This window comes from Quercus suber, unplaced genomic scaffold, assembly GCF_002906115.3.
Source record: "Quercus suber isolate HL8 unplaced genomic scaffold, Cork oak 2.0 scaffold_703, whole genome shotgun sequence".
Lineage (NCBI taxonomy): Eukaryota > Viridiplantae > Streptophyta > Magnoliopsida > Fagales > Fagaceae > Quercus > Quercus suber.
In genome coordinates this window covers 76,247-148,301 of record NW_027070144.1, presented here as the reverse complement: position 1 = coordinate 148,301, position 72,055 = coordinate 76,247, and the positions used below count along the sequence as shown (strand labels likewise).

At 32.9% G+C, this 72,055-nt stretch overlaps 3 protein-coding genes across 3 annotated transcripts; 2 read left to right on the top strand and 1 right to left on the bottom strand.

The window, feature by feature from the left end:
• The first annotated feature begins 21,964 nt into the window (after nucleotides 1-21,964).
• Nucleotides 21,965-25,080, top strand: LOC136064533 (DNA mismatch repair protein MSH2-like). The gene is made up of 3 exons (XM_065766402.1): nucleotides 21,965-22,202; nucleotides 23,529-23,681; nucleotides 24,803-25,080. Exons 1-3 carry the CDS (start codon nucleotides 22,191-22,193, stop codon nucleotides 25,001-25,003), a joined length of 366 nt encoding a protein of 121 aa, XP_065622474.1. The 5' UTR covers nucleotides 21,965-22,190; the 3' UTR covers nucleotides 25,004-25,080.
• Nucleotides 25,081-26,903: 1,823 nt separating this feature from the next.
• LOC112024698 (DNA mismatch repair protein MSH2) lies at nucleotides 26,904-35,075 on the bottom strand. The gene is made up of 10 exons (XM_024057322.2): nucleotides 34,800-35,075; nucleotides 34,622-34,671; nucleotides 34,234-34,266; nucleotides 31,635-32,708; nucleotides 30,528-31,082; nucleotides 30,342-30,452; nucleotides 30,135-30,224; nucleotides 29,933-30,004; nucleotides 29,499-29,609; nucleotides 26,904-27,071 (listed from the first exon to the last, which is right to left on the bottom strand). The coding sequence occupies exons 1-10, from the start codon at nucleotides 34,846-34,848 to the stop codon at nucleotides 26,919-26,921; spliced, it is 2,298 nt and encodes a 765-aa protein (XP_023913090.2). The 5' UTR covers nucleotides 34,849-35,075; the 3' UTR covers nucleotides 26,904-26,918.
• Nucleotides 35,076-54,876: 19,801 nt separating this feature from the next.
• Nucleotides 54,877-57,209, top strand: LOC112024719 (transcription factor TCP18). Its single transcript, XM_065766401.1, has 3 exons — nucleotides 54,877-55,358; nucleotides 55,525-56,755; nucleotides 56,957-57,209. Exons 2-3 carry the CDS (start codon nucleotides 55,652-55,654, stop codon nucleotides 57,023-57,025), a joined length of 1,173 nt encoding a protein of 390 aa, XP_065622473.1. The 5' UTR covers nucleotides 54,877-55,358; nucleotides 55,525-55,651; the 3' UTR covers nucleotides 57,026-57,209.
• Nucleotides 57,210-72,055: the final 14,846 nt, after the last annotated feature.

The window sequence follows — 72,055 nt, the reverse complement described above, 5'->3', positions numbered from 1 at the left end:
TATCAAGATTCTCACATCATTTTTACACACTGGACAGGTCTTGGAATGGGAAATTCCTCTATGGTTTATGGCCTCCATTGTAGGAAGGCCATTGATACAAGCTCTCCAAGCAAAGATCTTGATTTTTGGTGGGAGATTTAGGTGCCAAAGCTTCCTCCAAATCAGTTTGCACGGGTCTCCAGTTGAGCATTCATCACTCTCAGTTGAAACCAGTAAGTTATATGCTAAATGGTAGGCACTTTTTACAGTGAATTCCCACGTCTATTCCCAATCCAAATTATTTTATCTTCGGGAAGGTCATGACTTAGGAATCTTTAAAATTGTCTCCGCTTCAAAAGGAAGGAAGGCAGCCCTTATTGTGTTCAATCTCCACCACTTTGTCATTGGATCAATTAGGGAGGAGACCATTGGAAATTGGGGGATATTGTTCGGGGGGAGATGGCCTTGTAAGTAGATGGTGTTGGCAACCATTTGTCATCCCAAATTACACTTTACACTATAAACTTTTTGAATGAACATCCTACACCATATATGACCATTGTAACACTTTCCACCGACTAAGTTTGCCACTACTTTGCACCCCTGTATTCTATGACCTTTGTTACAATGCTTATCATCTGACAGGCTGTTATTCTAATTCCACAAGGGGCCACCCATTGCGAGACTCTGAATTATAGCAACAGGAAGAATGTGAAAAGACAAGTTATACGTGGGGCAACATCATTGGACATTGCTGAACAACTTCGTTTTAAAGGACTGTTACTGAACTTTCCTTATCCAAAAAGTGGTTGTCTTGTGAGTGGAATTATCCTCGTTCCTTACTAGTTACTAGTTATTGCAAAAAAAAAAAAAAAAAAAAAAAAAAAAAAAAAAAAAACTTCACCGTGCTATCTTCGGGACGAAATGGGTAACTATTTTTTTTTCTATAATTATTTAGTTAGTTAGCTCGGTTCAGAAACAATATTGATTAGTAGCACCTCGAGTCTCAGAAAGTTGAGTTTGGAACTCGAGTTTCTGAGACTCGAGGTCTATGTGGCGTCTACGTGGCGTCTACGTGGACCTCGAGTCTCAAAAACTCGATTTTCAAATAAAAAATTTTAAAAATATTTCAAGTCTCTCATCTACCAACCAAAATACTCAAAAAAAGAAAAATCAGATCAGAGAGACAAACCAAAATACCCAAAAAAAAAAAATCAGATCAGAGAGAGAGAGAAAGAATCTAGAAAAAGATGCTCATCAGAAAAAAAAAAAAAAAAAAAAAAAAAAAAAAAAGAGAAGGCCGGCAACCCCAGGCCGGCGCAACCGGCGCCGCAGCGAGGCCAGGGTCGCGCGCGACCGCTGCGACCCGGGCCGCGCGAGCCCTGGGTCGCGCCGACCCTGGCCGCACTGTAGCCCAGGTCGCGCCGGCCTTTCTGGGTTTTCCTTTTTTTTTTTTTTTTCTTCTGGCTTGCGGCTTCTGTCTTCTTCTTCGGGGTTTTTTTTCCTTCATGCTCTATTTTTTTTTTTCTTCATGCTCTAATTTTTTTCTGGTTTCTTTCTGGGTGTGTGGGCTTAGACCTCGAGCCTCAAAAACTCGAGTTCCATGTGGGATGCTACGTGGAACTAGGCCAGGTCAAACTATAAAAATCGAGCATCAAAAACTCGAGGTATGAGCGCATAACTCGACTTTCTGAGACTCGAGGTGCTAAAAAAAAATTAGTTTGAAAACGTTGACAACTAATTATATTGTTAGCATTTTATGGGTAGTTACCCATTTCGTCCCTATCTTCGGAAATAAATAGAATTAACATCCTAACTATAACAAAGGACACGTCAGTTCCAAAATGACCAAATTGGTAAATTAAAAAAAAAAAATCCTTATATTTGCCCAAAGGACAGAAACGTCTTGATTCTCTTTCTTGTCATCATGGCTTTCCTTTCCTAGGTTCGGATTTTTTTTTTTGATAATTTATGGTTAAACTAGTATTATGTTGTGGCACGGCTAAATTAAAAAGTTATATGTAAATAAATTATAATTAATGAACTATACGAATAAAACCACATTAATTTATAAATATAATTGAGTCAGTTTATAAAAAGACCATTTATGACTTCAAAACTTTTTTCTTTTAGAAACTTCATGACTCCACATGTTTGGCTTTATGCTCCGCATGTTTGGTTTCATAGAATTCTTTACGAGTACTTTTGCAAAATTAAATATTTATAAGTATTAATAAAATAAATGACGAGTAGTGGGTTTCAGTTAGGTCAACTGGTAAAATCTCTGATGGTTGTATAAGAGATCTGGGTTTAATTCCCGCTTACACCAAAAACTGATTAGTGTCTTGGTATGATGATAAAGAGCTATTATCAGGAGCGGACGTTATAAGTTAAAACTCCTTAAAAAAAAAGTCATGTTTGTACAAGTGTGGCACAAAAAAAAAAATGGCGAGCAAAATGAATTAAAAAAAGATTTGGAACTAAATCATATATACATATATATTTTTGTTATTACTCCCGTGCGGCTTAATTCACAAAGCATGAATTGCATGAAATAAACTAAAATTCCTAAAAAAGAAGAAGAATGAAGATCTCAAATAGCAATAACTTCTTATAAATAAATTTGAAAGGTAAGCCATAGACAGTATTTCAAACTACATGAAATTATTATATGTACAAAACCTAATCAACATGACACGTGGATAAAAAAGAGGGGGAATCATAAATAGTTCCGGTTGTTATTGATTAGAATTTTAATTCTATTAGGAGTTATTATGAAACACCATACCTTTATGTTTAGCATAAATCTACCTAAATTTTTTAATTTTCTAAAAAGAAATGACAATGCACTAAGACATGCAAATCTAAATATTAGAAACTAAAACAAAGTGATTTTTGTACAATGAAAATTAAAGATAGAGATCAAGGTTAATTTACCTAATTGGCACATTTAATACCAAAATGAAGAAGCAAACTACGAACAATAAGCATCCAAACCCTTTAGGCAAAACAATTGATAAATGCACCAAATATTCTAACCCAAAGCATCGTAGTGTCCCACTTCCATATCTATATAGAAAAAAACACCAATTATATAAGAAAAATATAGAAGGGTTGCAATACTTGAAGTATGTTACCTGAAATTTGTAGATCATAGCCAAAAATTGAATCACTCGTAACTGGAAGCATGTTATTAGGAGTTATGACTTTGGCAATAAGTTTGTATACAAATTTTATATAAAAATATGTCTCATTATAAAATAAAAACCACTTAAAAAAGAAAAGAGAGGCTAACTTCACAAGAAAATAAAATTCACACATCCATTAGCATCGTTGAAGCTTTCATTACTCACCTAGCATCGTGATTGAAGTTTTATTATTTCATTCTAGGTGACACCTATATTATATAGGTGTTAGATACATCATATAGATGTTTGATTGAAAGAAGGCCTCCAACTCTTCCTGCCTAATGATTTTAGAGAATTGTAAGTCTATCCATAATTCCTCTTATGCACAAATACTCTTGTACTGTTTTCGTGGTGTGAGTGGGCTGATGTTTATGATTATAATTTTGTGATATGGATTACATCTGGTAGGATTATAATTTTTGTTAAATCTAATCCCTTAATCAAGAGTTTTGTAGCTTGATATTCTAATAAAATATTATTTATTTAATAATAATAATAATTAATATATAAAATGTAGGTTGCAACTTGAGGAAAATAAAAGCAATGAAAACATGGGATGAGATTTATGTAGGTTGCAACTTGAGGAAAATAAAAACAATGAAAACGTGGGATGAGATTTAAATTTAGAAAAAATTTTAAAATAGACTTTTAGTTAGAGTAGAATTAAAATTCTAAAATTTAGATGATAAAATTTTATCTGAATTAAATTTTTGTATGTTAAATACTATCCCTGAATTTAAGAAATATATCCTAACAAATAAAAATAATAATGTCAATCTAATTTTATTTCAACATTACACGTAAAAAATAAGGATTAGATATATTAGATGAAGAATTTGGATTGTTATCAAATTAAGATCTTTATCAACTTAAAAATTATAGTAGAAGAAAAATTATATATATATATATATATTCTCAAAATCTAAAAATCTAATTTTTTTTTTTGCAATTTGGTGAAGCTGCTTGGCACAATCACGACTTCTAAACCCAATTTTTATCATATAGTCTATGATGTTTATATTCTATTATCTATTTAATATTTGATTTCTTTAAAATATTTTAATCTTTTTTTAATTGAAGATATTTGACTTTTTTAATTTACTTTATAATATTTTTTGTCCGGGAAAAATTACATTCATCCTTTTATGTTTGGAGTAGTTCATAGCTTCCTTCCTATCTTTGAAACCAATCAATCTCCTCTTCTATATTTTAAAAATGAGCAAATACCCCCAATTTTGTTATCCCTCAATTAAATTTAACATAATATTTTATTTTCGGGAATATTCTATTATCTATTCAATATTCTATTTCATTAAAATGTCTTCTTATTTTTTTAATTGAAGATATTTGACTTTTGATTAACCTTATAATATTTTGTTGGGGAAAAAGTACATTCCCCCTTCTATATTTGGAGTAGTCCACAACTTCCTCCCTATCTTTGAAACCAATCAATCTCCTCTTCTATATTTTAAAATTGAGCAAATACCCTCCAATTTTGTTATCCCTCACTTAAATTTAACATAATATTTTATTTTTGGGAATATTCCATGGGCCAAAGTCCAAAATACACTCAACTAAATACAAAAATGCAAAAAATAACTCGGTCTCAAATCCAAGTAAACTTAACCTAACCTAGGTTAACGCAACCTGGGCAAATTAAATCCAAGTAAACTAACACGATAATTTTTCAGCTAATTTAAAGTTTAAACAAGTGTTGTTTTATACTAGATTAATTTACTCGAATTGTGTTAACCATGGGTTAAGTTTACTCAAATTCTAGACTGGGTTATTTTCGGTTTTCAATATTTTTTTTTTATTTAGTTGAGGGTATATTGGACTTTGCACAATGGAATATTCTCATAAACAAAATACTCTGTTATCGAGTTGTCAACAAAAACAAAACAGAACACGCGTAAATACATGAAGTTTTACAATTTTCTTTATGAATTTTCTTATTTTGAAATCGTTACATAATAGTTCATTATCAATTGTCAACTTGTCATTAGTTATTGTCAATGTAAGTAGGTGTGACCATTTTATTTTTTAAAATTTGTATAACATTTTTATTTTTACATAGTTTTCATTATCTATTTGTCATTTTCTTAATTATTTACCCACACACCCACATTCATTTATACATAAACAATACATTAAATATTTACTTAACCAATCAAATGCTTAAACAATCACTAGCTTTACTTTTTTTTTTTTCCTTGATTACCAACTTTATAACAAAAAATTATAATAATATGATAACAATATACACATATGTAACAAGCCCTCTATATTTCTTAATTATTAAATTATATAAAGTTATATTATATTTATATTATACACGCACACATTCACACAAATAACATTATAACAAAAAAAATGCACATAATTAGTTTTAAACAGACATTTACACGCATATAATATAAATTTATAATAAAGATAGAGACACTCACAACTTACACTCACTCTCTACTTTTAGATTTAGATAAACTGAGAAAGTCAGATAAAGAATAAAGATGAGATGAGATTCATAAGAATGATATCGAAGATTATATCATACAGAACACAAAGTGAGTAATCTGTGATTTGTGTTGTTGTTTGGTTTTAGGATAAACAGATTTGTGTTGTAGTTTGGTTTTGGACTGGTTTGTGATTAGGGTGTGCAAAAATATTTTTAAGCACTAAATAAACTAGTGATATATATATGTTCATTTGAACCCCTAAACCATAAGTCGCGCAACCCCTTGTCAATATTCCAATACATGGGCGGCCCTACACTATTTTCAGGGGTTCAAATGAACCCCCTGACTTCCCAAAAAAAAAAAATATATATATATATATATATTGTTAGTTTAATACTATAATTTTTTTCTTAAAAATATATTTGCACACCCTTATTACAAGTTTTTCCAACTCTAAGAATAAAAAGTAAGTGTTTGTGAATTGTAAGTGTCATTACTTTTTTTATAAATTTATATTATGTACGTGAGTGTGTCTAATATTGATTGTGTGTATTATTTTTTGTTATAATATTATTTGTGTGAATTATGATGTGTGTGGATGTTTGTGTGTACATTATAATATAAATAAATATAATTTAATAATTAGGAAATAGATATGGTTTGTTACATGTGTGTATATTGTTATCGTGTTATAATAACTTTTTGTTATAAAGTTAGTAAAATTCAAGAAAAAAAAATGTAAAGTTAGTGATTGTCCAAGCATTTGATTGGTTAAGTAGACACTAGTGTATAATTTTATGTATGAATGAGTGTGGTTGTGTACGTCAATAATTAATACCAAGCCAATGAGTTTAGTTTAGTCATTTAGTTTAAAATATTTTTATAAAAATAATAACAAATAGATAATAAAAACTGCATAAAAATAAAAATGTTAGATAAACTTAGCAAAATAAAATGATTATAGACTCATAACTACCTAAATTGGTAATAGATACTTATAATGAACTATCATATAACAATTCAAAATTTGAATACTTGTAGAAGGAAATTGTAAAACTTCATGTATTAATTTTTTTTTTTTTTGGTTGGCAACTTGATATATTCAAGTTTTTTTTTTTTATTATTAAAATTTTTTAATGACCCCCTAAACAAAATTCCTGGAGCCGCCACTGTTCCAATATATATTTTTAATGAGTTTAATTATTTTCTTTAAATGACCTATAAAAAAAGTACCTATTAATAATTACCATAATTATATGTGGGAGGACTTTCATCTCGGCCCCCAATCAAGTATTGTTCACTTTGGATGTGCAAGGATTGGCTTACGTTCCACCCGCATGAATTTGCTCAATCCCACATCGGGGAGAGATGCCTCTCACCCTTGCCTTATAAGCTTTTGGCCTAAGGAAGGGTGTACCGTAGTGTGTGCGATCCCTTTCTTAGGACTTATAAGGCAAGGGTGGGAGGCGTCTCTCTCCGATGTGAGATTGAGCAAATTTGTGTGAGTAGGACGTAGGTCAATCCTTGCCCATCCCAGAGTGAACAATACATGATTGGGTGCCGAGACAAAAGTCCTCCTACATTATATATTTAATAGTTTCATATAAATACACTATCATAATAAATATATTTTAATGATTAGCATAATTATCAAATTTATTGTAGAAACACAATCAAAATAAGTCTCTAATAATTATCATAATGATCAAATTTCACAAAAGAGAGAGAGAGAGAAGAGAGAGAGAGAGAACTAACAATATATATATATATATATATTTTTTTTTTTTTGGGGAAGTCAGGGGGTTCATTTGAACCCCTGAAAATAGTGTAGGGCCGCCCATGTATTGGAATATTGACAAGGGGTTGCGCGACTTATGGTTTAGGGGTTCAAATGAACATATATATATCACTAGTTTATTTAGTGCTTAAAAATATTTTTGCACACCCTAATCACAAACCAGTCCAAAACCAAACTACAACACAAATCTATTTATCCTAAAACCAAACAACAACACAAATCACAGATTACTCACTTTGTGTTCTGTATGATATAATCTTCGATATCATTCTTATGAATCTCATCTCATCTTTATTCTTTATCTGACTTTCTCAGTTTATCTAAATCTAAAAGTAGAGAGTGAGTGTAAGTTGTGAGTGTCTCTATCTTTATTATAAATTTATATTATATGCGTGTAAATGTCTGTTTAAAACTAATTATGTGCATTTTTTTTGTTATAATGTTATTTGTGTGAATGTGTGCGTGTATAATATAAATATAATATAACTTTATATAATTTAATAATTAAGAAATATAGAGGGCTTGTTACATATGTGTATATTGTTATCATATTATTATAATTTTTTGTTATAAAGTTGGTAATCAAGGAAAAAAAAAAAAAGTAAAGCTAGTGATTGTTTAAGCATTTGATTGGTTAAGTAAATATTTAATGTATTGTTTATGTATAAATGAATGTGGGTGTGTGGGTAAATAATTAAGAAAATGACAAATAGATAATGAAAACTATGTAAAAATAAAAATGTTATACAAATTTTAAAAAATAAAATGGTCACACCTACTTACATTGACAATAACTAATGACAAGTTGACAATTGATAATGAACTATTATGTAACGATTTCAAAATAAGAAAATTCATAAAGAAAATTGTAAAACTTCATGTATTTACGCGTGTTCTGTTTTGTTTTTGTTGACAACTCGATAACAGAGTATTTTGTTTATGAGAATATTCCATTGTGCAAAGTCCAATATACCCTCAACTAAATAAAAAAAAAAATATTGAAAACCGAAAATAACCCAGTCTAGAATTTGAGTAAACTTAACCCATGGTTAACACAATTCGAGTAAATTAATCTAGTATAAAACAACACTTGTTTAAACTTTAAATTAGCTGAAAAATTATCGTGTTAGTTTACCTGGATTTAATTTGCCCAGGTTGCGTTAACCTAGGTTAGGTTAAGTTTACTTGGATTTGAGACCGAGTTATTTTTTGCATTTTTGTATTTAGTTGGGTGTATTTTGGACTTTGGCCCATGGAATATTCCCAAAAATAAAATATTATGTTAAATTTAAGTGAGGGATAACAAAATTGGAGGGTATTTGCTCAATTTTAAAATATAGAAGAGGAGATTGATTGGTTTCAAAGATAGGGAGGAAGTTGTGGACTACTCCAAATATAGAAGGGGGAATGTACTTTTTCCCCAACAAAATATTATAAGGTTAATCAAAAGTCAAATATCTTCAATTAAAAAAATAAGAAGACATTTTAATGAAATAGAATATTGAATAGATAATAGAATATTCCCGAAAATAAAATATTATGTTAAATTTAATTGAGGGATAACAAAATTGGGGGGTATTTGCTCATTTTTAAAATATAGAAGAGGAGATTGATTGGTTTCAAAGATAGGAAGGAAGCTATGAACTACTCCAAACATAAAAGGATGAATGTAATTTTTCCCGGACAAAAAATATTATAAAGTAAATTAAAAAAGTCAAATATCTTCAATTAAAAAAAGATTAAAATATTTTAAAGAAATCAAATATTAAATAGATAATAGAATATAAACATCATAGACTATATGATAAAAATTGGGTTTAGAAGTCGTGATTGTGCCAAGCAGCTTCACCAAATTGCAAAAAAAAAAATAATTAGATTTTTAGATTTTGAGAATATATATATATATATATAATTTTTCTTCTACTATAATTTTTAAGTTGATAAAGATTGCCAAGCAGCTTCACCAAATTGCAAAAAAAAAAAAATTAGATTTTTAGATTTTGAGAATATATATATATATATATAATTTTTCTTCTACTATAATTTTTAAGTTGATAAAGATCTTAATTTGATAACAATCCAAATTCTTCATCTAATATATCTAATCCTTATTTTTTACGTGTAGTGTTGAAATAAAATTAGATTGACATTATTATTTTTATTTGTTAGGATATATTTCTTAAATTCAGGGATAGTATTTAACATACAAAAATTTAATTCAGATAAAATTTTATCATCTAAATTTTAGAATTTTAATTCTACTCTAACTAAAAGTCTATTTTAAAATTTTTTCTAAATTTAAATCTCATCCCACGTTTTCATTGTTTTTATTTTCCTCAAGTTGCAACCTACATAAATCTCATCCCATGTTTTCATTGCTTTTATTTTCCTCAAGTTGCAACCTACATTTTATATATTAATTATTATTATTATTAAATAAATAATATTTTATTAGAATATCAAGCTACAAAACTCTTGATTAAGGGATTAGATTTAACAAAAATTATAATCCTACCAGATGTAATCCATATCACAAAATTATAATCATAAACATCAGCCCACTCACACCACGAAAACAGTACAAGAGTATTTGTGCATAAGAGGAATTATGGATAGACTTACAATTCTCTAAAATCATTAGGCAGGAAGAGTTGGAGGCCTTCTTTCAATCAAACATCTATATGATGTATCTAACACCTATATAATATAGGTGTCACCTAGAATGAAATAATAAAACTTCAATCACGATGCTAGGTGAGTAATGAAAGCTTCAACGATGCTAATGGATGTGTGAATTTTATTTTCTTGTGAAGTTAGCCTCTCTTTTCTTTTTTAAGTGGTTTTTATTTTATAATGAGACATATTTTTATATAAAATTTGTATACAAACTTATTGCCAAAGTCATAACTCCTAATAACATGCTTCCAGTTACGAGTGATTCAATTTTTGGCTATGATCTACAAATTTCAGGTAACATACTTCAAGTATTGCAACCCTTCTATATTTTTCTTATATAATTGGTGTTTTTTCTATATAGATATGGAAGTGGGACACTACGATGCTTTGGGTTAGAATATTTGGTGCATTTATCAATTGTTTTGCCTAAAGGGTTTGGATGCTTATTGTTCGTAGTTTGCTTCTTCATTTTGGTATTAAATGTGCCAATTAGGTAAATTAACCTTGATCTCTATCTTTAATTTTCATTGTACAAAAATCACTTTGTTTTAGTTTCTAATATTTAGATTTGCATGTCTTAGTGCATTGTCATTTCTTTTTAGAAAATTAAAAAATTTAGGTAGATTTATGCTAAACATAAAGGTATGGTGTTTCATAATAACTCCTAATAGAATTAAAATTCTAATCAATAACAACCGGAACTATTTATGATTCCCCCCTCTTTTTTATCCACGTGTCATGTTGATTAGGTTTTGTACATATAATAATTTCATGTAGTTTGAAATACTGTCTATGGCTTACCTTTCAAATTTATTTATAAGAAGTTATTGCTATTTTGAGATCTTCATTCTTCTTCTTTTTTAGGAATTTTAGTTTATTTCATGCAATTCATGCTTTGTGAATTAAGCCGCACGGGAGTAATAACAAAAATATATATGTATATATGATTTAGTTCCAAATCTTTTTTTAATTCATTTTGCTCGCCATTTTTTTTTTTGTGCCACACTTGTACAAACATGACTTTTTTTTTAAGGAGTTTTTAACTTATAACGTCCGCTCCTGATAATAGCTCTTTATCATCATACCAAGACACTAATCAGTTTTTGGTGTAAGCGGGAATTAAACCCAGATCTCTTATACAACCATCAGAGATTTTACCAGTTGACCTAACTGAAACCCACTACTCGTCATTTATTTTATTAATACTTATAAATATTTAATTTTGCAAAAGTACTCGTAAAGAATTCTATGAAACCAAACATGCGGAGCATAAAGCCAAACATGTGGAGTCATGAAGTTTCTAAAAGAAAAAAGTTTTGAAGTCATAAATGGTCTTTTTATAAACTGACTCAATTATATTTATAAATTAATGTGGTTTTATTCGTATAGTTCATTAATTATAATTTATTTACATATAACTTTTTAATTTAGCCGTGCCACAACATAATACTAGTTTAACCATAAATTATCAAAAAAAAAAAATCCGAACCTAGGAAAGGAAAGCCATGATGACAAGAAAGAGAATCAAGACGTTTCTGTCCTTTGGGCAAATATAAGGATTTTTTTTTTTTTAATTTACCAATTTGGTCATTTTGGAACTGACGTGTCCTTTGTTATAGTTAGGATGTTAATTCTATTTATTTCCGAAGATAGGGACGAAATGGGTAACTACCCATAAAATGCTAACAATATAATTAGTTGTCAACGTTTTCAAACTAATTTTTTTTTTAGCACCTCGAGTCTCAGAAAGTCGAGTTATAAATATATATGTATATATGATTTAGTTCCAAATCTTTTTTAATTCATTTTGCTCGCCATTTTTTTTTTTGTGCCACACTTGTACAAACATGACTTTTTTTTTAAGGAGTTTTTAACTATAACGTCCGCTCCTGATAATAGCTCTTTATCATCATACCAAGACACTAATCAGTTTTTGGTGTAAGCGGGAATTAAACCCAGATCTCTTATACAACCATCAGAGATTTTACCAGTTGACCTAACTGAAACCCACTACTCGTCATTTATTTTATTAATACTTATAAATATTTAATTTTGCAAAAGTACTCGTAAAGAATTCTATGAAACCAAACATGCGGAGCATAAAGCCAAACATGTGGAGTCATGAAGTTTCTAAAAGAAAAAAGTTTTGAAGTCATAAATGGTCTTTTTATAAACTGACTCAATTATATTTATAAATTAATGTGGTTTTATTCGTATAGTTCATTAATTATAATTTATTTACATATAACTTTTTAATTAGCCGTGCCACAACATAATACTAGTTTAACCATAAATTATCAAAAAAAAAAATCCGAACCTAGGAAAGGAAAGCCATGATGACAAGAAAGAGAATCAAGACGTTTCTGTCCTTTGGGCAAATATAAGGATTTTTTTTTTTTTAATTTACCAATTTGGTCATTTTGGAACTGACGTGTCCTTTGTTATAGTTAGGATGTTAATTCTATTTATTTCCGAAGATAGGGACGAAATGGGTAACTACCCATAAAATGCTAACAATATAATTAGTTGTCAACGTTTTCAAACTAATTTTTTTTTAGCACCTCGAGTCTCAGAAAGTCGAGTTATGCGCTCATACCTCGAGTTTTTGATGCTCGATTTTTATAGTTTGACCTGGCCTAGTTCCACGTAGCATCCCACATGGAACTCGAGTTTTTGAGGCTCGAGGTCTAAGCCCACACACCCAGAAAGAAACCGAAAAAAATTAGAGCATAAGAAAAAAAAAAATAGAGCATAGGAAAAAAAAAAACCCCGAAGAAGAAGACAGAAGCCGCAAGCCAGAAAAAAAAAAAAAAAAAAGAAAACCCAGAAAGGCCGGCGCGACCTGGGCTACAGTGCGGCCAGGGTCGGCGCGACCCAGGGCTCGCGCGGCCCGGGTCGCAGCGGTCGCGCGCGACCCCGCCCCCGCGGCGGCGCCGGTTGCGCCGGCCGGGGGTTGCCGCCTCTTTTTTTTTTTTTTTTTTTTTTTTTTTTTTTTTTTCTGATGAGCATCTTTTTCTAGATTCTTTCTCTCTCTCTCTGATCTGATTTTTTTTTTTGGGTATTTTGGTTTGTCTCTCTGATCTGATTTTTCTTTTTTTGAGTATTTTGGTTGGTAGATGAGAGACTTGAATATTTTTAAAATTTTTTATTTGAAAATCGAGTTTTTGAGACTCGAGGTCCACGTAGACGCCACGTAGACGCCACATAGACCTCGAGTCTCAGAAACTCGAGTTCCAAACTCAACTTTCTGAGACTCGAGGTGCTACTAATCAATATTGTTTCTGAACCGAGCTAACTAACTAAATAATTATGAAAAAAAAATAGTTACCCATTTCGTCCCGAAGATAGCACGGTGAAGTTTTTTTTTTTTTTTTTTTTTTTTTTTTTTTTTTTTTTGCAATAACTAGTAACTAGTAAGGAACGAGGATAATTCCATCACAAGACAACCACTTTTTGGATAAGGAAAGTTCGTAACAGTCCTTTAAAACGAAGTTGTTCAGCAATGTCCAATGATGTTGCCCCACGTAAAACTTGTCTTTTCACATTCTTCCTGTTGCTATAATTCAGAGTCTCGCAATGGGTGGCCCCCTTGTGGAATTAGAATAACAGCCTGTCAGATGATAAGCATTGTAACAAAGGTCATAGAATACAGGGGTGCAAAGTAGTGGCAAACTTAGTCGGTGGAAAGTGTTACAATGGTCATATATGGTGTAGGATGTTCATTCAAAAAGTTTATAGTGTAAAGTGTAATTTGGGATGACAAATGGTTGCCAACACCATCTACTTACAAGGCATCTCCCCCGAACAATATCCCCAATTTCCAATGGTCTCCTCCCTAATTGATCCAATGACAAAGTGGTGGAGATTGAACACAATAAGGGCTGCCTTCCTTCCTTTTGAAGCGGAGACAATTTTAAAGATTCCCTTAAGTCATGACCTTCCCGAAGATAAAATAATTTGGATTGGGAATAGACGTGGGGAATTCACTGTAAAAAGTGCCTACCATTTAGCATATAACTTACTGGTTTCAACTGAGAGTGATGAATGCTCAACTGGAGACCCGTGCAAACTGATTTGGAGGAAGCTTTGGCACCTAAATCTCCCACCAAAAATCAAGATCTTTGCTTGGAGAGCTTGTATCAATGGCCTTCCTACAATGGAGGCCATAAACCATAGAGGAATTTCCCATTCCAAGACCTGTCCAGTGTGTAAAAATGATGCTGAGAATCTTGATCATGCCCTCCTTAGTTGTGCCTTCTCATCCTCGGTCTGGAATCTTTGGCTTGAAAATCCGCTACGCATCCATGTACTAAAAACTCTTTCCTTGACTCTACTATCTGTATTCTCTCCAATGCAACGCACCAAGACTCAAAGCTTTACTTTACTATTGCTTGGGCCATTTGTATAATAAAAACAAGGTTGTTCATGAAGGTTGCGGGCTCCCTCCTAATCAGGTATGGCATTTAGCGAAGAGTAATGTTGAAGATTATGTGAACTCAGCTTTGTGGAATTTCAGTCACCAAAGAACTTCCCCAACCTGCTGGGTTCCTCCCCATGGTTTTCATAAAATAAATGTTGATGGGGCATCTTCTAAATTGGATAACTCTTTTAGCATCGGTGTTGTCATTAGAGACAGCCATGGCCAAATTGTGGCTGCTCTTAGCAAGCCTCTCCAAGCTTGCTTCACTGCTGAACTCTCGGAAGTGATGGCGCTGGAACATGGAGCTCTCTTGGCTCAGGAGCTTCAACTATCTAAGGTTATATTTGAATCAGATTCCCTTAATGTCATCCAAGCAGTCCATGATAAAGCTACTGGCAGCAGCTATGGGCACATTGTGCATGGTATTCTTCAAGTTAGTGAATCTTTTGAAACATGCCTTTTCAAGCACCTAAACAGGAACTTCAACTCCATTGCTCACGAGCTTGCTCAACTTGCTAGAAGATCCGGAACTCAACACCTTTGGTTTGGGGTCACGCCCCCTTGTGTAATTCCTTTTATTTCAAGCTGATATGATGTAATTTGTGTTTCTGTCCTGCTTGTAGGCAGATTTTGTATGACTCTTTGTTATGGTTTAATTCCATATCATCCCCATTAAAAAAAAAAAAAAATGTAATTTGGGATATAGTTTGTGATGGTAAAATATTATTTTTCCCTAACGTATTACATAAAGTTTATAAACCATAACCACACCGCACCTCATTTTTGCGATTACATGTATGGTGTAATGTATAAGATACGGTTTGAAACCAATATATATTTCAAATTTTGGACTTTTCCTGCCCAACCCAAAACTGATTTTTCCTTTTGTCTTGGGTCAAGTTTTAAACTATTGAGCTGGTTTTTTTTTTTTTTTTTTTTGATTATTTTGGGTTGGCTTTCCTAATCAACACTTATTAGGATTATTAAACTTTTTTTTTTGAAAACTAGGGTTATTAAACTATTAAAAAAATATTAAATATTAAAAAATAAATATATTAATATATAGAGAAAGTGCGGTGCGATTTGTGCAATTTGTGCGATTTTTTTATTATAAAACCACAAACTGCATTACATCACGCGGTGTAGTACATTGTTACATGTGATGCTGTGTTGTTATACCATTTTGTGGACAATCAGGGCCGGCCCTTCCACTAGGCGAATTAGGCAATTGCCTAAGGCTCCCAAGTGGAAGGAAGGTCTCAAAATTTTAGAAAAGAAGGGGTAGTAGGGGGAAAAAAAAAGTTTCAGATGAATCTAAAAAAATCTGGCACATTCTTTTGACCAAAAAACAAAATTTCTCTTATACCCGATTAAACATTGGTAGCACAATTTTTTTTTTTTTGTCTAAATAAAATCAATTGTCCCAAAAATAACATCATTATCCTCTAGACAAACCAAAATTCAACAAGATAAACTACAAATCCAATTTAAGAAATTAACCACAAACAATCAATAATCAAAACAAATAAAAAACCTCAAATCCCTAAAAATTTTACCGTCTAGGCCTTCAAGGTTTTTTTTTTTTTTTTTTTTTTTGGTTATTGGTGGTGTAACAGGATTTGTTTTATGTTTTTTGTGTATGGGTCTTGGCAGGTTTTTTTTTCATTAAGCATGCCTTTTTTTTTTTTTTTTTTGGTTATAGGTGTAAATGTAATAGGATTTGTTTTATGTTTTTGTGGGTGGGTCTTGGCAGGCATCTTCTTGGCTAGGCTGGCCTTGTTTTTGTTATGGCTATGCTTGATTTTTTTTTTTTTTTTTAANCACCTCGAGTCTCAGAAAGTCGAGTTATGCGCTCATACCTCGAGTTTTTGATGCTCGATTTTTATAGTTTGACCTGGCCTAGTTCCACGTAGCATCCCACATGGAACTCGAGTTTTTGAGGCTCGAGGTCTAAGCCCACACACCCAGAAAGAAACCAGAAAAAAATTAGAGCATGAAGAAAAAAAAAAATAGAGCATGAAGGAAAAAAAAAACCCCGAAGAAGAAGACAGAAGCCGCAAGCCAGAAGAAAAAAAAAAAAAAAAGGAAAACCCAGAAAGGCCGGCGCGACCTGGGCTACAGTGCGGCCAGGGTCGGCGCGACCCAGGGCTCGCGCGGCCCGGGTCGCAGCGGTCGCGCGCGACCCTGGCCTCGCTGCGGCGCCGGTTGCGCCGGCCTGGGGTTGCCGGCCTTCTCTTTTTTTTTTTTTTTTTTTTTTTTTTTTTTTTTCTGATGAGCATCTTTTTCTAGATTCTTTCTCTCTCTCTCTGATCTGATTTTTTTTTTTTGGGTATTTTGGTTTGTCTCTCTGATCTGATTTTCTTTTTTTTGAGTATTTTGGTTGGTAGATGAGAGACTTGAAATATTTTTTAAATTTTTTATTTGAAAATCGAGTTTTTGAGACTCGAGGTCCACGTAGACGCCACGTAGACGCCACATAGACCTCGAGTCTCAGAAACTCGAGTTCCAAACTCAACTTTCTGAGACTCGAGGTGCTACTAATCAATATTGTTTCTGAACCGAGCTAACTAACTAAATAATTATAGAAAAAAAAATAGTTACCCATTTCGTCCCGAAGATAGCACGGTGAAGTTTTTTTTTTTTTTTTTTTTTTTTTTTTTTTTTTTTTTGCAATAACTAGTAACTAGTAAGGAACGAGGATAATTCCACTCACAAGACAACCACTTTTTGGATAAGGAAAGTTCAGTAACAGTCCTTTAAAACGAAGTTGTTCAGCAATGTCCAATGATGTTGCCCCACGTATAACTTGTCTTTTCACATTCTTCCTGTTGCTATAATTCAGAGTCTCGCAATGGGTGGCCCCCTTGTGGAATTAGAATAACAGCCTGTCAGATGATAAGCATTGTAACAAAGGTCATAGAATACAGGGGTGCAAAGTAGTGGCAAACTTAGTCGGTGGAAAGTGTTACAATGGTCATATATGGTGTAGGATGTTCATTCAAAAAGTTTATAGTGTAAAGTGTAATTTGGGATGACAAATGGTTGCCAACACCATCTACTTACAAGGCCATCTCCCCCCGAACAATATCCCCCAATTTCCAATGGTCTCCTCCCTAATTGATCCAATGACAAAGTGGTGGAGATTGAACACAATAAGTTTTAATCTTGTGTTTATATATATATATATATATATATATTAGTTATTAGTAATATAATGAATAAATCTTTATTTATGCAGGTAGAGATTGCTAAAAACTTGTTATTATTCGGTGAAACTATAACAATACTTTTTATATAAATCATGTTCTATTTCTCATTTGCTCTACACTTGAAAGTTATTTTTTATTTTAATCTTTATAAATATATTGTTTGAATAGAAATGTCTACTAGAAAAATATGCATTTCGATATGAAAAACTTAAAAAAAATAAGAAAAAAAATAAGAAAAATTAATTGAATCTCAAAAAGGATCAATGGATAAATTTATTATTAGTAATAAACAAAATACAATACAAAATTTAGATGAAAATATCACAAATGAACAAGAAATCACAAAAAAGAGTTAAAAGATAAAGAAATGATACAATTGCAAGATAACAATGATGTTCAATTTTGCAATACAACAAATCTTGATAATGAAGTACAAAAGAATTTAGAAGAAAATGAAAATAATGATGAAAATGTCACAAATAAACAAGTTCACTATAATAATGTTCAACTAGAAGAAAACGAAAATAATAATGACATGTTGAATCATATTCCTTCAAATGAAAAATAGATTTTAAATGAAATATATTATAATATAAAAATATTAAATAAATATAAAAAAGACTCCATTTTAGTTATCGTCTTAGGTTCCAAAATGTCTAAGGCCTGCCCTATGGATAATTTTGTCATTGACCACCAAAAATAATTTAAAATTTTATAAGCATTTTGTAATAAAATATATGCTAACTTTAGGAGTGTCGGTGGAATGTCGATGGACAGAGTATGAGACAATAAAGAAGCATGTCAAATGGTTTGAATCTTAAAAGATCCAAGAGATGGACAGTTGGACCTCATCTTAAGTCAAGCTGGCAGTTCAAGCAGTTGAGACACGTGTTACAGAAAAGTACTCTTGGGATAAAACCCACAAATATAAAATAAAATAAATCTCGTATTATTTTGTTTGAGAACTTTAAAAAAATTTAAAAATAATAATCTAGTAGTAATCAATAATGTACCATTATCCTGTTTGCTTTTTCTTTGACATAGATATCCATATCTACCGAGCATGATGCTTCATCGCTATTGGATTCTGCTTTCGTACCTCAATTTACATCTCCTAGACAATTCAATATAATAGCGTTTTTGACAGGGACCTCCTTTACACAATAATAAATATTAAAATCAATCCATTCAAAGAATATGAACTATTTTGATACATTGGGGCAAAAGTTAAAAGGACTAAAATGTGTAATTAAACCTTCAAACGAGCTTGGTAAAGCAAAAAATGCGAAGTAACTATTCAAGGAGCAATGCTCCCTCTAACTCAATAGTAGGTATTGTTAATTTCCATTCATGTGAGGAGAGAATTTGCTTATAGAGCATTGAATACTTTTTCAAAAAGCCAATCTAAATGTTTAACACCTTTCCTCTCTTGCATCATAACCCAAAACCTAGAAGCTAGGATAAGACAATAAAATGAAGTTGAATTTGATTCTTAAACCATAAAACTAAAACCAAGTGACGACTCCCTTATTTTGAGACGCCCTCTTCGTGAAAATTTTGGGACACTCACAATACTCTAAAGAGTCCCTGCATCTAAAATATTTAGATTTCATGACCTTGATCCACTGTGTCTAGAATAGCAAGAAGATTCCAACCCAGTTTTGAAAGCAAAGCTTAATCTTTATTACGAGCTTTTGTTAAAAAGAAGCCATAAACACAAAAGGATCTAACGAATTGTACCTGAAATTTTGCCTCTATAGAATGTTCAATTTTGCCTACTGCATACGAAGTAACAAAGCAAAGTAAAGCAAACCAGGGGCATAAGAAGTTAGGCAGATATACATATCTGATTGTTTTCTTGTAGACTAGGCAAAACTACATCCGTGGCTTCAAAAGTTTCAAGCACCAACCCCCAGAGCAAAATGGCAGGGGGAAAACCCAAATAATTAAATTAAAAAAAAAAAAGAAAAAAAAAAAGAAAAAGAAAAGAAAAGAAAACCCAGCCAGGCTCAGTAACGCCATTTCCTGAGTGCCTGCATTTTCATTTCAGATTTCCCAAATGAAGTTGAATTTGATTCTTAAACCATAAAACTAAAACCAAGTGACGACTCCCTTATTTTGAGACGCCCTCTTCGTGAAAATTTTGGGACACTCACAATACTCTAAAGAGTCCCTGCATCTAAAATATTTAGATTTCATGACCTTGATCCAATGTGTCTAGAATAGCAAGAAGATTCCAACCCAGTTTTGAAAGCAAAGCTTAATCTTTATTACGAGCTTTTGTTAAAAAGAAGCCATAAACACAAAAGGATCTAACGAATTGTACCTAAAATTTTGCCTCTATAGAATGTTCAATTTTGCCTACTGCATACGAAGTAACAAAGCAAAGCAAAGCAAACCAGGGGCATAAGAAGCTAGGCAGATATACATATCTGATTGTTTTCTTGTAGACTAGGCAAAACTACATCCGTGGCTTCAAAAGTTTCAAGCACCAACCCCCAGAGCAAAATGGAAGGGGGAAAACCCAAATAATTAAATTAAAAAAAAAATGATGCCCAAAAAGAGGTGCAATCTGTTATAATCTTTCAGTGTTTGGCAAGGCAATAATCTTTCAAATTGGGTTGTTTTCAACCCCGGTTCTTGATCATGAAATGATGAACTATAAATGCATTACAATTATGAGTATAATCCAGGCCATGCTACATTAGTTGATTTATTGATTATATGCTCTAAAGTTGCAATTATGGAAATTTTACATGCCATTCTATTTTCTGAATCCAAGTTCTATACCACTTAGGTGGTGCACTTATCACGATACACTTACAGCACAAAGAATATAATGACTTAGTGTCCTGCTAAAGAGACAGTGTCCTATTGAACCAGTCTTGGAGAGATATTTTGTCTCCAACTCTTGCCAGACACAAATTGCTCGCTGATTACGTTTTTCCTTGCATTCATCAAGTTTGGTTGCTTTTGATAATGCACATTGGAGGGACAATTATGATACGAAAACTAGTCACCATTTCAGTTATGTTAAAAAATAATGGTGTTTTAGGAACTATAGGATAAATATAAATGCAATGGCAGCTGTTATTAAATTAGTCAACTTTTTTATAAGAAATTTTGGTTTGGTAAACAAAGATTATAAATGTGATATTCCTATTACATTTTCAATGTAATAGATGTAGCCTCAAAAGAAAATTTCTTGTTCTGTTAGATATATAGGTTGCTTGATAAAATTGATTAGTAGTAATAAAAAGAATGATTCAGGAGCGTATAGGCATTGTAAGTTGAGTTGTGGGGAAAATATGTACACCATGTAAAGCATGGTTTTCTGAATTTGGAAGCCAGCGCAAACGAATAACACATAAAAGTTGCTCAAAAAAGAACAGTAACATATGGTGCTACACAATCTGACAAGCTACATGTTTCTATCTTCTTTTGCTCTTTTGATACTACATTGTTAGCTGAGACCAAAAGATTTGATTTGGTTAGCATAGCCATTTATGATGTCTGTTATCTCCATAAAATAATAATAATAACCAAAAAAAAAAATGAAAGAGCTAACAATATCCAGAACATGTACCAAAAAAAAGCAAATGTTGCCATGTTATTGCAAAGCATATTACTGGGTTGGAACTCTCTCTCCCACTTCCCTCTCTGATTATGTTATTATGATCCACAGGTAGGATCCAAGCGAAAGAGAGAGTGTGATCAGGATGACATGTCTAGAGGTGCTGCCCGGGCTCACCAGTTTCTGAAGGAGTTTTCTGATTTGCCATTAGACAAAATGGATTTGAAACAGGCTCTGCAACAAGTAAACAAATTGAAGGATGAGTTACAGAAGGATGCAGTAAACTGTAGCTGGCTCCAGCAATTCTTCTAGACGGCCCTAGAATGGAGCTTGTGTTTTGGATTGTGTATAGCTCGTTGCTGTAAATAAGATGCCTTCCATTTAATTTTTGGCTACCTCTCCCACCCCCCCACCCCCCCCCCCCCCCTCTCTTCTCGAGGCAGGGGAAATCTGAAATGAAAATGCAGGCACTCAGGAAATGGTGTTACTGAGCCTGGCTGGGTTTTGTTTTGTTTTCTTTTCTTTTCNTACTTCAATTCCGAGTTCTTAGTTCCTTTGATGGTATGGATCTTGGTAGTGGAATAATTAATTTATAATTGATTGATTGATTGTATAATTAACCATAAATCGCTTTTATTTTAATCTTGCTTCATTTATGGGCTCAATTAACGTCTTATCAAGTCATCTTTTGGTGTTCAGGTTTAGCTTGGGCCATCTGTGAGCACCTTGTGGAGGTGATCAAAGCACCTACATTGTTTGCAACCCACTTTCATGAACTGACTGCATTAGCTCGTGAAACTCCTAATCATGAGCCCCATGAGAAGCAAACTGTTGGTGTGGCAAACTATCATGTTAGCGCACACATTGACTCAGCAAGTCACAAGTTGACTATGCTGTATAAGGTAGATGCATGCTCCAAAAATATTTGGTTATTTACAGTACTATTTTCCAGTGTCATCATGAATCCAACCATAGTTGGTCGGCTTACTTCTCTTTAACCTTTAATGTGCTAATTTTTTTGGATTGATAAGTAGCAAGTAGGTGGCTTCCAAAAACCAAGAAAATAAGGAAGTCAGGGAAAGAGAGTTTCTAATTTAATGAAGAATTGTATGCTGAAAGTGATGCAGGACAACCTAGGCTTCCCGCCTAGATTAATCCCACAGTAAACCTTAGGCTTCACCACCTAAGGTTGTTTGGATTCACCAACAAACGCAATGCAAACTTTGCATGAATAATCGCTAAATAATATTAATAATCGTATAATAGTCTGATTACAAAATAAATCATCTAGAGCTTTCAAGAATCTCAAGAGAAATAAATAAAAACCTTAAAATCTAAAATTATTCAATGAAAGTCCAAAATAAAATATTTAAATAGTTTCTGGTTATGCTCCTGCTTCAGAAAGGAACTGTTAATGACTGGGTTTCTAATGAATATATCATACAACTATCATTGCCAATACTTGTCTATCAATTAATCCAGGTTCCTGTATTTTCTTTCTAAAAGTCAACTGATCAGTGCCCTTGCAAAACTTTCTACAGAGTTTAGTTTATGCTTCTATTATGCAGTTCAACTGGACATATTCATTAAAAAGAAAGATCAAAAATAGTTCTTTTGCCTTTTTCTGTATTGCAATTTAAGCTATGACCAAATTTCTAGTTAGTGATGGTAGCCATGAGTTACCCCTATGAATTTTACAATCACCTTAAAAAGAATATAAAATTTGCCACCTGTCTTTTATTTTATAAGACTGTCAAGTGTGTAGTGATCTGGTGGGTTAGCATTGAATTGACAAGGAGGACAAAATATGCGGAACAATGACTGTCAAAGATATTCTTAAATTCACTTCAGATATTTTCTGTTGAAAAGTCAATATTCATTATATCTTGCTTCAAGCTATTTTTGCTTAATCTTTTTCCACTATTATCTGGCATTTCTAATCTCAATTTTTTAATGTGCTTTGCATATTTACACATTACATCATAAGGTCTAAAATAGCAGTATAAAGTAGTTGTTTGGTTTCATGGAGAAGACTGTCTACAGATTTTGCAGATATGTGTAAAAAAATTGTTACACTTTTTAAGAAGATTGAAGACTTATAATTCCATTGTTTTCCTAATTACTCAATGATGTTTGCTTCTATCCAACTTGCTTAGAACGTTAGTGTTTGTATATTTTTGAGAAAAATTGTGTGCACTCCTGACTTCATATTTGATCATATACTCCAGGTTGAGCCAGGGGCTTGTGATCAAAGTTTTGGTATTCATGTAGCGGAATTTGCAAACTTTCCTGAAAGCGTGGTTACCCTTGCTAGAGAAAAAGCTGCTGAATTGGAAGATTTCTCACCTACTGCAACCATTACGAATGATGCCCAAAAAGAGGTGCAATCTGTTATAATCTTTCAGTGTTTGGCAAGGCAATAATCTTTCAAATTGGGTTGTTTTCAACCCCGGTTCTTGATCATGAAATGATGAACTATAAATGCATTACAATTATGAGTATAATCCAGGCCATGCTACATTAGTTGATTTATTGATTATATGCTCTAAAGTTGCAATTATGGAAATTTTACATGCCATTCTATTTTCTGAATCCAAGTTCTATACCACTTAGGTGGTGCACTTATCACGATACACTTACAGCACAAAGAATATAATGACTTAGTGTCCTGCTAAAGAGACAGTGTCCTATTGAACCAGTCTTGGAGAGATATTTTGTCTCCAACTCTTGCCAGACACAAATTGCTCGCTGATTACGTTTTTCCTTGCATTCATCAAGTTTGGTTGCTTTTGATAATGCACATTGGAGGGACAATTATGATACGAAAACTAGTCACCATTTCAGTTATGTTAAAAAATAATGGTGTTTTAGGAACTATAGGATAAATATAAATGCAATGGCAGCTGTTATTAAATTAGTCAACTTTTTTATAAGAAATTTTGGTTTGGTAAACAAAGATTATAAATGTGATATTCCTATTACATTTTCAATGTAATAGATGTAGCCTCAAAAGAAAATTTCTTGTTCTGTTAGATATATAGGTTGCTTGATAAAATTGATTAGTAGTAATAAAAAGAATGATTCAGGAGCGTATAGGCATTGTAAGTTGAGTTGTGGGGAAAATATGTACACCATGTAAAGCATGGTTTTCTGAATTTGGAAGCCAGCGCAAACGAATAACACATAAAAGTTGCTCAAAAAAGAACAGTAACATATGGTGCTACACAATCTGACAAGCTACATGTTTCTATCTTCTTTTGCTCTTTTGATACTACATTGTTAGCTGAGACCAAAAGATTTGATTTGGTTAGCATAGCCATTTATGATGTCTGTTATCTCCATAAAAATAATAATAATAACCAAAAAAAAAAATGAAAGAGCTAACAATATCCAGAACATGTACCAAAAAAAAGCAAATGTTGCCATGTTATTGCAAAGCATATTACTGGGTTGGAACTCTCTCTCCCACTTCCCTCTCTGATTATGTTATTATGATCCACAGGTAGGATCCAAGCGAAAGAGAGAGTGTGATCAGGATGACATGTCTAGAGGTGCTGCCCGGGCTCACCAGTTTCTGAAGGAGTTTTCTGATTTGCCATTAGACAAAATGGATTTGAAACAGGCTCTGCAACAAGTAAACAAATTGAAGGATGAGTTACAGAAGGATGCAGTAAACTGTAGCTGGCTCCAGCAATTCTTCTAGACGGCCCTAGAATGGAGCTTGTGTTTTGGATTGTGTATAGCTCGTTGCTGTAAATAAGATGCCTTCCATTTAATTTTTAGGAACTAAGAACTCGGAATTGAAGTAATATTGTTATTATTGAACATAACTTCAACTAATATGAACAGATAACACAGAACAACATGCAAGAAAGTTCTATGTGACTTAAAATTAATATTCAACCCACACATCAAATATTAAAATTTAAAAGGTCTGATTCATAGTTCTCAGGAATAACATCTCCCAAAGCTCATGTAAAGCAGTAATCCATGAGTGCTTCAAAATGTGCATGACTACCACTGTACCACATGTTCATGCATCTCAGTAATCCATGGTTAGTTTGGCCTGTTCATCCATCTCAGTTTGTATGACTACCACTGTACCACATGTTCAATGATGTGATATTCAGTGTTTCAATAATACACATGAATTAGTTGGTCAGACATTGTATGATATTTACTAGGGTAAGGTTGGTGCAACCACGGCTTTGGCCATGATTTAATAAAATCTAGAAAACATCAATCCAAGGTACTCAACTCTGATAAAACTAAGAAATTTACTCTCTCACCCTAGCCCAGGGCAGGTAAAGCTTGGTTAAATTGGATTTTGTAAAATCATGCTTGGGTGCCAGTGTTTGGGCCACTGTAAAATTTGCAGGGTATCTACAGAGCTAGGCTGGTAGTTTGGGTTCAATTCTCTTACCAACAACAATGAACACTTGGCCCAAATCAACTGAGACTTACGCCACCTACATCAGGTTGGCTACATGTATACGTATTGTGCCAAAAGTGGCTTGACCATAGAAAACAATTATGTATAGTGCCATCAATATATGATATCTGCTTTTTTTGATTTTGTAGTCTATTTAACTGTTTTCGGACAAGTGAAGATAATTTGCAGTCAATATGCAGCAATCAAATCAATATAAATACATAAAAGCAGAGAACTCATGTAAAAACCATGAGATTCTACCAAGTGGCGCATTCTATACAAAGAGAATTGAAATATTTTCAAGTACCACATTAGAGATAAGAACAAATTAAATATTGACTTTTTGTTTCATCTCGTTCAATGTTTCAAGACTTTTTTAATTAAAAAATAAATATTCTTTGTATTTTTTGGTTTAATGTATGAAGACTTTTCATCCTTCACACACACACAAAACTCTTTGCATTTTAATTTACAATTTTCACCTCTTGCACTTCTACCCCTTTATATATACTTACTCATAGTTCTTCATGCCATCCCATGTCAAATACACATAGACCAAAAATGATGTCATTTACCTTCAATCTTTCGACGACACCTACCTAGCTTTAACATTATTGTTTCATCTAATTCTAATCCATATGAGTTGGCTACAACTAAAGGGGGCTTGCATTTTATATTTGAGTGACAACGCCAATTACGATTTCGATGTTAAGGCCAGATGTTGTGGATTTGTGGGTTTTGAAAATTATGTGATTGATTGTGTGAATTTGGAATTTGTATTTTGTTGTAGAATTAAGGAGAAAGCGAGACACATTCTATATCAACTTTAATTTATTTTATAAATTTCCTTCAAAATTTTATTTTATTTTTTATTTCTCATTACTTCAATTGAATAATTATAATGGATATGTGTGAAATTTATAATTGTTGCTTTTTATGATGAACTCGTTAGAAATAAAGTTCTATTCGTTCTATTCTGATTATGCTACAATACATACACAACATTATCCATGCATCGCACAGGTACCTTATTGTATATCTGTGCATCATAACTTACTAGTTTTTAAATAATGCATGAAGCCAAAAGAGAAGTACAAGCCAACTATTCAATCTTATTTTGAATGTTCTCACAACTATAAATTATAATATGAGAGAGAGAGAGAGAGATGATCAAGTGGGAAGCTATTCAAAAGGTTCTATAATGATACCAACCAAATCCATCATAAGTTGATGTCCCGCGTCCCAACTCATCAATAATTATCAGTGACTTATCTGTAGCTCCCTTCAATATGGATGCCGTTTCAAGCATTTCTTGCATAAAGGTAGAAACTCCACGTAACTAAAAAGAAAAAGAACACAATTTAACTTCGACAACAAGGAAATAACAAATTATCTTCTTCTGCCATGAAAGAAATCAGTTCAGAAATTGTATAACAGATGTGTAGCATGGAAAACACAAGATGCTCATTACTGGTGAATTAGTGTAGGAATGTAAAATGTCTAAAAAATAATTGTATCATATAACCTGAAAAACTTCTCCCCAAATGTCTAAATGCTTAGAAATGTATCATGTAATAAACTGATAACATCAGAGTTACTGCTCTAAACATACAAACATATTGGCCAAACCAGCCTATCCTCCTAAAATAAGTTTGGATCAACCTATGCATCAAATAAATCAAATTTACGTGGCATCATTTCATAAATTTAGTGGGGTGTGTTTGGGATAGGCACATAAACCACATTTATTTAAATCCAAGAAAGCTTTCATTTCATGCAACGTTAAAATAAATTAATATTTCTGATAAACATATTTTGAAATTGTTTTAATGTTGTCAGTATTTTGAACATTTTATAAAATAACTAAGTAGTGGATACTTTTATAAACAACCAAGGAGGGGACTAACTGGTATTAGTCCCCTATTAAAGGCTTCAAATTAATGTCTTCAATTCATTATAAAATAGAAAAATATTGCATATGGATGACCCCACCCCAAACAGTTAGCAGCTTTTTTAAAAATCTTTTGATCAACACAATTTTATATATATAATTCCTAGATTGGACACACTGTTGTTGTCACTTAATAGCGAATCAAGTCTCTATTTAACTGGTTTTGCAATTAAAGCAGCACCTAATTATACGAGTATGAATGTTAAAACTAAATCATGAATTTAGCTCCTTTTGAACTTTCTATATGCTTTAATGATTTTTTCTTTTGTCCTTTTAGGTGGTAGTGTTATAAACAGCACTGCAATAAAGTCAATAAAAGACACCTGAAATACATTATTCTATAAAATCAGCAAAATTCGTTACATTTAATCTAAAACTCTATGTAGATTGTGTTAAGTGTTAAAATTTAAGAGTAAAAGAGGAAATGTAAAAATTTGTTTGTCCAGGCCCTCCTATGCATGACTCAGAGGCTTGGCTGACTACTTTGTGTGTGCAAAATTATTCAGTGTTTCCAAAGTTGTAGCTGATATTGGGAGCACAAAGACAAGTTTATTTTAAATTTTATATGTCAATTGTATTTTTTTTACTATTAGTCCTTTGCATTTTATTTTTATTCTTATAAGTTAATTAGGTTATTACTCCTGCATCCTAAATTGTTAGTCTTCTATTCCATTTTGGGATATCCCAAAATAAAGTCCTCTTTGAAATGTCCAGGCCCTCCTATGCATGACTCAGAGGCTTGGCTGACTATTTTGTGTGTGCAAAATTATTCAGTGTTTCCAAAGTTGTAGCTGATATGGGGAGCACAAAGACAAGTTTATTTTAATTTTTTTTTTTTAAATTTATAAGTCAATTGTATTTTTTTTTTTACTATTAGTCCTTTGCATTTTATTTTTATTCTTATAAGTTAATTAGGTTATTACTCCTACATCCCAAATTGTTAGTCTTCTATTCCATTTTGGGATATCCCAAAATAAAATCCTCTTTGAAAAGTCAAATAAGTAATTTCCTAACACACGCTTTAGGCCTTTATTTAAAAAGTCAATACCCCCTCTTTCATTAAAATTTAAATCAAGGAGGTTAGTTTTGGAAACTTGTATCTTTTTGCATAAAAGACAATCCATTAAATGATGTTCTCTTAAAGAGTTGGATTTTCTAAACAGGCCTAATATGGGGCGGAGGGAGTAGTATTTAATTTCCAAGATTCAAGGGTATTATTGTAATTTGATAATGGAATTTTCCAAGTCTATTAGAATTAGGGTTTACTTTTGATAGTCTATTTTAGGGTTTACTTTTGATAGTCTATATAAGCACACCATTGTACTCCTATAGAGACAAGTTTATGATAAACAAAATTTCACCTGGAACTTTTTCTAATGGCACAGTGCTGATTCCTACATTTTCTAAGTTCTAACCCAATTGGTGCTGATTCTAAGTAACCCTATGTGCTAATTCCTAGGTTATTTTTATTTTTCTGTTCTTCAATTTTCACGTTGCATCAAGTATTGTCCTACATCAGTACCAGTGCTGCTGCCTCATTTATCTGAATTCAGCACAAAGCCCTACAACTGATGAAAAATAATATAGAAACAAAAGAATGGTAGAAAGCTTTAAAAAGTACTCCATTTTATGTGTTTCATTGGTGAAACCTACACCAGCAAAAATTATGTAGTGGTAGATGAACTCTTAAGGAATAAGAACTGGGTAGCAGATTAGTAGTAAAAAATAGCATGAAATATGATCCTAGTGGAATCAATTTAATATATACTAAGGTCAATCTTCAAGAGTCAAATGAGAAATTGTTGCTGAACTCACTTGGCAGTCACCAGCACCCACACGAGCAAAAATGCAGTCACGTACAGAAATGCTAGCTTTGTCACATGGAACAAAAGAACCAACTTGTGCCATCAGAATATTCACACCGACCTGCAAGCGCATTATATATAGACATATAATCAAACCCATACAAATCTTAACTAGTAATTGCAGAGTTCGCCGGATTCCCGTACAACGAGAAAGTACAACAGGTATCAGTAACTAGAATAGATAGTGAAGTTCAGTGTGTTCAAATCACAAAATTAAATGCAACAAGGTGACCAGTTCCAAAATTGGTGTTCATTCCAACAAATCAAAAGAATGAAATACATAAATAGTATCTTGTAGTGACATGTACAGGAGCAACACATGGCAGTTATTTACTCTCTTGCAACTAATAGTGAAGAAGCAAGTAATTGAATAATCAATCACACCTGCCGAATAAATGTGGATTTTCCACCCATGTTAGGCCCGGTTATGATCTGGAACCAACTTTTCCCCCTGACCTGATTTGCAAGGAAACCCCAAATAAAAAATTTATAAAATTTATAAAAAATAAAAAAATAAAAACCATTCCATTTCAACTTTCAAGAGTGGAGAAAAAACAATTTTATAGAGTAGCTTATAAATACTCACAAGTTTACAATCATTTGGGATAAAATTAACCCAGTCTTGAGCCTCCACACAAGGGTGTCTACTCCCTTCCAAGATAATATCTCCCTCATCCTATCATAGCCAATTTGACAATAATTTTACAGTAAGTGAACTTTTCTAAAAGAGAATAACAAAAAATCATTACTAATCAGAGAAACCAAAAGCAGCAAATAACTAGTGTCTAATTACCGCTGGAGTGATGTCTGGTCTTGTGTAGGGAGTGGGACAACTAGAAGCCAAATCAGCAAAACTAAGTAAGACATCCAACTCGGAAAGCAACCCAGCTAAAGACCCAAACACCTGTAGAGCAAAACATTCTTCAATCTAGAAAAAAGAGCCAGGAAGAAGAAACAAGAAATAACTAAGTTTAACTACCTCACAAAATGTTGCTGCAGTTTGAACTACTCGGTTAACCAGCTCTTTTTGACAGTTCTTATACTCCTCAAGTATCTTTTGATATTGGTCACCTAATTTTTTAAGCTTTGTATTGGTAAACTTAACTCCATCCTTTCGAGTTTCAAGGACAATAAATTGAGTGGTGAGCTTTTTCCTTATTTTTGGCTCCTCCTTCTTTGTAATTCTAAAAACATGTCCAAACTGCGTGCCCTTATCTAACTTTAAGGCCTTATCTATGGGCAGATCAAGATCATTAGCAGTTTGTTTATGCAAATTATGTATTTGGCGCTCCAATGACTCTTGTTCATCTTTCAGTGCAGACAGTGCAGGATCATAACTAGAAGAAATCATGTATTCCCCATTCTCAAGTTGATCAAGGTCGACAGAAGTTTCTACAAGACCAATGAACTTATTCAGGTGATCATCATCAGTCCAGAACTCGAGCGGATCCAAATACCTGTCCTTGATCAGTGAGGAAAATTGTCCATCATAACGTTCCAGGGCACTTTTAATGTAGGGAAGTCTTATACTTGACTGCATCCAGAAGATGTGAGGCAAATTATAAAGAGGAACTTTAAACTGCAAGATATCTACTTGTGACATAAACATGTAACTGACTTATCAAATAAGAAAACATAAACATATGACTGATTTTAGAGAAAAGCATGTAAGCTGCATCTAATACCACTACAAGAAGCCATCATGGTAAGCTTAATGCCAATAATATGCAAAACAAATCACTTCATAGCATGCAACCCATTGAACAAAGGAAAACACATCAAGATCACCAATATTACTTCCCTGAAGACCAATTATCACTACAATTTCAACATAGGCTGAATTTCCATTGCTACAAATCCCATATACCATTCTTAACAAAAGAAATTAATAGATTAAAGAAAAAGTGCCAGTTGACATTATTAGTCAGCAACCAACTAATGGTTGTTGGTGAACAATATCTTGTCAGTTCAAAAGGGGGGAAAAAGAATAGGTTTTGCTTGCTGCTGGAAAAATTAGCTACACCAACCCAACAACACCAGGACACTACTGAACCCTACCAAATAATGACGATAAACTGGAATTTACCTGGTAAAGTTTTACAATATGCTGCAAACCAACTCTTTTCTTCTCAAGATTGTGCATCAGTCGCTCAATATCTGATATTCTTTTCAGGTGCTGCCTCAGATCTTGGCGAAGAGCAGTATCCTCCACAAATGCTTGTACCAAATCCAGCCTGGAGTTAATTTCCTTTACATCCAGTAAAGGCTGCTTTAGCCACATGTGCAATAATCGTTTTCCCATTCCAGCAGTACAAGTTCTATTCATGAGACCAAACAAACTGAAATTTTTGTTTGCATCTGTTTTGCTTTCCATGACATTCAGTGCCCTCATTGCAGTAGAATCTAGCCTCATGTAACTGTCAAGATTGTACCTACAGATAGTATAATTTCCATAATTGCTCTCATCTGCTAGTAATTCAGCATAAGACAGTAATGCCCCCAAAGCACCAGGTGCAAATTCAAAGGCAGAAACTAAGTCACGAACAGGTTCTTTAGAGCCTTTGACAAGCCTACCAAGATCCTCAACTAAGTCCCTTGTTTTGAACTCAGTTTTCTTCCTCTCAGTTAACATCACTCCACATCTAGTCAAAGCATCATGTAAGTTCCTACTTTCATTGGATTTGCCACTCTCAATAGGCAGAAGGCATTCCTTACAACCAAGAGCAACCAAAGTTGATTCTGTATTTGTAAAGTGGTTATCATCAAGAAATTCAGCCAACCCAAGTACCCTCTTTGTTAAATCAATGTAACTTAACCCTATAGTGCACCCATTTTCACGGAAGTAGGGTGATAGTGCGACAACAACAGGGGAATCCTGCATCTCATTGTTGGCAAACAAAACATCTTCAAAACTGCCAAGATTTCCAGGAGTTCCACTTTTCACCAGTCTCCAGTTTGAACCACTGCCCTCATAGAGCTCAAGAGTATGGTCTGTTCTCTCCAGGAGAAGATCACGGGCAATTGTTTCAAACATGTTTTTGCTAACACTTACACTTGAAAGGGAATCGGATCCGCTGCCCAATTGTCGTAAAGCAGTAGTAGTGTGATAGTAGGTCTTTGCAATAAAAGTCGCATTTTCACCATGAGCAGTATAATAGTCCTGAATGATTTACACAAATATGTATAAAAATAGGCAACCAAATAATGCATATAACAGGAAAAATTTGAGAAGCTATAGAGAAATTCTAGACAGGAGTAATCCCCATAATAAAGCAACCAAAGAATTATAGTTACCAGGAAAGAGATAATTTCTTCTTATTTTTTTCGCTTTCCTTATGCATAAAACCGTTCTCTGATTTTTCCAATGAAATTATTTACTAATAAAAAAAAAGTTACCATATGAAGCAGGCACTGTACTAATTATGTTGAACTTAATCAGAATTGAATTTACAAACACTAATAAATGAGAATGTAAGAACAATAAGAAGAGATAGAGAGCAGAATTTCCAAAGGTTCAGTACATATGACCAGGTAATCCAAAAAAATGCCTACTTATAAGCCTCAAAATACTGCCGAGAACATGGTTGAAATACTATTTCACTACAAATGAGAAGCTAGACATCTTGCAGCAGAGCAACATCTAGACATGCCCCCCCCCCACCCCCTGGGTGTGGATATTCATAGACAACACAGTGCAAAGTAAGCCATAAACACCCAAATATGTCAAGCGATTATGTACATCTCTTTGAGGAAGGAAACAAAACGATATTCATAACCACCCATAGATACATCAAGAATGCTTCCACGGACCAATATATAGTATATTTTAAACTTCCAAAGGCTGTTATTGAACTAACTTTATCATGGCATCAATGGTTTGTAGCCTACTAGAAATAATGGTGTTCAATCCGTTGTGATTACAAGACCTATGGGGTAAACAGTGGAACCTCTTTTGCTGCATTTCCCTGTACCTTCAGACCTGTGGTCTCTTCTATTCTCTTTATTTGGTGTATCCTGGGTTATGCTGGAAACGGTGGCTCAATGCAGGCTTGTTGGCAAGGAAGGATCCAAAGTAAAAGGGGTGTAAAAGCTTGGAAGATTGTTCCTCTGTGTGTTTTGTGGACTACATGTGAGAAAGGAACAATGGGACATTTGATGAAGTTTAATGTCCTACTCACATTATTAAGCAGTCTTTGTTAAGGTTCTTGTTTGATTGGATAACTGCATTAGCCAACATCCAAGTTGCATCCTTTGTAGCTTTTAAAGATCTTTTGAACTTCACTGTGTAATTATTTGAGGCCATTTTGGTACACAGCCTGTGTATCCCAACTCTTCCTTTGTTCTAATAAACTACTTTATTCATTTTTTTTTTTTTTAAAAGCAAGGATGTGACTGTTTTACGATCTATGGCAAGCCCTACAAACAATAACAAGCCACAAAAAACAATATAAAATAAATAGGAAAAGAAAAAAACTAGACTGGTAACCTTTACAAACACTAATGACCTCAAACAAGTTGCAGCTATAACAATAGTTGAGACATTTTGAATCTTCAATTTAGGTCCATCCAAATTACGAGAGGCAAAAGGACATAACCAATATGACAACATTAAAAGGTAACAAGCAGAGTGTATGGCAGAAAACATAGCGAAAACAAGACAAAAAGAAGTTCAGATTTGAACTGACCCTGCGATCAAAGAACCGTACAGCCCTTGGGTCCTGCAATAGAATTATGAAAACAAGTAGAATGATTAGAATTCCTTAGGATTAATAAACAACATTTACATCTACCCTCTTTTTGGTTACCCAAAAAAAAAGGCTTATATAGCCAAGCAAATAAGTAACTACCACTAGTCTTAAATAACCCATTTCTTTTTTTTCTGTTTTTTCTTTTTCTAAATGCCTAAGCAACCAAAGAGAGCCAAAGCCCCAGAATCTGTAAAATTTCACTTTATCTGAGTTGAACTTTCCTATTCATTTAAATAAATAAAACCCCCAAAACTAATTTCCTTCTCTTTTGGCCTCATTTTCCCGGCAACCAAACAGAAAACTAGGGGTTAATAGAGACACTTACATTGGGTAGCTTCTTGAAGAATGAGAGGAACCCTTGAGCTTGCTTAGCATCTACCAACACAACACCACAATACAAAAATCAATCGCAAAAAAATTACAAAAAAGAAAAAAAGAAGCAAAACCCAAAATAGAAATGATAGAGCAAAAAGCTAGGGTTTCTCTATTGTCTTAAATTTTACCGAGTTTGAGCTCCGGAAGCTTGCTCTGCTCCTCAAAATTCCCTTCCATTACTGTTTGTCTTTTAGAGAAATGGCTATTGGAGGCTCTGCAATAATTAAAGAGTTAGTGTTGCTGTTAATATATATACATGTTATATATTAGGGTTCTTGAGAATCGAGAGATGGCGGGAAAGGAATTTGGCGGGGGAATATTTTGGGGCGCGTGTGCTACACGCTCCAAGAGCTGTGTGTGGCTTGGTTACACCGACCTAGCGTGCGTGTGTGCGCACAATCAAAATTAGGAGGAAAAGCTTCGGAGTTCGTTGGGTTTAAGGGCCGGGCCACTTAAAAGTGCCCAAACTCGGTCCATTCTCTACTGTAGATTGGGCTACGCCTGAGCTATCTACTCTCCATACTCTTTGTTTTTGTTTTTTTTTTGTTTTTTTGTTTTTGAGAAGAAATTCATTCGAATCAAAGAGGCCGAACTAGATAACCAACGTTTGATGGTACATTTTTCATCTAGACAGTTAGATCGGGCGACAAAATTGCCCTTTCTAGCTAGAGAATGAGTTACTACTTTCCTTTCTAGCTAGAGTTTTACATTTTGAATTAAATGACCATCCAAAGTAAAAGATGGTTACTTTTTGGATTGGGAGATTTTATGAAGATTTGCTAGAAATAATTGCTACATACGGTGTGCAACAAACATTCAACCAATTGTTGTTGACAAATTTTGGGGTAAAAAGAATTTTTCCTTTATCTTCGGGGTAATTAATAATTTTCCTATAAACTTTGAAATTAAGTGATTTCCCTCCTAGAGCAAGCCCTTAGAACATTCAGAATGAGGTTGCTAAAATGACTAAATAGTCATTTTAGCAACCCAAACACTAAAACACACTCGACAACAATGTTGTCATTTTAACTCATTAGTTTAATATTTTGCTTCATTTCTACAGTGGGCTACTAGAGAAATAACAGCTCACTGTAGCAAGTTGCTATAATTTTTTATTAATTTCTTTATCTCTCTCTCTCTCTCCCCCATATCTCTTTTCTCTCTCACTTCTACTCTGTCAAGTCTCACTTCTTCCCTCCCTCTCTCTCTCTCTCTTAGAGTAACATGTCGCACTGAGCCAATCCTCTGATCTTAGGCCTCAACAGAGCCACGATGTAGTCCAGCAAGGTCATGAGGATGAGTCCACCAAAGACGGCGGTGATGGTGCTTGTGATCATCACTGAGAGATGGCGGTGATTGGCAAAGACCATGTCTGAAAGCAAGGAGGAATAAAAAATGATTGACAGGTTTTTGTTGCCATTGAGAAGTCTTTACTAATTCCTTGTTATTATCTAAAAATTCTTCCTTTAATTTGAGTTATTCTGCTTGGGCTTGGTGGCAGTGGTTGATTGGATGTGGGTTTCATGGGTTAGTGGCATTGGTGGTTGATTTTGGGTGTGGGTTTCATGGGGTGGTGGTTGTGGTGGTGGTGGATTTTAGGTGTTAGTGTTATAAATAGGTGGTTGTGGTGGTGGTGGTTGATTTTGATCTTGGGTTTCATGGATTTGGTGGCTGTGGTGATGGTGGAGAGGTGGAAGAGGAAGGTTTATGGTGATTGTGCTGTGTTGTGGTGTGTTTGATTTCGGTGAGAGGTGAGTCACGGTGACTGTGCTGTGTTTGTGTTTGTGGTTAAGAGGTGGAAGAGAAAGGTTGGTGGTGGTTGGATTGTGGGTTTGTTTGTTTTGTTTTTTTTTTTCCTTTGTTGTAGTGGTTTGTGGGGCAACGATAGAAGTGGTTGTTGCTGTTATGGTGGTTTTTGTGGTCGTTTATCATTATATTAATGAGTTATTAATATTATTTAAGTGAGTTCCTAAAAGTATAAAACTTTTGTTGTAGGGTGTATTATAGAGTGGATTGTTAAAATAGATAAATTAGTGTTTTGAGTTGTTAAAAGCTAAATTTTATAGATTCTTTGCTATGAATGCTCTTAGGGTAGGCCATTTAGGCCATCTTGTAAGGCCCCATATTAATTATTAGTATTACTAAAAAAATATCATTAATGAGTTGTTTATTTTCTTTTCCACTCTATTAAGGGTGTGTTTGTTTGGAGGTGAAATAAGGTAGATGGAAAACTTTGGAGAGAATGAGAAATAAAACTTTTTAGAGTGTTTTGGTTGGGTGGAGAGGAAGAAAAATAAATGTGGGGTTCAGGTGTTTTTTCTCCAAACCCACCAAAAGTTTTCTCTCCAAATTGAAGAGAAAACTGAAAGGAGAAAATGAGGTTACTTAATAAACAAAAATACTCATGTACAACCGTTGTTGTTTTTTTTTTTTTTTTTGGTGTTGTATTGGGGACGTTGCCTCCCTTTTTTCTTTTTTTTTTGGTCTTTTTTCTTTTCCTATCCTGGGCTAAGCGTTGCCTTCTTCTTCTACTTCCGTTTTTTGTTTTTGTTTTTGTTTTTGTTTTTGTTGTTGTTGTTTAACTAGACATGATTTTTTTTTTGGACATGATTTTTATTTATTAATGAATTAGGTGATTTTTTTTTGGTTGTTTGTCATTTATTTGTTTTAATTGGTCATCATTTTTAACAAGGGTATATGAGTAAATTTATACAAACTCACTTTTCCATTCCTCCACTTTTCCACTCCCAACTAAACAAAAAAGAGAGAAATTAAAATGTTTTCTATCCTTCCACATTTCCATCATTTCACCATTTTCTATTCTCCTACTTTTCCACTCCTTCAACTAAACGAACCCTAAGACTCCCAATATTGTGGGCCATTAAATATCCAACCCAATTGAAATTGTAGATAAAAGGATTTGTTGTAAATGTGCCAAATTATTATTGATGATCAATTTCCTATAACAATTTTGCATTTAAATTTTTGTAAATAATTCTCCAACATGGTAGATTTTCAACTTTAGTCATTGAATCTTTCAGCATACGATGGTGGACCTTTTTTGCAACTGCAGGTTGGGCTGTCTCCTGCCACGTTACGGCCCAATGATTCTGGGTAGAAGAGTTAGGATTGACTTGATTGCAACATATTCCAAGGCAGTTTATGCGCGAGCTAGAACCCCATTACTAAGACCTTGGACACGAGCCCATGGCGGACAAAACTGTTACAAAAAAGTTATAGCAGGCAGGTGTAATATGACAATAATAAGAAGAACATGTTTACTGTCAACTAGAAAAAAAAAAAAAAGAAAAAAAAAAGAAAAAGAAAAGAAAAGCTAAATCATGGTCTTAGTAAAGGAGGAGATAATGCAGTGATATAAAAGCAGCAGAAATGAGTTAATAACAATGATAAAAAGAAAAAGAAATAATATTAATGTTTGATTAATAAAATAAAAGGAAGGATGGTTAGTCTGTTGTGCTTGATTTCTCAATAGAGTCAAGTCTAGGAAGGGAACCACCTTTCAATGTGGGCAATCTCACTAGGACCTCTTGCCACAGAAATTGCCCACTTTGAGAGAATAGGTTTAGATGGCTTTTTCTCAAATTCCTTAATCCTCACTAGAGAGTAGGCTTTTAGAAGGAGAGAAAGGAACAACCTATTGGTGTATGTCTACTATCACACTCTTACTCACTATCTGTTTTCCTTCTTTGGTTCATTTTTTTTCTCTCTGAGTTTCCTACTTTCCCTCTTATCTTTCACTCTCTTTTTTTTTTTTCTTTTTTTCTTTTTTATCTCTTGTGTTTTTCTTCCCCTTTTCTCTATTATCCTCTGTTCTTCCCTCTTCTGTCTCCACTGTGTATAGTTAAAGCCGTTTTTTATACTGCCTGCCATGATGAGTTTTTGCTATTTTACCCCTTAATTGCTTTTGTCTTGGTATAGGTGTCCTTCCCACACCACCCACTGGTCTATTGGTTACCTAGCCATTATCACTTACCTATGCTGGCCGTGCCACATCCCATTCCAAGACAAAAAAAGTTTTATTTTGTTTTCTTGCTCATCATGGCATTCCCATCCGGATAAGGGTGGGCATTCTCTCTTACTATCCTCTATGGCACGCACCTAGTGATTCTAGCTTATCTTTTCATCTTTTTGGTGGTATGTCATCCTAGCAGGATATTTCCCTTAAAAGAGCTTGAGTGGGAACCCCAAAATAGGATTTCCCTTTCTCCCCACCGTCAGACCATACTCTCTCTTACCTTTGACCTATGGCCTACCACTCCTATGTTGGCTGGGTACAAGTGGGTGGTGCTTGAGCCTTGTGTGTGCTCCACTTCCATGTGTGTCCATGGCTTTTCTGCTGTTCGAGTGATTACCATGACCTGAGGGCTAGTCTGCATGTTTTGCTACTTGTTCTTAGCCTCTAATGGCATGGATGAGTCTCTGGGCTTTCATTCTTTATGTCTTACTTCTTTCCTGGGATAGGTCTTGCTTGGTTGTGGGCCTTTCCTTCTTCAATCCATCCCTTAACCCCTTTGCAAGTTGATTGACACTCTTGCCATGCCACCCCGTTGTTCCTACCATGTTATTATTTAACTTGTACTTACTGGCCCTTTTTTGAGCTTGCTGTATGCCTTCCTCCTACTTAACTCCAGTAGCCTAGTACTATCATTGGGCTTATATTCACGCTGTTTTGGGCTTCCTTGGCCAATTTCATTGTTTTCAAGCTACCTTGTTCTTATTCTTTTGGGCATCCTCGGCCCGTTTCATTTCCTTGGACATCCCTGGCCCATTCCAATCATTCATTCCTATGGGTTTTTGCTAAGTCTTTTGGGCTTCCCCTGGCCCAAGTTACCATATCCTTTACTTTCGGGGCTTATAGGCTTTTTGACCAACCTCTATTTACTTAATTCCTTCCTTTGGGTTCCTTCAACCCATTCTTGCTTGCTTTCCATTTTTCATAATGTCCATGGGTTTACTACTTCTTTCTTCGGGCTTCTTTGGGCCCGCTTGCTTTCTTTGAGGCCATTTTGCTATTTTACAAGCCTATGGTCTATTATTTCTGCCATTCGGGTTTAATGGTTTTCTTCTCAATTTGCTAATTCTTCTTCTTTGTTCCTTCCTATATTGTTGGGCTTCTTTCTATTATTGGGCCTCCTTGCCAAAGCTAGCATCAACACATACTAAACAATCTCTTTCTCTCCCTCAATACTAAAATCACAATTGGAAGTTAGAATTTATCTTCTTTTCCTTCATCATGCATTGCCTTACCCAAAGTAAATTAATAATATTATATAATATATATATATATATATATATTATTATATAAAAAACATAACAGATTGTCATTATTTTTTGGTTAACTTTTATGTTTGAACTTTAAATTTGATTTTTTTTATTTGATTTTTTTATTTATTTATATATAGACTTAGCCTTGGTTTGGTGTTGGTTTGGTTAGTATTAATTCATTAAGTTACGTGTTGAATAAATTAGAGTGATTTTATGTTTAAAATTTGTCTTTGTTTGGACAATTGTTAGGTGATTTTATGTTTAAAAATTTGTCTTTGTTTGGACAATTGTTAGGTGATTTTATGTTTTAAATTTTATTTGATTCTTCTCATACTATAATTTAATTAGCAATTTTGCATTTTAAAAAGTAATAATATTTTTTTTTCAAAAGTAAGAAGAGTTTATTTTAAATAAAAAAAATACTGGATTTTAAATGTAAAAAGGCCCAGAATGAGTAACTTTTAGATTGAATGAATTAATCACACTTGGTTAAGATAAAAAAATTTCAATAGCAAGTTGTATTAGGTTCTAAATGAGTAACTTTTAGATTGAATGTTTATTGAATCTTAAATCTCGATCAATCAGACTGTTGAAACTTAGACAAAATGTCTTTTGTGAGCTGCTTCAATACATACAATCTTGAAAACTTGAATAACAATTATAAACTCAATAACTATTACATTTTCATAAATTTCTTCAATTTAAAATCTAACAAGTTTTTTACTATCAAATATATATTAGGATGATTAGAAATCATCTTCTTTTTCTATTTTTTTTTTATACAAGATAAAATTCTACTCTTGCCTAATTTAAGTGTATATGTGTGTGAAACTTCCTCCTGTAGACTTGAATCTCGCCCTTGCCCCCCTACACCTTACAAGCACTTATATTTGTGGAGTGACCATCGCACCAAAGGTGTGCGGTGGTATTTAGAAATCATCTTAAGATTTCCAGAAACCTTAAAAAAATCCAAATCAAATTATAACGCGTACCTATACCCATTCTTAAGTGCACCATCAATCGATTGTTATCTACTTATTGATGCAATGTGAAAACTACTCACGACAAATAATGATTAGTACCCAAATTATTGAACAAATGGTCTCCTTGATAATTTGTAAAACTTAATATATATATATATATATAAAATGTGGATACTTGAAATTCCTAAATTTCCATTAATCCCTTATTTGATTGTTGTAGAATGTCTCATCATCATCTAATGAAAATGGATGCTCATTGAAAGCATTTTGAGATTTTGTCACGTGTTGCAACATAAAATAAAAGTTTTAAATTTATCTTCTCTTTTTTTTACAAGGATAATAGAAATTAACAACGTTGCTTTGGTTGCAATATATTATAACCATAAAAAAGAGGGTTATTTTTCCCTATGTTAGACGTTATTTTGTTTACATTACTTATTTAAAATTATATTATAAATAGTTGTGAGTTCCAGTTAGCTCAACTAGTAAAGTATCTGATGGTTAAATAAGAGATTTGTGGTTCAATCCCCGCCTGAACCAAAAACTAATTGGTGTCTTGGTCTGATCATAAAGAGCTATCATCAGGAGTAACGTTATAGGTTGAAATTCTCTAAATATATATATATATATATATTATAAACCGTTCTATCATCATCAACATAGTTATCTAGATGATTTAAGGTTTTTTTTTTTTTTTTTATTTTTTTTTATTTTTTATGTTTTGCAATATTAAGTGAGAGTTTTTGTTCTTATTTTTTTTTTTTATTTTAGCATTAGATAATCAGAAAAATGTTGTACATATTGTAAGTGATGTGAAATAGTCTATTATCACATAAATTAAAAAAAGAAGAAGAGAGAATTCAATACAAATTAAGAATTTATGTGGTTTTACAATATACTTATGTTGAAAATTTAGACCCCTTAAACACACAGATTGCGTAGCCTAGATTAATTAGCCAAGTTGTTACTTAGTCAAATTAAGCAATTCTAGGTTAAAACAATCCAAACAATCATATCAAGATATAAAGCAGCGGAAAATAAATAACACAAGATATGATCACCCAGGAAACCACACGGTAAAAACCTGGGGAGGATTTGACCCACCGATCCTCAAGGCTAACCTGAATTCACTATGAAAGAATTGAAGTTCATACAAAAGGACTACAAGCTCCCCGCTCGACTTCCTAATGCTACCCACCAGTAAAACTTCCTGACACGACCACGCGCAGGCTCCGAATCCACGGACTACTTCTTTCTTGAATTCTTCAATCAGCTACAAGCTCCCCGCTTGCTTTTCTTTTAATCTCCAATGGTAGCAACCTTGTTGATCATCAAGATGTTGAAATAATCTCTACCTTAAAAACCCTAAGTTTATGTGAAGGAAAGCTCCTCAAGGATCTCACAAGAGATTCACATAAACCGCAAATATGAGCAACAAAGACTTAGAGAGGTTTGGGTACAAAACCCTAAAAATAAAAGGAGGCACAAGAGGCACTCTAATCTCTCTCTCAGAAGTCCAAAAACGTTCTAGGGTTTTCCTTATATATAGAAGTGTTTTACTTGAACCCCAAGACGTTTAAATAGAGTTTGGGCTGAACTGGAACTCTGCAGAAAAATAAATCTGTACGTGGTTCGATCGATCGAGTCTAATTTTCGATCGATCGAGCCTTACAGATTTAGTCCAATAAATCTGCACTCACTCGATTCCAGTTTTACAAATAAACATACTTTGAGCAAGCCTAAACAAGACTAAACAACCTGTTTTGATCATGGTTTGCCAACAATACAAATTAGAGTTCTAAATACATAAATTCCTAAATCTTTAGAACCTAACAATCTCCCCCTTTGGCAATCCTGACAAAACACAAACTAAAAGCTCAAAGTTTACAAAGTAAAAGCCCATTACAAAAATAATGCTCATAACAACAAATCCAATCTTAACTACTATCCATCAGTTGCAAGTGTAGACAGCAGCTCAATTGAATCAACCTGTATATTTCCTGAAACACTCAACAAACGCATAAACGCATGTGTGGAAAAAATACAAGTAAACCAAAATTAAATTCTTGACTTCACAAAACACAAAACAAAGACATATATCATGAAGAACTCATAAATATAAATCAATAGCAGTGAACAAGAAACAAAATAAAAACATAAGTAAACTAACTCTCCCCCTAAGTTAGATACAACAAAAAGTTTTATTTTCTTCCCTTTTAAAAATAATTTCAACTCCCCCTAAACAGGACAAACATGATTCCCATAAATCAATAATTTCTCCCCTTTTTGTCACGTATTGACAAAGACAACTCGTACAAAGAGTAAACAGTCAACATACGCAATAAAGGATAAGAGAAAATAGAGAATCAAGGGGAACACAAAACAATTCAACTCTATAGAAAATAGAGACAGCTCCCCCTATGAATAACACAGGTAAAAAAACTTTTCTCCCCCTATAAAAATAGGAAAAACAAAACAAGTTGTGGGAAAAACAGTTTTGGGAAAAATAAAGGAGGGGGGGGAAATCAGCAGCAGCAGCAGCATCACCAACAGGATCAGGTACATCCTCACCAGCAGGACCAAAGTGAAAAACTCACAGACCAATAGTTAAAAACTAAGGTGAGGATACACATGAAGAAAAATATTCTCTCTTTCAATAGAATGCAAACATGGACTATGTGACCCATAAACAGTTGCATGAGTAGAGAAAATATTTGCACATTGATTATCCATCATATCTCTTAAGAAAAATTTTTCTACAATTCACACATAAAAATAGCATATACTAGAAAGTACGTAACTCAAAAATTAATCAATCAATTTTTAGATCAAGTTGAGTACCCAATTTAGCAAAGTGTATGCATGCTATGTATGAAACAATGAGAGATATGACTGCAAAACTGCAAAATGGATACAGAAATCAATGAATGCATGTGAATCCTAAACACAAACCAAGGGTAGACTGCAAGTTAGCACAAAAATCAATAGAATAAAATTCTATATGATGCATGAAACAATTACAATGCCATGATGCATGTACTAATGCAGTGAGCGATTAAGTTCAATTGAGATTAAATTGACAAAATTGGTTTGAGCATAGAGTTTCTAACAAAAACCCAAGAATTTGAAAATCACTGTTGAATTTTTAAACAAATTGATGAATTGAGCATCACATAACACAACTCACAGAGTATAATGCTTAATTTCATCAATACAACAAGCCAATTTCATCAAATTCAACTCAATTTCACAAAAGCCCCAATTCGGATCAAGAACAAACCCTTTTTAAAAACCTGATTCGCGACTTTCGATTGATCGAAAAATACATTCGATCGATCGAATGAAACAGTCATTTTTAAACAAATTAAAGCATTTTTCGATTGATCGAAAAACACACTGGATCGATCGAATTGGGCAGAGACTCACTAAATTTTGAGAAAAATCACAGTTTTGAAAGACACAAACCTAATTTTGAAAAACAACTCCTCAAAGCATTAACCAAAGAAAGAAAATGCATGAGTATAGATGGAATGCTTTTTCAAAAACCCAAAATTTTGAACCCAATTTTCTCAAAACAAATTTCAATCATTCTCCCATTGAAATTTTCTTAAGCAACAAATATGTTCTGCACAAATTTCAAGATATTTTCAAAATTTTCAAACTTGAAACATATTTTGCATCAAAATCAAGGAACTTTTAATCTTGGATGGCCACAACAAAATCACACACAATATAATGTACCAAGTTTAACAAAGAGTAACTTGTGTAGTGTGTGCAACTAGCAAAAGCTTGAGATGCATGTGAGGTGATATGTGAATAGCAATCAATCACAAAGTCTACAAAATTCATCACATAGAATTTAAAAGAGACTATCACCTAAAGAGTTACATCATATAACTCCCACATCTCCTAGAACAAAAGCTTGCAATCATGTAAGTTTCTTGATTTTTGCCCATTATTTGTATGAATGGCATCAAGCCTAATAGTACACACGGTTTGAATTAAGTGAATTGGCATCAAGCCTAATAGTACACACCAGTTTTAATTATTAAGCTTTGAGGCTACACCTTATGTTCTTTTTGTGCATGTGCTACACTTTCTCGAGCACAAATCTTATGATATGCACTAAGGTGTTCATGATTGGCTAGTGAACAGTGGTGAGATGGTTATTTATGCCTTTCTCAAAAGGATCAAGTCCGACAGTCAAATAACATGTGACTTCAAGATTAAGACAAAGTGATAAACACCATAAACATCTTTCCCACACAACATGCACTACAAAACTTCAACTAGTAAAGTGCAATAAATAAGCTTATCAAAGCTAAACAAGGTACATAAACATGTTATGTAAAGATAATATGGCCAATCCTTGATTATAAATCCAAGATATATAATACAAAACACAAAAATCTTTTTGGTTTGAACAAACTTTATAACCAAAAACAAAAAGCACATATTATGCTAAATGAACAATGCAAACAATGCATGAAGTGCAAAACTAAGCTATAAAGGGTACACAAACAAGAAATATCAATTTCTTATTAACCCTTGAGACATGTACAAACTAGTACATACTCACAAAATCAAAAATAGCTTAGCACAAACTATTCAAGTTTCTCCACAATGTCAGGCATGTTCTAAATCAAGAGAGATATACAAACTCATGTAATCCTCAAGAAAAAATAAGACACAAAAATAAAATATTTTTGTCTTTTTGAAATTTTTCAATGTTTTTGGATTTTTTTTTTAAAAAAAAACAAAAAAAAAAAACAACCAAAAACAAAAACAAAACATGTCCACAATAATTGAAAGAATTAAATCAAGGAAAGGTTAGCAAACTCACCTTGGAGAATCTTTTCTCACCCATCTAGCACGAGTTTCGGCTTTGTAGGTGAAAATCCATGAGAAGTGAGTGTATTTGAGGAATTACACCAATCTTCTGAGAAGACTAAATCCTGCAAATTCCTTTCACAAGCCAACAAGCTAAATTTTTCAAAAGCATATGAAACAATTTATTTGGACTTATGGAGGAGAAATATCATCACATATCCTAGATTGAAACACAGAATGCTTAAATTTCAATTTATGACAATTAGGACGAATGTGACCGGAGACACCACAAAAGTGACAAACAGGAACAAATTTAGGAACATCAGTATTCCTAACAGCAAATCTATTCTCAGAGTTTGATTTTTGCCTCAACAAAGAACAGTTTGGTCTAATATGACCAACAACACCACAAAGGTGACAAGTAGGCACAAAAACAGATTTATTATGCTCTCTAACAGTAGGATTAGACTTAGGTTTAGAAACTTCAGCGTCTACATCAGAACTTTTACCTTTGTCTAACCTAGCAAAATAAGCCTTCTCTTTATTATTCCTCTTAAAAGGAGGGATATAAACTTTCTCAGTTTTAGGCTTAAGAGAAACAGAAACACTTCTGTTATCATCAACAAGTTTGGTATTAGACAAATTTTCCAATTTAGCTTCAGCCTCAGCTAACTTTTGTTCCAAACTTTTCATCTTCTCATCTTGAGAGGAAATTTGATTTCTCAAAAATTCATTCTTTTTATTAGACTCATCTAATCTCACAATCAAATCCTCTTTTTCAAGATTAGCCAATTTTAACTCTTCCTTGAATTTCTTAGAAATTTTCAAAGATTTAGATAATTCCTTACGAAGAGTTTCAAAAGCATCAAAAAAATCAACAGAAACAATAGTGTCCTTTTTATTCAAAACATCACAGGCATCAATAAAATCAGCAGAAGCATGAGCAGAAATATGATCAGAAAGACACTTCAAATTATCCATGACAACAGGGGTCAAGGATCAGCTCATAGATCAAAAGATCTACAACAAGAAGAGCACCTGCTCTGATACCACTTGTTGAAAATTTAGACCCCTTAAACACACAGATTGCGTAGCCTAGATTAATTAGCCAAGTTGTTACTTAGTCAAATTAAGCAATTCTAGGTTAAAACAATCCAAACAATCATATCAAGATATAAAGCAGCGGAAAATAAATAACACAAGATATGATCACCCAGGAAACCACACGGTAAAAACCTGGGGAGGATTTGACCCACCGATCCTCAAGGCTAACCTGAATTCACTATGAAAGAATTGAAGTTCATACAAAAGGACTACAAGCTCCCCGCTCGACTTCCTAATGCTACCCACCAGTAAAACTTCCTGACACGACCACGCGCAGGCTCCGAATCCACGGACTACTTCTTTCTTGAATTCTTCAATCAGCTACAAGCTCCCCGCTTGCTTTTCTTTTAATCTCCAATGGTAGCAACCTTGTTGATCATCAAGATGTTGAAATAATCTCTACCTTAAAAACCCTAAGTTTATGTGAAGGAAAGCTCCTCAAGGATCTCACAAGAGATTCACATAAACCGCAAATATGAGCAACAAAGACTTAGAGAGGTTTGGGTACAAAACCCTAAAAATAAAAGGAGGCACAAGAGGCACTCTAATCTCTCTCTCAGAAGTCCAAAAACGTTCTAGGGTTTTCCTTATATATAGAAGTGTTTTACTTGAACCCCAAGACGTTTAAATAGAGTTTGGGCTGAACTGGAACTCTGCAGAAAAATAAATCTGTACGTGGTTCGATCGATCGAGTCTAATTTTCGATCGATCGACCTTACAGATTTAGTCCAATAAATCTGCACTCACTCGATTCCAGTTTTACAAATAAACATACTTTGAGCAAGCCTAAACAAGACTAAACAACCTGTTTTGATCATGGTTTGCCAACAATACAAATTAGAGTTCTAAATACATAAATTCCTAAATCTTTAGAACCTAACAACTTACATTGATGAGAGTGAGTGACTAATTAATAAACTCTATGGCAAAATAGGGTTATAAGAGGATTCACAATGATGTTGCTAAAATGACCAAATAGTAATTTTAGCAACCCAAACGCTAAAAACACACTTATAGCAAAGTTGTTATGTTGATTCATTACCATAATTTTTTAACTCTTTGCTACAGTGGGCTGAGAGTTATTTGTTACAAATAATATTTATTAGTCTCCCACATGCTCGACGTTTCCCACAAAAAATAATATTTTAGATGAAAAGTAATAAAAAGGTAATAAAACAGGAAAACATGAATAAAAAAGAATATTTAAATGAAAAGCTACAAATTTTAGATGTTTTGATGTTAGGAGTATTGTAAAGTGAGTTGTTAAAATAGATAAAATAACTTTTTGAGTTGCCAAAAGTTATAATTTTTAGTAATTTTACAGTGAGTGCTCTAACAATATTTACACATAATAAAACCCTTCCACTCATTGTACTCTCTTGTTGTCCACTCTACTGCGTCTATAAGGCCCCAACTTAGTGGCCTAGTAACAAATATGAGCAACTCTAATAGGGAGACAAAAGTCTGAATATTATTGATTGAATAATTGTTAAAAAATGTTTACAAACTAATTAGGATACATTTGGTAGATTGTAATATGTACCGTAATATAATAGTTATTCCTATGATTTAGTTATTTAATAGTTTGATTATGTTTTTATTACATGGAATAGTCATTTCTTATGAATAGTTATTTTTTAAAATGAGGAATAAATATTAATTTTTTTTTAATACAAGATATAAATTCTACTCTAGCCTAATTTAAGTGTATATGTGTGTGAAACTCTATTCTGGAAACTTGAATCCCGACCTTTACTCTCCACACCTCACAAGCACTTAAGACTTGTAGAGTGACCATCGCACTAAGGGCGCATGGTGGTAACTATTAAGGTATGTTTGGTACACTGAATGAGGATTACAACATGAATTGTAATATTTATTACTAGGAATAAAATGTGTTATAATATAATAACTAAACACATTCATAAGTTTGGTTGTGAGTTATATCATTAGAATAAAATTTAAGATTTATTTTAGGAAATATCTTATTCATACAATTATATCTCTTTAAAAATTGTTATTTTTTAAATTTAAGAGAGACATGTTATTTTTTATGATTTTTTATTTTTATAATTGTTAGATGTACATGGAAAGTTTATTTGTTTGGAAATATAATAAGTTTTGAAATTATTGCATATACTAAGGAATAACTGATATAACAATTTTAAAGAATAATAGTTATTTCTCATTTTGAAGAATATCTATTCATAAAGAATGACTATTTTTTATAACAAAAATATAACAAAATTAAAAAATAGATAAACCATAAGAATAACTATTATATTACAGTGTCTACCAAATATGCCTTTAATCTCTAAAAGGGTTGTAATAGCTATTCCTTAGTATGTGTATTAATTTCTAAAATTAATATATTTCCAAATAAATAAACTTTCCATATGCACATAACATTTATGAAAATAAAAAATCATAAAAAAAATAACTAATCTCGCTTTTAAATTAAAAAATCTTATTTATTAGGAAATATAATTATTGACAAATTTTAGCTACAAAATTGGTTGTGGTCTTAGGTTACAACTTTACTCAATATCTTTTCATAGAAGGTGAATTTTGACAAATCCACCATTGAGTTATATATTTTTCTTATATCCTCTATACTTGTAAAATTTCTAAAAAATTAAAAATCAATAACCATGTCATTAATAAATTATTGTTTAAATTGCAAGTTTTTATAATTTAAAATTTTGTATAAAATATAAGTTTATAGATCATATAAATAATATCCGATTGACAAAAAATTTGACATATGTATTAAAAATGTAAAGAACATGCAATTCAATGATTAGATTTTCAATTTTGTAGCCTAATGCTACAACCAATTTTGTAGTTAAATTTTGTTCTATAATTATATGAGGAAGATATTTCCTAAAATATATTTTAAGTTTAATTTAAAATACTTTCATTCCATTGTCTTTAGGGTTCATTATTGTGTTATCACCAAATAAATGAATAGTAATAAGTATTATATTACAACATTTTGTATACCTTGTAATACTTATTCCTAATCCTATGTAATTACTGTTATAGTCCATCAAGCGTAGCCTTAGAGACTTATTTAAGGGATCTGTAAAACTTAACAAATAATAAAATATATTCTAAAATAAGTCCTACTTAATAGGAACCAAATTTGATCTAAAAAATATTAAAAACACTTATAAACAAAGAAATAAATTCCCTAAACCTAAAATAATGAAAATTACATAAAAATACCAAAATTAATAAATTACAAAAGTTAAATGGTAGATTTGTACTACATCATGATCAATAAATACCTTAGTTCACTACAACAATTTTAGTCTTTAGCAATGATCAACAAATATTGTCCTTGTTAACTCTTTTCAACTACTCATTTAGTAAAGGTATGCATATTATATGAATAAAATATTTCCTAAAATATATTTTAAGTTTAATTTAAAATACTTTCATTCCATTGTTTTTACGGTTTTATTATTGTGTTGTCACTAAAGAAATGAATAGTAATAAGTATTATATTACAATATTTTCTATTTCTTATAATACCTATTTCTAATCCTATATACTTACCGTTACAGTCTATCAAGCGTGGCCTTAGAGACTTATTTAAGGGCTATGTAAGACTCAACAAATAATAAAAATAAGTCCTACTTAATAGGAACCAAATTTGATCTAAAAAGTATTAAAAATACTTACAAACAAAGAAATAAATGCCCTAAATCTAAAATAATGAAAATTACATAAAAATACCAAAAAATTAATAAATTACAAAAGTTAAGTGTGGGTTTGGATAGGAAGGTTAGTTGCGGTGTGTTTTCCAGCTTCGCGTTTTCTCTCTTTTTTTTTTTTTTTTTTTTTTTTTTGCCGCACTTGTTGACTTTGGGGGACAAAATTCACTGTGTGTGTACTGTGCGTGCACTGTTCACGCAATATTTAATATTAAAAGTGGGTCCCACAATACTATTCACACATTTAAAAATTATTTTGCTACAGTGTTTTCAGCAACAATCAGTTTTTATCAACTTTCAGCAACAATAAGTACTATCCAAACGGACCCTAAATGGTAGATTTGTACTACATCATGATCAAAAAATACCTCAGTTCACTACAACAATTTTAGTCTTTAGCAATGATTAGCAAATATTGTCCTTGTTAACTTTTTCAACTACTCATTTAGTAATGGTATGCATATTACTTTTGTTTAATCTCTCTCTCTCTCTCTCTCTCTCTCTCTTATATATATATATAGTCTTTAGAACTTTTATTGTTAAGAAAACCATAAACCATTATGATTCTCAAGGAAAATTAGACACTCCCAACATTGGCTGCAAAAATCATCTACTCGTATCAGTTTTTGGCTTTTTCTTGTTTATTTGGAGGTATGTTCGGTTGAACAACTCTCTAAGTAAAAGTAAGAGTATTGATTATTTCATATTTTTTATTGCACACTTCATAGATACTCCTTTTGAAATTGTGTTTTCAATTTCAATAAAAATGGTGAGATTATGTTTAAAAATACGATTTCAAAAGGAGTGTGTAGGAAGTGTACAGTAACAAGTATGTAACTAATTAGATTTTCCCTAGATATCTTCTACTAAGTTTAGGATTGTGTGCATCTTTTCTACCATATTTGAATCTCAAGTATAGCATTTACCTCCCCCCACACCCCCCCCCCCCCCCCCCCCCCCCACAAAAAAAAAGGCAACGAAATTAAAGGCAGTGTGACAGAAGACCCATCCCACTCTGGGTAATAATGAGTAGGACACATATCTTCTATGATCACAAAAATAAAAGCAAGCCCGTTTTCTTTTCAAATAGGTTCAAATTTTAATCATCGATTAAATCATTAAAATTGGTTTTAGACCCATAATTAAAGAGGTGTCTAGTATGCCAAATGTCTTGTGCACCTGAAAGCAACAATCAATTACCAACAATGGAACATTGAACAATCTATGAATATTTCATTTCAAGGAACTATATGAGTTGCTTTAACATAGGAATAGTTCTGTGCATAAATATGAAAATAAAAAAATAAAGAAAGTGATCGATTGGGTTTTAAGTAATTAGAGGAAAACCAGTAATCATTATATCATGTAGTTAAAAACATGTTTTCCCTCTATTTTTTCAGCTATATAAGTTGGTTAGATCATGAAAGCATGCATCTTAAAGTAGATAGTTCCAACCGCACCTATTTTAGAACTCGTCCTACGCTACAACAATATGGCATCAAACCACACCATAAAAGAACAAAGGAAAAGACAATGTTATTGAGGATATGATCATATAAGTGTCCTTTTGAGAAAACGATAAATGAGCAAATGGTTAGGCAGACATGCGTAACTATTCATTTTTTTTTTTTAACTTTTATTCAGATAGAGTTTAGTGTGATAACATTATTTGCATGATCCAATATTCTAGCTCTCCTATTTATCTTTTCACAGAAAAGATAGTTCAATACATATAATGATTATAAAGAAACTCCAAGGAGGTCTACTATGCATGTTAATTAATTATTATAGCAACCACCTAGCTACAAAGGGCATATTAGTCTTGTACTATTGGCAAAAGTTGGCAATATGACATAATGTATTGAAGCATTGAATCATTTGGCTTAAATTTAATCATATATAAGTAATTCATACCACTACATACCCTTAGTAAGATGATCACTCTATAAGTATAAATACATGTGGGGTGTGGGGAGGGTAAGGGCTGAAAATCAAGTCTCCAGAAGAGAGTTTTATACATACATACACTTAGATTAAATTAGAATATAATTTCTATCTTATATTAAAAAAAAAAAATTCATTTTTTTGTTACTTTTTTGCGAAAGTGACGTGAGGAACAAAACGACATCTTTTATGGCTTTGTCATGGGTAAATATCTCCTTGGCAGCATTACTTTGGGATATCAATTAGGTTTAAAATCATCAAATCATTGGTCTCTTCGAAATTAGTATAAACAAATGAATTAAAACAATGGCATGAAAGAAACTTTGGAGACTATCGAAAACCTAGTTGGTATCTTTATTCATGTAGATAAAGAAATATCTTTCACAAGATGGGCCAAGTTGGGCTTTTCAATTCTATCAACAATACTTCAATAATAGACACAGCATTGAGGAAAAGAAATATACACATTTCCATGGTCACAACCTAGACAAAATGGTCATGTCAAGCTGTGTGAGAAATGGAAAAGAAAATTCCCATGAAATAGCCCCACGTTTGGCTCAGCTTAATTGTTAACTCAAATTCATTATGTTTTCTTTTTCTATTTTTACAATTTCATTGATTATATTTTCTTTCATCATCTTTTTTCCCTGTCATATCCTTGGAATAGTTTTCTAGAAAGCAAGCACATCGCGATGGTTTCTAGGCCCTCTTTCAGGCCCACACCCGTGGGCATGGTCCTTCAAATACGCCTGGTTGGAAATCATAAACTACAAGATATTTTTTCAATGGCATAAGTATAAAAAGCAAGATGGACTTTCTTTCCCATCATCACCACCTGGGAAATTCTCTAATAAATTTAAATAAAGCATAAAATAATACTTCAAAACAAATTTTTGATATAAAATAAAAATTTTATTCTAACTTAATCTAAGTGTATATGTTTGTGAAACTTTCTTCTAGACACTTGAACCTCGATTTTTACTCCTTATCCTTCATGAGCATTTATATTTGTGAAATGACTATTACACTAAGAGTGTGCAATAGTACTTCAAAACAAATTAAGAACTACCCAAGTAGCAACAAAGAAATAAGAGGGTGGGGAATTTATTAATACTTGGAAATATTACCAAATAGAGACAATGAAAAGAAAATGTTGTGCTACAAGTAACTCAATTTTTTTGCTATCAATGGAAAATGGTGCATCCCCCATGAAACAGAAATCCAAATGAGTCCGAACATGGGTGAAAATAAAGGGTACAGTAAAATCATAGATATATGATATATGTGTTGAAGGGGGTTCTATTTTCAACCACATATGACATATAGGCTTTTTGTACGGACAACAGACAAGGGCAGAGAAAGAGAGAGAGAGAAATAGCAGCAGTGAAATGAAAGCATATAGATTAAGCATGTCTTTTAGGGTTTTCTTGTATGTTCTCATTATGAGCCAGTGCAATTGACGACACATTCATCTCCCTTTTTCATTCATAGTTATCTCTTCCTTGAAAGCAACCTTAGAACAACCCCAGCTTTGCCATGTCATGTGGTCCTAGTAATTATGCCAGTCTAAAGTGGTCAGGCTCAGTTCTAGAGAGAGAGAGAGAGAGACAAGCATGTTTTGAGATAAGTGGGGAGTGCGGCATGTATAAATGGAAAGAAAGTTTGACAAAGAAATAAAGAACCCAAAAAGAAAAAAAAAAAGAAAAAAAAAAAGGAAGATAGTTGAGAGTGTAAAGGAGTTTTAAGTGTGGATGGGACTATTGCCATTTTGAAATAAGATGAGATGGGGTTTGTAGTTAGGGCAATTGGTGATTGGCTATGTTTTGGAGAAGGTCTATGCATATGACAGTGGCAAGTACAAGCACAAGCACTCTTTGTTTTGAGAGAGAGAGAGAGAGAGAGAGAGAGAGCTTTTCAAAGAAAAGCTAAACAGATAAGCACGCATGGGAGGGAACCTAACGACATTCTGAAATAGAGTTGATAGATAGACATGGAAGAGAGAGAGAGAGATAGAGAGAGAGAGAGAGAAAGAGATAGATAGAGATAGGGGAGATGGGATATCTCTCCTTTTGGTGAAAGTGACATTAAATTAGAAACTCAGTCAAAGGAGCATCGTCTCTCATGGCAGGCTCACAGTGCATGATGCTCCTTTGAGTGAAATAATTGTCCTTCTTATAGCCTCACAAACAGCCACGTGTAGGTTACTAATCATGATGAGTTATAGACCTGGCAGCAGCAGCAGCAGCAACAACAACAACAACAAAAAATTGTGCTATATGAATATGAATATGTGAGTCCTCCAATAAAACCTCACATGTTTCTCAAAAAACCAACCCTAGCTAGCATGTACACATATAGATATTCCACATACTTTCGCACTCACACACACACAAACAGTGAGAGAGGACATGAATGAATGAAGATGAATATGGAGTCCATGCAAGATCTTGGCGATTGAATTTGAGGGGCTTGTTGAAAAGTTTGAGGAGGTGGAGGGAGCTCACTATCAAAGTTACCACCTGCAAGCCACGTGAAGTGGTACAATTATACTTGGTATTTTCCTATCCACTAGCTTCCCAAATATCCCTCTCTTTTAAAAGGACCAACTAAGTACTACTGTTTACCCAAAAGAAATTTTTTTTAAAAGAAAAAGGTAGTTCTTTGTCTCCAATAAATTCCTCTTCTTTGGCCCTTTACCTCCTCACCATCTTTTTATTCAAAACTAACTCTCTTTCTCTCTCTCTCTCAACCCCAATGGAGGTCTAGCCGTACTATAGCTTTGCTGTCTTTCTCAAGCTCTAGTCCTTGACTAATAAGAGAGGTAAGTGCATAGTCTCTTCCTCTTTCTCTCACACAAACACAGACACCCACGCACGCACACACAAAGATACATACACATACAGTGTATCTTCAGGCTGTCTTTCTCAAGCTCAGGTGGAAAACAGTAAAACATGGCTGTCTTTCTCAAGTTTAATTTCCACTTGCAGATTTCTCGAGGTTAACCAAAAAAAAGAAAAAAAAGAATTGAAACACGTTGAAGGAAACGTCGTTCTCAAAGTTCTAGCTAGCGGTACTGCCACGCGTTTGTCACAAGGACTAGCTAGGGTTGTCCAAATGCAATTAAAATCACAGATGTATACTTCAAACAGTAACAATGGCAATGACCCCATTTCCTACTGTGACCAACCATTTTTCCAAAGGCCTTTATTCAATGACGTCAACAACCCCAATTCCAATTCCAATTCCAAACATGAAGACCCATCTCTTTTATCTTTTCTCAACTTTCCCTCTCCCTTTGAAGATGACTATGTTTTCTTCCCACACAACCATGATATGTTATTTCAATTCCAACACCAATCTTGCTTATTGAGACCTGACAATAATACCATAACTGAAACCACTGTCCCCAACAGTATTAACATGGTCGATTCCAACAAAAATCACATCAACATGGTCGAGCTGATCCCAAGAAAAAGATCTTGCAAGAGAGATCGGCACAGCAAGATTAATACTGCTCGTGGACCAAGGGATCGGAGAATGAGACTGTCCCTTAAAGTTGCCCCGGAGTTTTTTGGTCTTCAAGAATTGCTAGGCTATGACACGGCTAGCAGAACCGTTGAATGGTTACTCTTGAAGTCTAAGGATGAAATCACGAAGCTAGAGAGAGAGAAGAAGCGAAGTAGCACTAGTACTAGTACTGTTGGTGGCAGCAAGAGTGCTAATTCTTCTGCTTCTGATGAGTGTGAAGTTGTATCTGGTATCGATGATGTTGCAGTTAATTGTGACGGAGATCAACAGGGCAGTGTTTCCCAAGAGAAACCGTCGACTAAAGAGAAGAAGATTAGGCACTCACAGTCAAGGAAGAGTGCATTTCACCCACTTGCAAGGGAGTCAAGGGAAAAAGCAAGGGCAAGAGCAAGGGAAAGGACTAAAGAAAAGTTGAAGTTGATGAGGAGTCAAGTAGATGACTCAAAGTTATGTGAAGAAGCAAGCAGATTAGGTTCTTGGAGTCCCTTTGAAACTGGGGAAGAATCTGGAACACAAAGCCAAAACATGAACCCTTCATCCTTGGATTTGGAGGTGCTACCAGAGGCTGAAGAAGGAAGCTCCACTCATGCCCGAGATCATTCAGGGGCTGTAGAAGACATGGTTAATAGTGAGGATTACTTGGTGTTTTTGGCTTTTAATTCCCTGCACAGCACAGGATTTCCTCAAGAGGTATGTTTCAAAACCCAAGTTTCCTCAATTTTACAAAGATGTTCTGACATTTTATAGTGCTTTATAATATAATAACGTACTTATTAATAATCTAGCTAGCTAGCTTTTGTGTCCTATGACAAACATGCATCTTCAAACAGATAGTGTCCAAGATGTACATTTCTTCAGATTTTTCTGACCACCTCAGACAATTGTTTGCAGCTTCAATTTTCAGAATTTCCATTCTTTGGCAAACCATGGGAGGCCAACAGCAATAATAATCAATGCTAACCGGGATTATCCCCAGCATCATCGATGCATCAAGTGAATAAACATTAGCAGTATGAAAAATGATGCTTTCTTTCTGTTTGGAATGTAATATAGAAAGTATCTCTTGTTGTGTAATTTCTTATGAATTATCTTGTAAACGATTGCTATGTCTTTCACTTTATAATAAGAAGGTTATCTTTCTTAATTTGCTTCTCTTTCAAATGCAAACTTATGAAGTCTTTTGTGGTTAGTATGCATTAACAATCTGTAAATGCCAATAGATGTATTTTATATTATCTATATTTATTCTTCATTTCCCCCTTAATTTTAGGCCTTGCCTGCCAAAATCTCCTTATGATTTGTATTTTTAGGATCACTTGACATATTGCCATGCTTTGATGTAATTTATTTTTGGAAAACTGTTAGGGTTGCTTCTCTATAGTATGTATGTTTTCATGTTTGTGGTCTAACTTCCTAAGTGCATTTTAGTGAATGTATTTGGTTTATCTTTTAAGATGTCATTCCAATGAATGAATTTGGTTTATCTTTTTAGATGTGATTGAATAGACGCTTGAGTGATCCACTATCCATTTTCAGGTCATGTTTTCAAAGTCCATTGGCACCTAGCTAGGTAGTGCAATTTCAACATATCAATTATCTTATTGCATCACATAACAACATAAACCTTGAAATCAATTCCCATAATATATGGAAAGTTTAACAGGGAAACACATAAACACTTTAAGAGGGAACTTTTATCTTCTAATGTGGAAATAGAGATTTATGGCCATGGAGCTGTTCAGGGTTTCTAATTAAGTGCAGGTAATAGCAATGATATTACTGAATTAGCTTCACCAAAAAAATAAGGCTTGAACTCAAATTGATATCTGATCAGAGAGGAGGAAAAGAAAAAACCCTAGACTAAGCTTTTTATTTATTGTTAAATTATACATACATCTCCTGTGTGTCTTAAACTTATGACCTCACTCTTCACTTTTATTTTATAAGGGGAGAAAATATCTAAGCTCTAGATCTCATTGGCCCTTAGAATAAGTGTTATATTTTAACATAAGATCCTAACAACATGAAACGCTTCTATATTTTCCCAATAAAACTGAAGTTTCTAAATACCTTTAAAATATTTGTCCAAACAAGAACTTTCATCCTAATTAACTAGCCTTTTCTAGAATAGATATGTAGTAATTTACCTCAAAGTGTAATAATTTTCTCACCTCCAAAAATTACCTTCATCAATGTTTTTCAATTCAACTCTAGTGTTAGTCAAGGTGTTCCATCTTAAATATGTTTTTATCGTAGTTTTAGATTGCTCATATGATACAATTTAAGTCTTGGCTTACCTCTGATGCATAGGTGCATTGGAGGTGACATGGGGTAAATACGTGTCCTATATGCCTTACACTACAATTTACAAAATATATTGCTTATATTATTAATTGATCTCTCTTTATTTCCATTATGAGCACATCATTTTTTCAGATGTATCACAGTCAATAAAAATGATTTATAAATAATTACTTATGGTTTATAAGTGAACAACACAAGTAATGAGTAGACCCACAAAACCATTAATTTCTTGTGAATATGCAAATCATATTATGAATTAAATGTGTCTTTTCTTATTTATCTATTAATTTCTGTTGGATGTACTAATATCTGAAGTTTGCTGTCTCCATGGGTCTTCAAAGTCAAATTGTCCATGGCAGACGCATTTAAAATTTATAATCGAAGAATATATTAAAGCTTCCTTCTTCTAAAGAGTTTATTTGGATCTCGAAATGAGGGAAAGTAAAACAAGAAAATTGTTGTATTGCTCTAAAGATTGTTTTCTTTTCTTAAATTATTTTAACCATTTTCCCTTTCTTTTCAAACATTAAATCTAAGTTTGAAACAATGGGTAAGATGTTGAGAAATTGATAAAGATAATAATCTTGCCTATACATGGAATAGAAAGAACTTCTTTCTTATGCTCTTAGTTTTAATTCCACAGTGAATGTAATAGTTAGGCAATTTTTTCCCTTATTTTATGTAATAACGCAGGTCTTCTCCTTCTTGTTGACTCTTTGAATGTCCCTGCTCAAGCTGTTTAGAAAAGAACCAATGCTACTGGTTGTCCATCATAGAGTGTAGCTTACTGGTTGTCCTGTGATCAAATTTTGATGAAACACTTAGAGGCATGCCAGCATCTCAGATATATGGATGATGTAAAACTGACAACACAGCCTTAAGAAGAGTGAGCCGTCTTTGCAGTATAACATAACATATTTACATAGCAGGGAACGATTGGTAGTTCGGGATTTTCGTTCTTCTTCTGTTTCTGAATATAAGGTGTTTTTTCTGAGGAAAGATCCAACAATAACAATGATCACATATTGAGGTCAATCATGATGAAGATACTTGGTATCTTAGACAAGAAGATCCCCATCAACAAAGAAATTCCACTTCAATATCGCTGTGGACTAAAACGAAGTGTTTTATCAAGTCAAGACTTAAAAGAAAATTCTGTGGCTCAAAATCTTCCATAAGGTAGATTCTTAAGTAAAATGACTAAAATCTACTTCCATATCTTTTTGCATGTGAATTGAAAAGTTTACCACTAAGATCCTTAAAGATTTCCATTTCGTTGATATGGCAGGAAACAGTATGCATCATTTATTTGATAAAAATTTGCAATTTTTGCAAACAATCTATTAATGGATGATTGAACCTTCCTTATATCTTTGATAAAAATGCACATTTGGCATGTTTTATCTGCTACTATGATTGAAAATATGAAATAAAATTATTCCATTTTCATTCTAATAAAATTAACCCAAGCTTCATAAATACTGGAAATTAATATTTCCATCCCTTAAGGAGATTGGTAATAGATAGTAAGAAAGGAAATAAGGAACTAGAATGTATTCGAAATTAAAGTACCTTCTCCAAATGCTAAATTTCAGGCTCTATTGATGAATTATAGAACCTGCCTCTAAGGAACTGAGAAAATCATTCAATGGAGAAGGGTAAGTTGCTGATTAAGTCTATGACAATTTTTATTTGTCCTCTGCAAGTAATGGACTGTGCTTATGAATAGGAATGTGGAAGTCATGGCTGAGACAACAGACCTAATAGGTAAAAACAGAAACGATATTGGTAGATTTTTATTTTTCTAAGTTATTAAGGAGATGGGGAAGAGGTCAGAAAGTGTAGGCGCCAATACAAAAGGACTATTCTGACTTCTATGATATCTTACACCCTGTAGAGTAGTTTTGTGTGTGTGTCAGTGTGTGCAAGAGAGAGAGAGAGAGAGAGAGAGAGAGAGAGAGTTGCTTTTGAAGAGGTTGTGATCTTAAAGGTGGAGGCTATAGTGCATGCAAAAACAACCAATTCATCTGCTATACAGAAATATAGTTGTAGTTCACCCTTCCCTCTACAGTAAGAAAGATATCCCCATCTTTGGAAATAAAATTTAATTTAGTGAAGATGAAATAGCACAAAGGAATTCCTATATTTCCATAAGTATAGTGCCACTACAAATTTATGAGAAGTCTTTCAGATTGCAGGCTGAGTACTACAAGGTTTTGTCACATCATATGAAGCATGGCTTATAGACAGTATTTTATAAATGAACAATTTAATTGATAAATATCTCAATATATTATCTTACTAGATAAGATATACTTATTATGGTTTTTTATAATTTTTTTTTTCAGTTGTGCTGATACGATAAATTATCATACTTGCTTGCCTATAAATTTAGAAGATGAATGTCAGTTAAAATTCTGGACCTTGCTTAAGAATATTGTGAGCAATATAGAAGCATGTTTATGTACTCACAGCATTACCATTGCTTAGTTCATTTATGATTTTTATGTCAATACTCAAAATTTAATTTTAGTGCCTTTTAAAGGTAGCATTAGCTCTTGAGTGTGTTTGAACTCCCCATGAATCTCCAAAGAAATTAGGAAAGTAGAAGGGACTACTTTTCTAACCAAGCCATCAAATCTTTCATTTATCATAAGAAAATTGATAGTAATATTATATCATATAAGCTCAAGAGATTTTTAAATTGAGCTCAAGAGGAACATTTCTACATCAAAAAGGATCTATGCAACTAACCTTATATATCATATGCACAAGACTTGAATTAAAATTTAATGACCTTAATCATGATGACCGACAACAGATCATGAGAAAATTGAGGCCCACCATGTTTAAGTTATGTTCGGCATGTGGTGTGGAAGATGATGGTAACATGTTCATGTTTCATTGACACTATGCCTCTATTCAACCTTTATGTCCTTTATTGTTCTCCATGAACAATAGACAAAACAAACTTGTATCAATCCTTCTAAAGAACTGGATGCCCCAATTATTTAAGGATTGCCACATGATTCATTGCATGACATCATATGTTAATTGTAAGCATGACATCATATATGCATGGTAAGTTATATATATATATATAGAGAGAGAGAGAGAGAGAGAGAGAGGTAAGTTGACAAAGAAAGTCAAACAACTTCAATTATCTTGGTTGGAGGAACCATGAGTCAATCAAATTGACTTGTTAAGAAAAGGGATATTGTGGGGTTCCAGTTAGTTTAACTGGTAAAGTCTCTGATGGTTGAATAAGAGATCTGAGATTCAATTCCTGCTTATATCAAAAACTCATTAAAAAAAAAGAATATTAGTGTTTCACATTTTCTTATATACATTTTGTACACACAACATTTTTTAAGAATGTCCACATTTAATACACGATGTTCCATTATGTGTATGGAAAGTGTATACTTTGAGTGTGAGACAATCAAAATCCTTAATAAAATCATCATAAAATTATCAAATCAAATGAGAAAGTCCAGTAGATTCATTGTTGAAGAGAATCAATCTCTTGTAAAAGTTTGAAGAGATGGGCGTAGGACATTTAAAATGAGGCTGAAAACAAAGTTGGTTGAAGAAAAGTGCAGCCACTTGATTTGGGTTGGAGTCATGTAGTGAATGATGAGAGTGATTCATTAGCTTTATGCTAGTCTAGGTATATGTGCAAAGATATGCAGGTCTCGGATTAAAAAAAATAAAAAATTTATGAGGTTGGAAAACAATGATTCCTAAATCAAGGGTTCTAGAATGGGTATGAACCTGAAGAACAAGATTCTTTGATACTCTCAGTCAATACAGAAACTTTAGGCACACAGGCTTTAGCTAGCCTTCTTTATAAATAGGAAAGCATAGTAAGGCACATTGTTTATTATACCTAATTCTCTCTCTCAAACATGATTTCTTAATCCCTTTCACACCCCAAAGAAGAAGAAGGAAAAAAAAAAAAAAAAAAAAAAAACAGAATTGGGTGTAAAAATTGTATATGACCACTAGCTCTAGGATCACGTGAAGCAAGATCAATTATTATGTCATTTGAAAATATAACCTCTAACACAAAATTAAGAATTTTCAGTTTTGCTCATGTATATATAATATTTGTCATCTGGAGCTGAATGAGAAGCTTGAACAATTATCTTCCTGTTTTTCCAACAATTTCAAACATAGATAATAGGAATGCATACCAAAAGTGCAATTAGTTTAGACCATACCCTGGATCTAAACCTTCTATTTAGCTTGGAGAAATTCTTGTCATATGAAAATATAACACTAGTGTAAATTCACAAATTACTTTGTATGTATGAGCATGAGCATATTTATAAGTTAACGGCCACCAGACTGTAACGCAAATACACCTGACCTAATGCTTAGAGTATGCCACGTCATACTTATCCCGACCTCGGTGATGGTAATTTGTAATTAAAATCAGACATTTCTAATTAACTGTAGAACAAGCAAAGCAAAATTGCATTTATAAGACAAAGTTTAAGACCTCTAGCATTAGGGTACAAAGTAATTAAGCCAAACATTTATCAAACAATTTTTTTTTTTTTAAATTTTATATAGAATTATTAGGGTAGAAATCTAAGGGGTGGGGGAGCGATCAAATTAATTGAAAACTTATGTCTATATTTTTGAAAAGCACCATCTCCTATATATCTGAAATATAATTAAGCCATTTTTATTTTATTTTTTTTGTCGTTGGGAGGGGAATCACAATTTCATGCATCAAAAAGAGGAAAAGGACAAAAAATATATAAAAACAAGGTCTAATGCAGGTCAAGCTGAGTAGTGGAGGTCAAGCTTGGATCGTTTTATTAAAAGTAATCTCAAGTACCTTGGCTTTTCAAGAGTGAACAATCGAGTCAAGCCAAATCCTAGGTTGGTCAATATTTGTGTCCTACCTTTCCTAGGAGTGGTGGAAGATAAGCATAGCAATCCCATAATAATAATAAAAATAACCGGTAAATTAAGTGTTAATTTAGAAATTGGTTATTTCCGGTAGCTTATTTGAAAAAAATGAAACAAAAGTTAAAAAATTAGCTTATTTCTAAAAAGCTGAAACTAAGCGTGCGTTTGAGTGCAAATGAATGTTAACGTTTGTGAGTTTGCGTTTTTGGCTGGGTCCTATGGCACTATTCATGACCCAACCAAAAAATCAGCAAAAACGCAGATAAGCAGCACTATTAATGACCCACGACACTACTCATCATTAAAAAATATTTTGCTACAGTATTTTCAGTAATAAGTTTTCAGTTTTTAGCAAAATAAGCAGTATTCAAACAGACCCTAATAGTTAAATTATTTTTGAAATAAAGCTGAAACTAATTTAAAATAAAGCTGAAATTAAAAGTAATATGAGACTCACAAATAATACTTAAAATAAACAAAAAGTAAGCTTATATAATGCTGAAAGATAGACGCTCCTAGAAATTGACTCAAAAGTAAATTTTTATAAGCTTAGGGATCATTATAAGATGAGATTGGCTTAAGGGAATTATGTCAACCCCTTTCTTTTAGGTAAATTTATATGACAACTCTTGAATATATATGGGTGTGGAGCTACTTATATATTTCTTATGTGTTTTTAGTAGAATATGACCCTATTTATTAAGAAGTTGGGAATGCCTCAAGAAGATTAATTTTCCTACACTCATCTTTTACTTTATTTATTATGATACGTAGGGAATAAAACATAGTGAACAATTTTATATTTCTCTTTATGGTGGCAAGATTAATTCATTACCTGGCTTAGTTAGCATTAGCAATATATATATTAAAATTTTCCTCTAACTAATATACAATAGTAAGAATATATATGTTTGTGTGACAACATGAGACTAACATTCTAGCAAAAGGTCTTGTTCAGATGAGAGGGAACAGTATATCTATCAAAGAGCTTTAAAAATCTAGAGTACTTTGCTATAGATATTTTGGAACAAAAACTGAAGATCCATTGGTATCTTCTGAAAAGTAGTCCTCACACTTGTTCTAGCGGCACAAAAATTGCTAGAGGCTTGAGCTACCTAGCTACCATGTTCTTAAAAAAAATCTAGATGTCTTCAAAATGATCAAGTTGCTTCCACTTTTCTTTAATTTTTTTTTATTTTCCCCCATAATTAAGATAAAGCTGGCAACCGGAGTGTCCTAATAGCAGTTCAAAGACATGTAGCATTTACTATACCAATTTTAGGATCCAAAACAATAATGAGGTTTTAGAAGGTCATTAGTTCACATGCTTGTTAAATTTTCAAAAGTAAAATCTTTTTAACTCAATTAGAAATGGAGATATGCCCTACAAGTTTGAATCTTATTAGTAGTGTTTTAAATGTTTGGTCAAGAGTCTTACTCTTTCATTAACCACATTTATATTAAAATTTGAAGTTTTCTAAAAAATAAAAAGTTGTTGAGAAGTTTATCTATAATTGGAGGGTTGTTTCAAGCTAGCTAGTTCTAGGTAGAGATCTTTAGCCTTGTGTGAATTATGCAGGTGCTAATTAATTCATTCAAGTGAGATATATAAAAGGTGTGTGGTCAACTAGTCATTCATTCATTCACTTTTTGACATCTAATTTAACTTTTATTATCAGTAGAAGCCTAGAGATAACAAGTTTTTTATTTTGTATTTTATAATAGTTTCACTAGAGTAATGAGCATTTCTAATAAGATATGATCTAAAATTATGGCACTTGCTCAATAATTATTATTCTTTATCATCATGCAAAATATCAATTAGTTTATTGTATATATTCACATAACACACCTATTTAATCCAATCTAGTAAAATCTACACAATTTCACTTATCAATAAATGAGTTAATTATATGTGAGTTTTAGTCAATTCAACTAGTTAGTAAAGGCTTACACCAAAAATCATGTCTTAGCATGATGATAAAGAAAAATTATCTAAGAACTGATGATATTAATTCAAATTTATTGTACTATAAAACTAAAAAATAAATGAGTTACTCTAAAATTTTTAGTAAAGTTACAATTAAGACCCTTAACAATAACTTTTATAATCAATATTTATCTAATAAGCACCTAATATAGAACACAACACATGCTCTAACAACAATATTCATATAATCCAATTAAATAAAGTCCATAAAATTTAAGGTGTAACAATTTATTTATCATTGATAAGTGGGCACTTGTGCTTCTCTTTTAATTAACATTCGAATATATCCCGTTGTATTAAAAATAGAAGAAGAGAAAGGCATCATCAAATTTGTACAAAACCTTATCCAAAAATATCCACATATCTCTATATTTTCCTATCAACTTTATAAAACAAGAAGAAAAAAAAAAAAAAAATTGGCAACTAAAGTTGCAATGATGTGCAAAGAACGTTTTTTTTTTTCTTGGTCGTTTATATATTTTACTTAAATGTGTACAATGGAATGCCACATATCATTAGAAATATGCGCATCTTGTAAATGACGTTTCCTGCCACCACACAAAGATCCCCTAAGTTTGTAGCCTAAGAAAAAGAAAAACGAGTAGAGTACACAGTAGAGTAGACTACTCTTTTTTGTACTTCTTTTATCCTCTGGTATGGGAAAACTAAATAACACATTTTCTTTTATCCTTAATATGTGTAAAATAATGAATGCATTTGTGTAAAAGAATGTTTATTTATTTATTTATTTTTAGTTTTTTGAGAAGGAAAAGAATATTTTGTTGGTAAAACTTAGCCTCATGGAATTTGCTTCTAAGGGGAATATATAGGACCTAAGCCATATAAGACAAAAGATAAGACTGAAAAAGTGGTAACCTGGAGAAGGATAAATTTATGGTCCATAAGTCCCTTTGTATACCCAGTGTCTCGCTTCTATTCACCACACGGAAGTGTAGCTTGATGGTAAGAGTTCTCGTTTTGTATTAATTTGAACGATAATTTCAGCAAAATTTGTGTACGCAGTATTATTTATTATCGTCACGTGATATGAGGTCAATAAGCTCGCATAAGACTCCATTTTTTATTTAAAAAAAAAAGAAAGTGTCTCACTGCTATTTCACAGCATAAGCGCATAATCCCCAGGCCCTAACCGACAATTTCACCAAAAGTCATCTCTGAGGAACTTGTACTAGGTCATTACTCTGGCATCTTTCAATAAATCTATTAACACATTCACTTTAAACAACAAATTGTGAAAGTTATGTTGCAATTACCAAAAACTATATTAAAACTTTGTGAAAAATGTTGTTTCAATATTTATTGTTAAGTATATTACAACTTTTACCATATGAAACTCACAAATTGATGTCATCAATCATCAAATCACATTTCAAACATTCATTAATTTTTTTATTATTGAAATCCACTTATCATAAACATTGTCATATCAATTTGTAAGTTTTAAATAATAAAATTTATAGTACATTTATCATTTTTTATACAGTAAAATAACAGCTGCAGAAAACACAATAAAGAAGCAAAGACTCATAGAGATGCTATTTGCTTAGACACCAAAATGATTGGCTAAGTTTGATTCTAATTTTCCATTTCATTTTAAAGTAACCCAAACCCAACCACAAAACCCATTCCATTTTATTTTATTTTCAATTTCTTCCAGTTTCATAATGGGGTGTTTTTGATTTCATTTCTTTCACAGCAAAGTAGGTCCCCCAGTTTCTGCAGCTAAGCTTTTCCAGACCCCTTTCTTTTGATCTGCTTTTTAAAATTTGGCCATGCCCTCAAAGCAAGCATGGATCAGATCTACATCTCAGAGAACTTCTACTTCATATGGTATGATTTTTAAAGCTCATACGACACTACGAAAACCTAGAAGAAGACAGAGAAGGAAAAGCCAAGAATACCCTAATTCGTACGACTAAGCCTCGAGATCTCTACCATTCTTTTCACCCATTTTTTTTCTGGGTAAAAAACCAGAAATAAAAATATAAATCAAAGTTTCCCAAGTTTATTACCAAAAATGCACACACACGCACACACATATAAATCAAAGTTTTTTTTAGCAAACCCTAGGGAAAACTGGAAACAGTGAAACCCCCAGATACCACTACTTCCATCTTGAATTTGTGGTTGTAACATTCATGTACTTCACAGAAACAAAAAGAAGATACCTATAGTACTACTACTGTTGAGATGCAAAAAGCTTGAAAACCTCCATCAAACCCTTTCTCTCTTTTATTTTGATGCAAACAAAAAATTAAAAGATGTTTCCATTTTCAATGTCAATCCTCCTATAAGAAGTAGAAGGTGAAAATCTTTTGTTAACTTATTTTATATTTAGCTTCTCCTTCATAACCATTGTCTTTGTCATTGTAATATAATGAATTTAGTTACAAGTAATTTTTTCTTTGTTATTGTAATATATATAATGAGTTTAGTTAACAAGTACAATTTCAAATACATTATATGAAAATTGAGTTATTATAAAATGTATCAATAGTTTTCTAGAACATGATAATTTTTTTTTTTAAAGTTTATACTTGAATTAAGAATCTTTTTTTTTTTGTAAATTATTATTATTATTATTTGGCTAAGCTAACTAGTAGAAGCTAGTAGACAATAAAAATTGAATTAGTTCCAAATAGGTTGAAATTAGTTTCAAATAGTTTGGAAGTATTTTTAAATGAGCTTGAAGATGTTTTAAATTAGAGAGACACTTCACGGTAGGCACAAAATTAATAGAGAATGTAAAATCTAATTAGAATGGTACATGATAGATGATAGTTGATACAAAATTAGAATGCAATTACAATTTAATTTAAATATGTTATTGATGAGTAGTCTCCACTCTCCACTTTAAATATATAAATATTTTTATATAGATTGCACAACAATATACAAGCTTAAAGTTAACGGCAAAATGTGTCATATTCATTTTGGCCCTCATCAATATAGATGTCAATGATGGTAGCGTTACATATGATGCTGACTGATGACAATGTAGATGAAGATAAGTAGATGATAAAATTAATGATTAGTTAAATGATGATTGTGGTGATGATTGTGGTGATGAAACTTCATTACTTTGTAGTTGCTGCCAATTTTTTCAGTGGGAAAATGGTTAGCTACCTGAAATTCGCATACACACCCTTTTGATTTATATATACTTAGTTCATAATAATACTCTAGCTTGTTATATACCCATGCCTTGTTGGTAAGTGATAAACCTTTTGCTTCATGTAAACTAAAGCAACACATATGCACAATAAACAAAAGGATAGAGCAATAAATCAAAACACAATTATATATAATTCACTCACAATAAAGCCTAGAGATCTTTAGCCTTGTGTGAATTATGCAGGTGCTAATTAATTCATTCAAGTGAGATATATAGAAGGTGTGTGGTCAACTAGTCATTCATTCATTCACTTTTTGACATCTAATTTAACTTTTATTATCAGTAGAATCCTAGAGATAACAAGTTTTGTTATTTTGTATTTTATAATAGTTTCACTAGAGTAATGAGCATTTCTAATAAGATATGATCTAAAATTATGGCACTTGCTCAATAATTATTATTCTTTATCATCATGGAAAATATCAATTAGTTTATTGTATATATTCACATAACTTTTCTTTTATTCTTAGATTAAAAAAAAAAAAAAAAGATACCTACTTTTTAGGAAGACCACAAAACATCTCTACATTCTCATAGGGGTATTTCATATTTGTTAATTAGCTGTTCACAATTAATGTAAAACGAGAGGGTAATTGATGTGCTACAAACTTTTAATACCACTATAACAACATGACAGACAAGACTGGTTCTTATTACACAGGACAACACAAATTCTTCTCAATCATTTTTGTCCTGAAAATAAATCTGTTTCCAGGAAGTTTAACTTGAAACAATAATGATTAAGGAGTCATTGAAGCCACTTATTTTTAGACACAGTCAAATATGCCGATTAAGGAGTTCTTTACTATTCCTCACAAGAGATATAAGGTTTTCTATTGCCCATTGGGAAATTATTTATATTACCATTCATTTTCACATATGCATCTTGAGATTCACTGTTATATATATTTAGTTTATGTTCTTTCTTCTAGTGAAGATGTTAAATGGATTTGTTTGGACCTATGCCACCGTTTATAGACTATAATGTGGCCATCTGTAAGATACGGCAGGCTAGATTTAGGCCCCTCAGATTAAGTAGTCACTTTTTTTTTTTGGGTGGTTAAGTGAAATAAGTCTTATGGGTTTTTACTGTACTATTGTTCTCTGGCACTTTCATTTCTTCATTGTGCAATAGATCATTACTAGTCCTTGAATTACATGGCATGTGGTAAATTTTAGTATCTTCAATAGATTTGGAGTATTTCTTGTAAAAATTCAATATATTTTAATTATCCAACTGTCGGTCTTTTGAGCTGTTACCATCCTCTGCTTTTCCTTTGTTATAGTCTTGTTAAGTATTGCAAGGCATATTGATCTAATGTTTAATCATGTCTTTAACAGTTCAGCAAGTTCAGCTCAATAAATTTTTCCTTCAGTGGCTGTTCAAATTGTTTAAAGTCCAGAAGTTCCAGCCCCAGTTCTTGTAGGTACGTGCTACTTATATTTGATCATGGTCAGCTTACTTTACCATCTTTTGAACAGGAATGGATGTTATACTTAAATGCTTTTAATTGAAATTAATTGCTTTGAAGATCTTTAAGGCATTTAACTGGTTTGATTCTACTTATGTAAATGCCATGATGAATTTTTAAGTTACTTACCATATGGTAACTAACTTAAAAATTCATCATGGCATTTACATAAGTAGAATCAAACCAGTTAAATGCCTTAAAGATTTACATAAGCTTACCTATTTTTAAAAGAAAAAAACATTCTCAAGTAATTCAGATAATAAGAAAAGCTTATTATAAGTATAAGCATCAAACTCACTTGAAAAATTAATAGTCTATTAAGCCTTGAGTTTTTCTCCTGTACTTAAGCTTATAAAAAACTCCTCTATAAGCCTTTGGAATCCTAAGCTATAGTGGGTAGTGGGCTCCGCGGGACCATTTTGTGATTGAAATTTTGAAATTGATGTTTTCTAGATTAATGAAAATATTATACAGACAATATAGATACTAGAATTAAGTGAAAGTGATATGTACTAGAGCACCAAGACAGAAGCATACCAACAAACATAAGAGAACCATAGCTGAAAACCTTTGTAGAAATAATTGTGATAACAAGCTAGTATGGGAAATTGCTATGATGGACTCTTACATCAATAGTTCAACCTAAAGCCCATGCAAATCAGTATGAGCAAGTGCTCTGGTTCTCCATTTTCAACCAAAACCAAAACCACAACCAAACCAGCCCATTTTTCACACAAACCCTTGGTTGATGTATCTCAAGCTAACACGTTGACCAAGGGCATGACTAACAAGTGAGCCGATTAGAATAGTCACTCTCCTCTTTGCTAAACCACTTCTCCCCTTGCTGTAAAATTCGAATGACCAATGGACTAGGGCCATGGTTTTATGAAAGCATTAAGTGTGTTTTCAGTGGACATAAAGCCCTTGTTTGTAAATGGGCCACTAACTTGGTTTTCGAGGCTTATTATGCAATTAGAAAGAAAATAGGTCTCTATTTTGCATTATGTGTATTTTCATTCTATATTCATTGTCTTTGGTGACATCCAATTTGGTTAGATTGGATCATTCACATAACTAGGAGGTCGGTACACTGTAGTAGTGTGTTCCACCAATGGAAGAAAGTATTGTTAGTCACACAGTAAGTAATCACATTGTCTACCACTCCATTCCATCAAGCATCTAACTCTCTAGTACATTTTACACTTTTTGTGGGGAAAAAAAAAACTTTGATGTAAAATGAGGAAAGTAGTGCTAGCTAGGCTCTTTTTCTAGCTTTTTAAATTGTACAATTGTATATAGCTTCTGAGAGATAGAAATACCTTTTGATATGGTTATGGTGATGATTGAGACTAATACTTAATTGTAGAAAAACAATGAAGGCTTTTTGAGATGAAAGAGCATTTAAAGTGGGGTTCTTTGTGAATATGGCTCCAAAAACGGGAACCCTAAAACACAAATCAAAACAAACAATTGTAAAAACTTACTGTCAGTCGGCCTTGCGAGAGTGTGTTCACTGAGATTGAGAGTTCGAGAGAGAGAGTGTGTGTGTGTGTGTTATCGATCGACGAGAAGCGAATGGAGGGGAGGGAAGACCGGAAGGAGGAAGGGGATTCGAAGAGTGTGGAAGCGAGGGAAGGAGTTTGAGAGTTCAGAGTTCAGAGGAAGGGGATTCGGAGAGAGTAGCGTGAGAGTTTTTTGAGACCTAGAGCTTAGGGGTTTTTTTCCTTCTGTGGAGTGATGATTTTTTTTTTCTTAATAATTTAGACTAAATGTTGAAGGCAGACATACCCTGAGCTGCGTTTCGTAAACGCAGCTCCACCCATATACGAAAAAAAAAAAAACAAAAACAAAAACCCCAAAAACGCAGCCTCACCATTTAAAAACGTAGCTTCAGGGAGGTTTCTAGCCGGGTTTAGTAAAATGCGGCTCAATGTTTAAGCTGGAGCCGTGTTTGTCATAAACGCGGCTCAAACTCTAAGCTGGAGCCGCGGTTTTGTAAAACGCGGCTCAAACTCTAACCTGTAGCCGCGTTTTACAAAAACGCGGCTACAAAACGCGGCTAGAAGACGCGTTTTTTGTAGTGAAGTAGTGTGTTTTCCACAGCA

Excerpts from the sequence above, each read along its gene's own strand:
- LOC136064533 (XM_065766402.1), top strand. Across the intron at positions 23,682-24,802 it reads CGAATGATGCCCAAAAAGAG|GTAGGATCCAAGCGAAAGAG; the intron begins GTGCAATCTGTT and ends TATGATCCACAG.
- LOC112024698 (XM_024057322.2), bottom strand. The coding sequence starts at position 34,848 with ATGGAAGGGAATTTTGAGGAGCAGAGCAAGCTTCCGGAGCTCAAACTC. Across the intron at positions 30,225-30,341 it reads GACCAGACATCACTCCAGCG|GATGAGGGAGATATTATCTT; the intron begins GTAATTAGACAC and ends TGGCTATGATAG. Across the intron at positions 30,005-30,134 it reads TCCCAAATGATTGTAAACTT|GTCAGGGGGAAAAGTTGGTT; the intron begins GTGAGTATTTAT and ends CTTGCAAATCAG.
- LOC112024719 (XM_065766401.1), top strand. The coding sequence starts at position 55,652 with ATGCAATTAAAATCACAGATGTATACTTCAAACAGTAACAATGGCAAT. Across the intron at positions 56,756-56,956 it reads GCACAGGATTTCCTCAAGAG|CTTCAATTTTCAGAATTTCC; the intron begins GTATGTTTCAAA and ends AATTGTTTGCAG.